General features: G+C 37.0%; 2 protein-coding genes across 3 annotated transcripts; one reads left to right on the forward strand and one right to left on the reverse strand.

The window, feature by feature from the left end:
* Positions 1 to 38,508: 38,508 nt before the first annotated feature.
* LOC110666652 (ras-related protein Rab11D) lies at positions 38,509 to 40,651 on the forward strand. Of its 2 annotated transcripts, none has more exons than XM_021827227.2 (2): positions 38,509 to 38,972; positions 40,048 to 40,651. In XM_021827227.2, exons 1-2 carry the CDS (start codon positions 38,740 to 38,742, stop codon positions 40,493 to 40,495), a joined length of 681 nt encoding a protein of 226 aa, XP_021682919.2. In that variant the 5' UTR covers positions 38,509 to 38,739; the 3' UTR covers positions 40,496 to 40,651. The 2 variants fall into 2 exon arrangements, with proteins under 2 accessions (XP_021682919.2, XP_021682920.2); XM_021827228.2 differs by having other exon boundaries at positions 38,538 to 38,972; positions 40,078 to 40,651.
* Positions 40,652 to 42,144: 1,493 nt separating this feature from the next.
* LOC110666662 (uncharacterized) lies at positions 42,145 to 56,563 on the reverse strand. The gene is given in 17 exon segments (XM_058128622.1): positions 42,145 to 42,554; positions 42,626 to 42,857; positions 43,327 to 43,877; positions 44,272 to 44,377; positions 46,364 to 46,755; positions 50,353 to 50,458; positions 50,556 to 50,641; positions 51,130 to 51,185; positions 51,289 to 51,367; positions 51,370 to 51,547; positions 51,933 to 52,018; positions 52,095 to 52,143; positions 52,281 to 52,347; positions 53,701 to 53,816; positions 53,905 to 53,971; positions 56,019 to 56,107; positions 56,240 to 56,563. Coding segments are annotated over 17 exon segments (2,706 nt in total). The 5' UTR covers positions 56,426 to 56,563; the 3' UTR covers positions 42,145 to 42,294.
* Between the last annotated feature and the right edge of the window lie 15,526 nt (positions 56,564 to 72,089).

Here is a 72,089-nt window from a genome sequence, read left to right on the forward strand (position 1 = left end):
ACATCAAACTTCCAATAGCCGAAGCATATGGAATCCTGGCCATTTTATCTCTTTCTTCAGGTGTCTTAAGAGACATCTTTTTAGAAAGGTGGATACCATGTCTCACTGGTAACAATCCTCTCTTGGAATCAAGCATGTTAAACCTCTTTAACACCTTTTCCAAGTGTAGACTTTGGGATAAACCAATTATTCTTTTCGCTCTATCTCTATAGATGCGAATCCCAATAATATAGGTTGCCTCCCCTAAGTCTTTTATGGAGAATGTATTTGACAACCATACCTTTACAGTTTTCAACATACCTGTGTCATTACCCATCAACAAAATGTCATCCACATATAAGACAAGAAAAGTGATAGCACTATCACTAACCTTCTTGTATACATATGGCTCATCCTCATTTTTTATAAAACTAAATGACTTAATAGCTTCATCAAAACGGATGTTCCAACTCCTCGAAGCTTGTTTCAACTCATAAATGGATCGCTTTAGCTTGCATACCTTGAAGCCATCTTGGGATTTAAAACTCCTAGGTTGTTCCATGAAAATGTTTTCTTCAATGTATCCATTGAGAAAAGCTGTTTTGACATCCATCTACCAAATCTCATAATCATAATATGCAGCTATTGCTAATAGAATCCTAATTGATTTAAGCAAGGCAATAGGCGAGAAAGTCTCCTCATAGTCGATTCCTTGCCTTTGGCGAAACCCTTTCGCCACTAGCCTTGCTTTATAGGTCTCTACCTTTCTATCAGAACTAATTTTCTTCTTGAAAACCCATTTATTCCCTATTGGTATAATACCTTTAGGTGGGTCAACAAGATCCCAAACTTGATTCTTATACATAAAATCAATCTCGGATTTCATAGCATCAATCCATTTTGAAGAGTCTATATCTGATATAGCTTCTTCATAGGTAAGTGGATCATCTCCATGATCTACTTATTCATGAGTAGACAACTCTTGTTCTTCTTCATGAAGGAAACCATATCTCACTGGTGGGTGAGATACCCTGGTTGTTCTACAAGGAACAGCTGTAGATGTTTCATCAATAGGTGTAGGTTGACTAGATGGATCTATATCCATCTGATCTGTTGGTTGGTCAGAATTCTCCAATTCCAACTCTATTTGCCTTCCTTTGCCTCCTTTTTGAACAAACTGTTGTTCAAGAAATGTAGTATCTCTACTTATCACAACCTTTTGTGATGTAGGCAAATAAAAATAATATCCAAAACTATCTTTTGGATATCCAATAAATCGACCCTTTTCTGATATGGTTTCCAATTTATCAGTGTTCAGCTTTTTGATATAAGCTGGACAAACCCCAATCTTAACATGCTTAAGACTTTGTTTTCTTCCATGCCATATCTTATAAGGTGTGGAAGATATTGATTTTGTTGGAATCCTATTCAGAATATACAAAGCTGATTCTAATGCAAATCTCCAAAAGGAGATTGGCATATCAGTATGGCTCATCATACTACGTACCATATCCAATAGGGTACGATTTCTCTTTTCAGATACACCATTCAGTTGTGGTGTTCCTGGAGGAGTCAGCTGGGAACCAATGCCATGCTCTCTCAAGTATTCATCAAATTCAGTACTCAAGTATTCACCTCCACGATCTGATCGAAGAGATTTAATACTTTTTCCTGTTTGATTTTCTACTTCAGATTTAAATTCTTTGAACTTTTTAAAGGATTCATGTTTGTATTTCATCAAATACAAATACCCAAATCTTGATTTATCATCAGTAATGGTAATAAAGTAATGAAAACCACCTCTAGCCATTTCTTTAAATGGACCGCATACATCATTATGTATTAGCTCCAAAATATTTTCAGCTCTTAGCCCTTGTCTTACAAAGGGTGATCTAGTCATTTTTCCCTGAAGGTAGGATTCATAGGTTAGAGTAGGTTCAGAACCCAATGAGGATAGAATCCCTATTTTCTCTAGTTTTGTAATCCTATCTTCTGCAACATGACCTAACCTTAAGTGCCAAATATATTTTGAACTTGAGTTGATTTTCACCATGGCATTGCATTCATTTAGATCACTTGCATTCATTTTGTGTTTGTCATTATTATTCAAATAATAAAGACCATCATTCATATAACCCGAACCAATATATTTATTTTCAAAATAAATATTGCAAACATCATCTGTGAACTGAAATTCATAGCCATTTCTAGTCAAACTAGATATAGAAATGATGTTCTTAAAAGCATCAAGTACTTATAAAATATTATCTAAACACAAAACATGTCCAGACATATAAAAAGATTTAGATCCTATTGCTAAAGTTTCAACAGTTGAGCCATCGTCAATCCGAAGTCTAATATCTCGAGAACGCAAGCTGCTACTATTTGCTAGTTCCTGCATATCATAAGAAATGTGAGAACTGGCACCAGTATCTAAAACCCAAGCTGTAGATAAACTATAAGTATCATCAGAATCTAAATAACAAGATATGGACATACCTTCCGAAGGTGTATCCTTCTTGTCCTTCAGATAAGTAAGATTTTCTGGGCAGTTTCTTTTGCAGTGCCCATCCTTTTGGTAGTGGAAACACTTATGGAAATTTGTCACAAAATTCCCAAATGACTCAGGAAGGGACTGAAGGATCAAATTCGTTTACAGTTGGAAATCCATGTTAAAGTCAAGATGTTCCAACTGCTCAATCAACCAAATCATCTTATGGACATGATCCCCAACACTCTGTCCCTTAGACATCCTCATGCGGAACAACTGTCTAGATATCTCATACCTAGCATTCCTACTATGCTCACCATATAACTCTTGTAGGTGAAGGAGGATCTCACTCGCACTCTGCATGTTCTCATGCTGCTTTTGTAACTCATTACTCATAGAAGCAAGCATGTAACACTTAGCTCTCATATCATGCTCCTTCCCCTCGTCAAAAGTTTCATGTTCCTCTTGAGTGGGCTCTGGACGTAAGGGACCAGAAACATTTGAATCTAAAACATTTCCTATATGTTCAAGGTTCAGGACAAGTTTCAAATTTCTTAGCCAATAAGATAAATTAGGTCCTCTCAACCTATTGTGATCAAGTATGCTTGCAAGGATATTAGATGGTGGTGATTGTTCTGTGCTCATTATTATCAAAAAATTAACTGCAAAAAATAATCAGATTAATTAGTAAATGTATTATGTATTTAACCGAAATGATTATGGTCTTTTAATCAAATTGGTCATCCTACTAACTTAGCGAATACTACACTTCTAAAGTAGAAAACGGAAATCCTAGTTGGATGGATTTCTAGTGGGTGATTGAATTCTTATAATTCTATTGATCATCCTCAGGTACATCCATTATTGGAATTACAATAAACTATAATTGAGCAACTCCTTGCCCATCACATCTCATGTGAGGTTCAATCCTTTACCTAGCCCCTAATGCTCAAAATCTCAGGTACATCCATTATTGACTTATCTTGCATTAGTTAAGTTGATCCCATTGAGTCAGTAATTATGCAAATAATTTTAATATCCTCAAGCACATCCGATATTGGCCACCAAACTATTTACATATTTACAACATCTCATTCTTAACAATTATTCTTAAGAAAATCTCTTAAATTAATTACATCTTATGCAAGTATTTAAAATTTCTTAAAATAATTGCCTCAATGGAGAGCCCATGTTATAATTACTTTAATTATACCATTTCCAACTTAATCATTTGTTTGGAATATTTTGTGGTCGTCCTAATTACTATTAAGGTCTCACTTTGCACATTATCCAATTAGCATGCATATATCATATACTTGCATACATTCCCATATATGTCACACCTTACCCCTCTATAAGGCATAACATGATCCCGTAGAATACCTAATGAACTACCGAACTTCACTATTGATAACTCATTAAGTACCCTATAAGGGATTTTAAAATAATTTTCTTACTTTTATAAGTGGTGAGCATTTTCTAATAGGTATTAAGATCATTTATTCAAAGTTGAAAACTAGTTAAAATTTTTGGCCCATTTTATTTTTCCGTAAATTTTATAAAAATTTCGGCAAGGTGCTGTCTGTATTTTGAGAAAACAGTTCTTCAAATATCTGAAAAAAAGCACTTCCAATAATTTTTCTCAACAACTTCTTCAAATTCACAATCAATTCCAACCAATTTCTCAAGTTTCAAAATTTAACAATCCTCATTTTTCAATTTCCAAAAATTCAGTAATCATCAAGATACTGTCAATCAATTTCATTCATTCATATTTCATTAAAGAGAAATAATTTATATATACATCATACTAAAAATTTATATTAGGAAAATCTAAACTAAAATTTATTACAAACTTTATACAAGCTGCTCAAGCCCAATTTTACATGTCCATACATTTACGTGCATTACATACATCAAAATAAATATTTATAGTCAGGGTATAAATTATACCCGATAACTTCAAGTAGGTAGGTCCTCAATCCTCAGTAGCTCAGTCTGCTGCTTCTCTAGTCTCTAAATCTGTGATAGCAATAACAGTCAATGCTGAGTACTAGGACTCAGTGGTGCACAACATACTAAAATAATCTTTATGCAGAATTTAAATCACATTATTAAAAAATTGGACTGAACATGAGAATTAAATACAAAATATGAATTATGAGATTTTAATCTAAACAAATTCATTTCGAAGTATCAAAACACATTTCATAAAATCCACAGTTATATCATGCCATTCGAAACAAATATAATCTCAATAGCCAGAGGCTAAGGAGAAGTCACATCATAAGGCTAGCTAGCTCAAATATATGGGAACCCATTCTTTTTCTTCTTCTACTAGCACACACCTCAACACTTCAGCTAGAGATGAAATCAAAATTTGAAACTAATTACCCCCCATTAGTCATGCTAGTGAGGTGTTCAAATATATGGTCATGACACTGTGGTTTCAAAACTTATCTTAACAATTTACTAAACATTTATGCCATCCAAAATATACACAAATAACTTTCAATAATTTAAATCAAAAGCATAATAAATATTTCATCATAATAGTATCACAATTCAATATTTCAAATTATTCAAAACAATATGCAGAAGATAATTTACAAAAATTATACGTTATGCATAAATCTTAAGCGAGTCGCCTCTTGGCCTTGACTCGACACCTCGGGTTCCTTCTCGGTATTCTTTTCCACTGAAACACACAGTTTCACAGTGTTTCAGTATCATAACTTAGCATAAATCTAAAAATAAATTTAAATTCACTTTTACCTAGCTCTAAAGTGCTAAACTTGACGTTCTTTAAATTTTGTGTTTCGGGATTACTATTCACTACACTATTCAAGTCAATTTGTTGACTTTCTAAGGCTTAATAGGTATGAGAATTTCAACTTCACCCACATACCACATTTTGGTCACTAAATTTGTTGGTTTTGATTGTTTACTCAAATTCTAAGTCTTTTAGGCAAACTTGCAAATTTTCAATTTTGGTGTCTTAAGTTGCACTGTTCCTTGGGTCATTTTTCTGTTAGAATTTGGCAAAACTTCCTTCATAGAAAATATTTCCTATTGTCTTAACTTTATTATCCTTTTTAGATCACTCTAATTGGAGTTTTTTAGCTCAAGTTATAGCCATTTGAATCATGACTACCGGATTGGACTTAACCCAGATTTCTAGGCAAATTCTGGTTCTGGTAGTTTTAGGTTACTAACTTTGGGTGGCCAAATGACTTGGTTAATGGCATAATTTGGGTTTGTGTTCTTCATGAAAGTTTTAGGTCTATATCTCAACTATCCACTGATAAAATTTTAGATCATTTAGACCTGTCTAGCTCAAGTTATTGCCAAATGAACAAACATGGTCATTTTTGTACAGGTCAGACTGAGAAAATCCGAATTTGATCAATTTGTTTACTAGGTTTTGGTCACTTTTTGGGCATGATTCCAAAATTAAAATTGTGTCATTTTGTGTCTATTTTCATTCCCAATTGGTCTCATACCAATTAGACTTGTAAATTTTCAGTTTTAGTCCCTCAAAGGGACCTTGGTCCTGCTGCCTACAGCATGACCATATTCAATCCGAATTTAATCTCAATTTCAACACTTCCAACACACTTCATTTGGTCACAAAAGACCATTTCTCACCTCAAATTAGGTCAAACACATCATTTCACCATTTTTCCAAATTTTGTCTCCTAAACCCTAGGTCCAAAATCCTAACTTCCATGTTTAGCTCATTTGTTGAATTCTAAATGCATATTTAGAATTTATACACTCATTCACACTTAACTAATTCATAATTTGTATCAAAATTATTCATCCTCAAACCTAAACCCTAGCTGCCCACATTTTAATTTGGTCCACCATGCTTGATTTTATTCACTTATTTGTTAATTACAAGTGTAACTTAGCTACTTAAACATAAATTCAAAGAGAGAATAAAAGAAGAATACCAACCTTAAGTGAGCAGAATTTTTCTCTCCAAATCTTCAAACTTTGCTTGATTTATTTACTCCCAACCTTCTTATCAAAGCTCAAACACAAGTTTTAGTTAAGGGATGTAGAGATTTCATGGCAAAATTTAGGGTTTAAGGGAGCTTTAGGTGGGCTTCAATGGAGGTTTCATGAAGGAAATGAAAGGGATGGGAGAGAGAAAGTGGACGGCATTGAAAATAAAGAAGAAGACCAAATTTTTTATTTTCTCTTTTTGTCTTTTTAATTGTTAGAAATTATCCCAAAATTTCAATTTTTAAAAATAAAAATTTATTGCATCATGCTTATGTCACCACATGATGTCATTACCTTTTCAACTTTTCTTTTTTTTTTTCTTTTTCATTTATTTTTCTATTAGTTCTTTAATTTAATTTCTGACTTTGAAATTTTCTTTTCTCCGATTTTATTTGACAGTTAGGTCAGGAGTCAACTCTCGGGGTCAATTGACCAAATTGCCCCTCGCCAGTTCAACCCGGTTTGCAAATAATTCAATATTTCTTCTGGCTCCCTGAACTAATTATTTGACTGACTTAACAATTCTTTTTCATGATTTTCTTTTTTCCACTGTGTTCATAATAGTCTTAAGGACCGCGGCGTCACATTGTATGGTTCGAAATTTGAGTTTAAATCGACTTCGCAGTTGTTCCAGAGAAGGTCACCCATCGCTGTGACTCTCGGCTCATTTAACTTCTTATGTTCTGTTTTTCTTATTTATACTTAACTAATTGACAATTACTAATTATTTGTGTTTATAGCTTATTTAGTTGTCTTAAGTATGGTTCTAATCCCCTTAATTGTCCGTGTCGCAATGGGATTTTGCGGTCGCCTGGACGATCACTCACCGAAGTGGGAAAGAGTGAGGAGTCGCCACCTTAGTTTTGAGGGAAACTAAAGAAAACCATTTGGGGAAATAAATTAAAAATGAAACCACTTCAAGACAGAGATTCTTGGTTCGGGGTCCGTAAACGGGTGGGGAAGGTGTTAGGCACCTCACCTCGTCCCTTAACAAGGGTAAGTAGATTTAACTTTACACTTTCAAATTTGATAGTTAGGAAGGCTCGAATGAATATGTTACCCTTCTGATATAGGGGAATATTTGCTTTCTCACCATTTGGATTACCTAGATACATAAGTAAATGAGACAACCTTAGTGAGTTGAAGTTGAGTAATGTCTTTTGTTTGCGAGATTATTCTGCATATTTATTAAAATTTGATTTGGAGATTGGATAAGAACTCTCCTCCGATCTCTTTTGAATATTTATTGGAGTTTTGAATTGGAGACCGGATAAGAACTCTCCTCCGATCCCTTTAAATATGTATTAAAAATTTTGGATCGGAGATCGGATAAGAACTCTCCTCCGATCTCCTTTAATGGTTCATTAAAATTTTGGATTGGAAACCGGATAAGAACCCTCCTCCGATCTCCTTTAAGAGTATTGAGATTTTTGGATTGGAGACCGGATAAGAACTCTCCTTCGATCTTCTTTTATTGGGATTTCGGGTTGGAGAGCAGATAAGAATTCTCCTCTGATCTCCTTTAACTATTGATTTAAAACTCTTAGGCAAGGATAGGATAAGGACTCTTCCGACCTCTTCCATTTTGACGGGACTCGGACAAAGACTTTTTCGACCTTTAAAAATTTAACCACAGCTACGGGTCCTAAGAACCTAAAACTAAGAATTCTGGCATTCAAAAATGCTGGGGATAAGGTTTCTGTATACCCTGTGGCTGAACGGGGAACACTAGACTTGATTCACTGACCTTTTCATGTAGTCATTTTACCAATATCTATTAACATCCGATCTATTCTGTTTTGTTTACTTTGGTTCTATTTCGCTTTATGACATCTTGCCGAATTGCTGTTTACGTCAGCCTAATAGTTTGGCTATCTTCCTGACGTGTTATTCATGTTTTTTTCTTTTAAAAGAGACCTCTAAGTTGCAGTTACCTACGTTTACCCAACCATTTACATACTACTAGGAGTTAGAAAACTTGCTTTCAGAAATGATAAAGATTAATAAAAATGAACTGATCACTAAAGAGATGATTTGGGAGTGTCATTCTTTAGGGATCGTTTGTACAAAAGTAATCTTGAAGAAAGTCACAGATGTAAGAAGAACAAAGGAAATGCGGAAAGTAAATATAGGCACTTAATAAAACTAAGCTCTTACCGTATGACCCAATTTTATTGAAATAACTATGGGGTGTCGAATGGTGATAAGGCAACGGATTGATTGGCCTGAGGGTGGTGTTCTTCGTGAACTGGAGGGTACTTAGCTAAAATGCGATCAGATCAAGATAGAAAGAACCGAGTGATATGAAGTTGAGCTTGGACAGTGAAAACAGAGATGATAAAAGGCAGAAAGTGAGAGTATGACCAGATAATGAACAAACTGGAAATGTAGAGTTCCAGATTCGAATCTCTTCAAAAACACTTGAAAACTAGTTTCAAAAGTCTTTTAATCGACACTTCTAAGTAGCGAGTAACAAACTAAATGAACTTTGAGTTCCTCTGCTATAATATGACCTCTTGTCTATTTTTCCGTCCGTCCCTTGAACAGTTTTTATGCAGGTATTTATAGGAATCGGGTGCTCTTCGTGAAGGGTCAGGATTTATTTTGAGGGAGATGGAGGGTCAAGATTTCGAAGGACATGATCGGAGGTTCAGGAATTAAAGAGAATCAAAATGAATGGTTGAGATCACTCTTCATAATATTTGTCCTTTTCTTCTTTCCATCCGACGGTCCAAATTTCCTTGTCCGAACAATCGAGGGCTAAGAGCGAAAACGCCGGTATTGTCGTCTTCTCTCTTGATCTAAGGGTTCCGGTTTGTCCTTACAAGTGGGATCAACGGTGGAGATTGGAATGTACAGGATGTCATGACATACTCGCACGGCCAACATTGCGGGCGATTCTTAGGCGTGCGGTGGAGATCTCGTTTGCAACGCCTTAACTACCTCGGCTCTGATTCTGACGACGGTTATTGGGATTTGTCTTATTCTTTTTGCCTATCGATCCCTCCTCTTTCGATCTCTTTCACATGTTCTTTCCGACCTTTCATGCTGGTCTCCCACCTTCCGATCTACTATTCCGATCTTTTCCCTTCTTGGTCAGTCCAGTCAAAGCATTAATTGTCCCTCGATTCCCGAAGCGTCCGCTTCGTTTTCTGCATATCAATAAAAGATCGATTACCCCCTATATAAACCCCTGACAACAGAGACATATCCTACATCTGATTCTCCTCTCTTCAGTCTTACTTGTTTTAACTGCTTTGTGATAATTCCGCTAAGGCGTGGCTTTTGATCCCTTTCCGATGGACCTTTTACTCACCGATCAAAATTTACGATCCGGTGATCGAATAACCTTGTCGATGAAGGTGAGAGAACTGGATCAATTGACCGAACTGGATTGAGGAGCTTGATCGCGTCTTGGTCTCGAGTCGCTCATCCGAGTTTATTCGCTTCTTATCACATTAGGTGTTCCGACAGCGTCTTTCCTCCACATTGGGTGTTCCGACAGCGGGTCGGTTTCGAGTGGTAACATCGGTGACGATGTCTCTCATCTTCATTTGAGTCATAGTCACCCCATCTGAGCTGTACATCTATCCGATGTCAATAGCCGGTCTCCTGATCAAACACCTCTTTTGATTTAGCCACGAGACTAGGCTTTGACATAGGTCCTTTAGATAGGATGTTCCACCGGTCTCTAGAGATCGCCCAAATGATGTAATCCTTCAATGTAATCAGATCTCTAGAGATCGCCCAAATGATGTAATTAGACCTTTATCATAATCCGATCTCTAGAGATCGCCCAAATGATGTATTTTATTTTCAATGCAATCCGATCTCTAGAGATCACAGAAATGATGTGATCCAATTTTAGTGTAATCCGATCCCTAGAGATCGCCCAAATGATGTAATCCGATCTTTTGAAAATAAAGACTTTATTTTGTCGATTATCATCTTATTATTTTTGCATTGATTGTTTTCCGATCTCTAATGTGATTATCCGATCTGGTTCTTTACCTGAATGACACTTAACTAATCCTTTATTCAAAATATTTAACTTATTATGCCGATCTTCAATTAACCGATCTCAGAACATTCGGATATTTGAGAGAAGTGTCAGAACAGCTGTCGAGTCCCACCAATCGATGCGTTGCCTAGAACCTCGCGAGCATTAAATGCTCGGACTAGTATAAATAGGGGTGGGAGGGTTAGCCAGTTGTTCTCTCATTCCATTTTCAATCCCCTGCTCACAAATTCGAAGTTCTCTCGTTTTCTCAAGTTCTTCCGACGCCGATCAGACTCCGGTAAGGGCTTTGATCCTCTTTTTAGTTTAAATTCTTTGTTTCTTTTGAAAATGAGCGGTCAAGGTCGAGAGCGCGAGCCCTCCTTCCATTCGGTCTCGTGGTCATCGTCGATGAAGAAGAGCGATCGAATAGCGTTCAACAAGAACCTCCCAGGGCCTCCGCTCCAACTCGGGGGCGGGTCATACCATCAAGGCTCGCACCTTCTTCAGGGAGAGAGACTCTCCTTATAGACGAGCTACCGTCGGTTCTTCGAGAATCCGATCTGCAATCGTTTAGCCAAGAATATAACATTCGGCCTGATTCGTACGAGCTAATCAAGTGCCACGGCGATCTTCGCGTCGATCACTCCTTTGAAGAGAATGACATGGTTATGGTGTACGAGGAACAGTTAAAGGCCGGTCTAAGGTTCCCTCTAGACGATTTCTATAAGGAGGTCCTAAAACTTCACCGCGCATGCATTGTTCAAATTCACCCCAACTCGTGGCGGATCTTGGTAGCCTTCCGAGGTCTATGCCGAGCTAAGGGAATCAGACCTACGGCTAAGGTGTTCGCCAGCCGCATGCACTAACTCGCCAAAGGATGACGAACATCGGTTCTTTCAGCAAAGCCTCATTGCGGGCTCTTTTACGATCGCCTCATCCCTTAAGAATTGGAAGAACCGTTTCTTCATTCTGAGGAGCAAAGATCCGAGCTGCTTTGAGGACTTCCCCCGTAGCTGGTGGTACCAGGGGCCCTTGCTTCCGAAGCACATTACCCTGAGTCAGGAGGAAAGTTTAATAGTGATGGATCTGAAGAGTCAGGCCGCCACTCAAAAGTATTCTTGTTTGGACCATTGGACTATTCAATTGCTCACCGGCCAAGACCGCGAACTTCCGCTCTCTGACCTCGGCATTGGTATTTTCTATATCTCAGTTCTCACGACCTTAGCGATCTCACTAACCTTTTCTTTGTGCAGGTATGGCGGGTGGTGAGGGTTCTAGGAAGCGGAAGAAGGAAAGAGAGATCTCCCGGAAAGTAAAGGAGATGAAGCGTTCGGAAATGCTTCGAACACCCGGTCATGAGCCTGGGGAGATACAAAGAGACCCGCCTCAACCTTCGGGTCCGCCGACCTCAGAAGCTGTCCGATCTCCTCCTAGAACGGAAGAGCAGCCTCCACCTCTCCCAATTGTTCCAAGCACAGAAATGGGGCCAACTCAAGCTTCTGGGAGGACCTCTTCTCGTGGCGCTCAAATACTGATCGACTCCTTGAAGAATAACCGGACTGTTAGAGTGAAACCCGATATTGCCAAAGTCCTGGGGTCTACCATCTTCTTTCAAGAGGATCGGGACAGGCTATCCCGGAATGGTCTCGATTATATCTTGTCTCGATCCTTGTGCCTGAACGTGGAGTGTCCGTGAACTGCACCATGTTTCGGGAAAAGATTCAGCGTGCAGGTAAGGAGATCGGGAAGAAGAATGAGGAAGTGGCTTCCCTCCGATCCCAACTCTCATCCGCTCGGGATTATATATCTCAAGTCGAGGGACGGGCAAAGTTCCATGAAGACAGGCTGGCCGAACAGAATCATATTTTGGCTGAGAGGGACCGTGCTCTTGGGGAAGTCCAGGCGCTTCACGCCAACGAAGCCGCTCAGGTCGCTCAACTTATAGAGGAACTCAAGGCGAAGGATGAGGAGCTTAAGGAGAAAGACAAGGAGCTGAAGGAGAGAGACGAAGAGATGGTGGCGGGAATAGCCGGAGCCTATGTGAATGCTCACAAGGACCTCTTGGCTGAACTCCAGAAGCGCTACCCTGAAGAGGACTTCTCCTGGATGGCCGACCTGGCTCCTGAGGGCGACGATGAGGACAGTGAGGAGGAAGCCGAGGGTGAGAGAGAGAGTGAGCAAAATGTAAATCAGGCTGGGGGTGATCCCCCAGCCGAATAGCTTGTACAAAAAAAAAGAAATGAAATGGAATGTCTCTTTTGTTCAATGAATGGATGTGATCGGAAAATCTTTGAATTGCCTAAGTATCTAAATGCAATTATTAATCTAAGTATAAGAGATCGGAAAGCACAATAAGCATGAGATCGGTGGGGAAGAAATGCTGAACGGGACTTGATTAAAATTGAAAATTTAACTTGAAAACTTAAGATCGGAACCCTCGTTAAACCGAACCAAAACCTTAGCTCTTAATCGTCCGAAAAGGAGATCGGCAATAAAACTGGTAAGAAAAGATCTAATGCTAGTTCACTTCACTTATCAACAGAGATCAGGGATATACCCGACGGGTCCGGAAATTCGACAGCGGGTTTGAGAGATCGGTAAATGATTTGAGAGATCGGCAGGGCTTTAACGAATGTTAGGACTTAGCATTGATTCAATTCCTTTTAAGGAGAGTTCGGAAATATGGTCATCTGGTAAAGAAAAATAAAGAGAAATCAGAAATGTCATTGGCTGGCCCAGGGAGACCTAGTGCTGGGGATCGGTTTCAAAGTCTTGTTGATTTTGGGGATCGGCCAAAATATGGTGTCGACAGCTGCCCCTCTTTACATAATTTCTATTAAAGGAAAGAAATTTCCGTGTAGGAATTATGTAAAGATTCAGACTCATATTTTGGACGATTAAGTGTTTGAAATTAGGGAACTAATGACCTAGAAATTGTTAACAGAAATTTAAATTGCATGAAATTAAAATCAACTTAGATCAAGGAACCAGAGGTTGATGACAGAAATTTAAATTGCATGAAATTAAAATCAACTTAGATCAAGGAACCAGAGGTTGATGACAGAAATTTAAATTGCATGAAATTAAAATCAACTTAGATCAAGGAACCAGAGGTTGATAACAGAAATTTAAATTGCATGAAATTAAAATCAACTTAGATCAAGGAACCAGAGGTTGATAACAGAAATTTAAATTGCATGAAATTAAAATCAACTTAGATCAAGGAACCAGAGGTTGATGACAGAAATTTAAATTGCTGGAAATTAAAATCAACTTAGATCAAGGAACCAGAGGTTGATAACAGAAATTTAAATTGCATGAAATTAAAATCAACTTAGATTAAGGAACCAGAGGTTGATGACAGAAATTTAAATTGCAGGAAATTAAAATCAACTTAGATCAAGGAACCAGAGGTTGATAGCAGGAAATTTAAATTGCATGAAATTAAAATCAACTTAGATCAATGAACCAGAGGTTGATAACAGAAATTTAAATTGCATGAAATTAAAATCAACTTAGATCAAGGAACCAGAGGTTGATAACAGAAATTTAAATTGCATGAAATTAAAATCAACTTAGATCAAGGAACCAGAGGTTGATGACAGAAATTTAAATTGCAGGAAATTAAAATCAACTTAGATCAAGGAACCAGAGGTTGATAGCAGGAAATTTAAATTGCATGAAATTAAAATCAACTTAGATCAAGGAACCAGAGGTTGATAACAGAAATTTAAATTGCAGGAAATTAAAATCAACTTAGATCAAGGAACCAGAGGTTGATAACAGAAATTTAAATTGCATGAAATTAAAATCAACTTAGATCAAGGAACCAGAGGTTGATGACAGAAATTTAAATTGCATGAAATTAAAATCAACTTACAAGGCAAGTCTAACCCTGACACATGAAGTTCTTCCCCGATGAAGTGTACTTAACAAGATACCGAAGGCCGATGATTAACGGAAAAGAAGTTGCAAGACTTGACCTATGACCCCATTTCTTCAAATGCCCCTCCTCTGTTCCCGACTTTCTTCTTATTTTACGGAAAGCATCCTTGCGGGTTTTTACTTTCTTTTTGTCCATTCGACCAGAGGCGCCCTTTCGGGTTTTCACTCCTAGTTGTTTGTTTTTTTTTTTTTTTTGTTTTTTTTTTGAAGGCCATTCCCTGCAAATCTCATAATAAAGTACGTGAGGTTATCAATTTTCGAATTCAAATCTTATGGCAAAAATTTAACTAATTAATAGCACATTAAACAAAGAGAAAGGATAGTATTAAAAGTGAGTGAACAGGAAAACAAAAGTAGAAGGAATAAAGTATGACTTTATTATGGCCTTAAGAAAAACAGGGATAGACTTTCAAAGGAAAAGGAAGGGTACAAGGATAGATCTCACATATTCCTTATAGTTGGTTTTGAAGTCTTTTAACTGCCATTATTTCAAGTTCTCTGAAGTCCCATGCCGTGACGGTTTCCTCTCCATCCTTGGTTCCATACCCCCTTCCTTATTTCTCCATTTTGGCTCTTGGGATGCCCTTTCGGGTTTTCACCCCAAGTTTTTTTTTTTTTTTTTTTTTTTTTGGACGCCCTTTCGGGTTTTCATCCTTCACTCGTTTATGCATAATACCTCTTGACAGTGTCGGCATTCACAGGTCTCTGAAACTCTTCGCCGTCCATTTGGGTCAAGATCAAGGCTCCTCCGGAAAATGCCTTTTTAACCACATAGGGTCCCTCGTATGTTGGTGACCATTTGCCCCGTGGATCGTTTTGGTTCGACAACACTTTCTTCAGAACTAAGTCCCCGGGTTGGAATTCGCGTGGGCGAACGCTTTTATCAAATGCCCTAGCCATCCTCCTCTGATATAATTGCCCATGACATGCCGCTGCTAACCTTTTCTCATCAAGCAAGTTTAACTGTTCCAACCTCGACTGAATCCATTCTGACTCATTAATTCCTGACTCCTTCAGGATTCTTAGGGAAGGGATTTCAACTTCAATGGGCAATACTGCCTCCATGCCGTAGACCAGCGAGTATGGAGTTGCCCCGGTTGAGGTTCTCACGGAAGTTCGGTATGCGTGAAGAGCGTAGGGAAGCATATCATGCCAATCCTTATAGGTGGCCGTCATTTTCCGGATTATCCTCTTTAGATTTTTGTTCACGGCTTCTACTGCTCCATTCATCTGGGGACGGTACGGGGAGGAATTGAGATGCCGGATTTTGTATTGATCACATAATTTCTGAATCTTCGGACCATTCAAGTTCTTGGCATTATCAGTGACAATTTCATTCGGGAGACCATGCCGGAAGATGATATTGCTTCTGAAGAATTTGAGAAACGTGTTCTGTGTGATGTGAGCGTATGACGTTGCTTTGACCCACTTGGAGAAATAGTCGATGGCCACAAGGATGAATCTGTGCCCATTGGATGCCTTGGGATTGATGGGACCAATCACATCGATGCCCCACATTGCGAAAGGCCATGGTGAGACGAGGTTGAACAACTTGTGAGGTGGCACATTTATCGGATCTGCATAGATCTGACACTTATGGCATTTCCGGAAGTACTCGATGCAATCCTTTTCCATTGTGGTCCAAAAATACCCACGTCGCATGATTTGCTTAGCCATCATATGCCCATTGGCGTGGGTTGCGCAATTCACATCATGAGTATCAAAGAGGATTATCTATGATTCTTTTACATCTACACATCTCAATAAATCACCGTTCGAGCTCCACTTGTATAGGGTTTCTCCACTGGGGACGTACCCCAAACCTAATCTCCGAAACATCTTCTTTTCATTTTTGCTTGCCCCCAAAGGGAATTCTCTGGTTCTACAGTAGACCAGGATGTCATGATACCAGGGCTTTCCATCGGGCTCTTCTTCAATCATGAAGCAATAAGCTGGCTCATCCCTTGCTTTGACCCTCAATGCTTGAGTTGTCTGCCCTTCTTCCATTTGAGCCATAACGGCCAGAGTAGCTAAAGCATCAGCAAATTGATTCTTGTCTCTGCTAAGATGAGTGAAAGAGATTTCTTCGAATTCCTTAATCAGCTCCAGTAAGTACTTCTGATACGGGATCAACTTGGGATCCTTAGTTTGCCATTCTCCCTTGACTTGATAGATTATCAGAGCCGAGTCTCCGTACACCTCCAACTTTCTGATTTCCATTTCGATAGCAGCTTGTAGACCCATCACACAAGCTTCATACTCTGCGACATTGTTGGTACAGTCAAACCTCAACTTGACAGCTATTGGGAAGTGCTTCCCATCAGGGGATATCAATACTGCTCCAATTCCATTACCTGACAAATTGACAGCTCCGTCGAAATACATTTCCCATACATCGGCTGGCCCCCCTTCTTCGCAGTCTACTTCATTAATGTGCTCATCAGGGAACTCAAAATCCAGAGCTTCATAATCCTGGATAGGATTTTCTGCTAGGAGGTCAGCAATTACGCTACCTTTCACCGCTTTCCGGGTCATATAGACTATGTCATATTGGGAGAGTATAACCTGCCACTTGGCTATCCTACCTGGCACGAATGGGCTTTCAAATACATACTTGATAGGATCCATCCTGGAGATAAGCCATGTCTTGTGATTCAACATGTAGTGTTTGAGGCGATTTGCTGTCCAGGCTAACGCGCAGCAAGTCTTTTCTAAGAAAGAGTACCTTGACTCACAATCATTGAACTTCTTGCTCAGGTAATAAATGGCCCTCTCTTTTCGGCCGGTATCATCATGCTGTCCCAAAACACATCCCATAGAATTCTGTTGGACTGCCATGTACAAGATCGAGGCCCGCCGCCACAAAGTGACCAATCGTGGGTTTGACAAATACTGCTTGATTGTCTCGAAAGCCTTTTGACAATCCGAATCCCATTGGGTAGGGTTGTTCTTCCGGAGTAGTCTGAAAATAGGCTCGGCTTTGGCAGTGAGATTAGAAATAAATCTTGAAATGTAGTTCAACTTTCATAGAAAATCGCACCTCCTTTACGCTTTTGGGGACGGCATTTCTTGAATAGCTCGAACTTTGTCTGGATCCACTTCTATCCCTTTCTCGCTTACTATGAATCCCAACAGTTTTCCCGATCTAGCTCCGAATATGCACTTAGCAGGGTTCAACTTCAACTGGTATTTCCTGAGCCTTTCGAACACCCTCCTTATCACCTGAACGTGGCTCTCTTCTCCCCGGGATTTGATGATCATATCATCCACATATACCTCCACTTCTTTATGCATCATATCGTGGAATAATGTGACCATTGCGCGTTGGTAAGTAGCCTCGGCATTCTTCAACCCGAAAGGCATGACCCGATAGCAAAATACCCCCCATTGGGTGATGAAAGCAGTTTTATCCTTGTCTTCCTCGTCCATTGGGATCTGATTGTACCCTGAAGCCCCATCAATGCACGAACACCTACCCAATCCCGCAGCATTATCAACTAGCACATCAATGTGGGGGAGAGGGAAATCGTCTTTCAAGCTAGCTTTATTAAGATCCCGGTAGTCAACGCACACCCTGACTCTTCCGTCCTTCTTCATTACCGGGACGACGTTAGCCACCCATTGGGGATATTTGACCACTTCCAAGAACCCGGCGTCATACTGTTTCTTGACTTCATCCCGAACCTTAAGCAGTGTGTCGATTCATTCTTCTTAGTTTCTGCTTCACCTAATCGTTCTCGGATTAAGGGAATCTTGTGCGTCACTATCTGAGGGTCCAAACCCGCCATATCATCGTAGCTCCAAGAGAACACATCGAGGAATTCCTTAAGCAGACTGATCATATCTCCCAATTCTTCACTCTCCACTACCTTAAGTTCCCTTTTTTCTTCTTCCGTGCCTAGGTTTATGGTGCGCGTTTCATCTCCACAAGGCACGAGGGAGGGCTCGTTCTTTTCACTGTCTTTTTGTATAAGGTCTTCCTCAGAATCACTCGAAGTAATGGCAGTTATGGGGATTTCAAAATTAACCAGAGGAATTTCTGAATCTATTGGATTATTAGGTGTTAATTGATGAATAGTCCTGAATGAATAAAGAATAGAACGTGTTATAAGGACGGAATTAAAAGGAAAGAAAGAGAGATTTAAAATGCGCTATCAATTTATTAATATTAATGCCATAAGAAAAGGTCCATTTACAGTATTACTATTGTCATCATGGACAAAATGATCAAGTGCAGATAACCGAAGGTACTTTACTCGAGATTGAGTACAGGGATATCCTCCGTTGTCCAGTTATCCAGCTCTTCCCCCTCAGTCATTGGCGAAACTAGGGCCTCATACAAGGAATCCAGTTGGATGACATCTATGGATGGATCATCGGGTGATTCTTCTGTACTTGTCGGATGTTGAATGACCGGTTTAGTGAAGATCTCCATAATTCTCGGGACTATTTTCATCTTTCCCATCTCCTGGTCGAACCTCTGATCCCGAAGTATTTTCCTCATCCAGAACCGCCCATCCACGAGGGCATCCTCCTCATATCCCAAACCACAACGGCCTATCTTCTGAATAGCCGGTATAGGTTCCACGATTCCTTGCAGTGCGGTGCCCAAGCCTTTCCCCTCTTGATACCCGTTCCTTGACATCACCTTGGCCACCATAGCCATAGCCCCCTCATTTCCGTTGTCTTGCAATTCAAGGGCCTGGAAAGAACTCTCCAATGACTCTCTACGCTTCCACATAAGGAAGTGATTGCGGCTTGGTAACCAATATGGCTTCTTCACCCCTTACAGTGATGATTTTGCCGTCCTTAATGTATTTGATCTTCTGGTGCAAAGTTGAAGGAACAGCATTCGCAGAATGGATCCATGGCCTTCCCAACAGCATAGTGTAAGCCGGCTCAATGTTCATCACCTGGAACGTGATGTTGAAGGTACATGCACCGACTTGGATTGGCAAGTCAATGTCTCCCAGTACTTCTCTCCTTGTACCGTTAAAGGCTCTTACCACCATCGCGCTCTGACGTATATGCGATTGGTCGACCGGTAGCCTGGCTAAGGTTGCGCTAGGCAGTACATTAAGGGCCGATCCGTTATCGATGAGAACTTTGGCCACTATACAACCCTTGCACTTCACAGTTACATGCAGAGCTTTATTGTGCCCTAAGCCTGCAGGATCTACCTCCTCTTCAGAAAAGGCTACAAAGTTGGAAGCCTGGATTTGTTCTACTATCTTCTCAAACTGTCCCGGTGTGATGTCGGGGTTCACAAAGGCTTGATCCAGGATTCTCTGCAAGGCTTGTCGGTGGACTTCAGAGCTCAAGATCAGTGATAACAGTGAAATTCGGGCAGGTGTCTTGCTCAATTGCTCCACTACATCATACTCACTTTGTTTCATTATTTGGAGCAGTAGTTCTTCCTCTTCTTTATGTTCAGTAGGTTCTACTTCCCCTGCTTTCTCAACCTCCTCTTCTGTATTTTTTGATGACTCTCCCATTTTTACTTTCCCTTTCCTCTTTTCTCTTTCTTCGTTCCCGTAACACCTCCCACTTCGAGTTATAAACTCAACTTCTTGCTCAGGTGGAGAGGACTTTGTTGCGATAACGGGCCGAGAACTGGTTTGGGGAGTAAGGTTGCTGGTAGGTCCAGCATAAGTCATTCTGAAATGCTCGTGAGGAGCGAAACATGGTTTTGGTGGTGCCAGAGGTGAGGCGAGACTGGGAGTGGATGTACTGCTTGACGCATCTTGAGTGAAAACTTGGAAGTTATAGTTCCAAGGGACAGCGTGAGTATTGGTGATGGGGAGCTGGGGTGGAGTTTGGATAACCGTTACTGGCGGTGAGGCTACCGGGGGTGAGAAGGTGATTCTGGGCTTGGAGGTAGAAGCAGTTTGGCTGAACCTAGTGGTGTTCACTCCCTCTTCCGTCTTTGACCTCTTCTGATATCTCAGAACCTTGAGAGAAAATAAGTTCCGGACCTCTTGCTCAACCCCTTACAATCTCGCAACTCATGGTCACCGCCTCCATGGTAAGGACACCTGCATTTCTTCGAATCCCGCTACCTGAGGGTAAAGGTAGCCTTCCCTCGTTGCTACAGCAAAAATCTTCTCAAAGTATGGAACCAGCTTATCCATTTCTGGTGTTGATCCCTCTCCCTTAGACTCTATCATATTTACACCACTGCCCGCATTATGGTTAGGTAGTGGGTTTGAGGTGACATTGGGGAGGGAACCATTTCCCTCGATCTTCAACCACCCATTTCGGATTAAAGCGTGCACTCTCCCTCTGAGTGCCCCGCAGTTGTCGGTTGAATGCCCTTGTGCTCCTCCATGATACTCACAACGGGCAGTGGCATCATACCACCTGGGATATGGCGGCTAGATTGGGTCTAAGGGGACTGGTACGATTTGGTTTATACCGACAAGGTATCGGTATATTTCACTGAGAGGGAGGGGAAGAGGTGGATCAGGGTTCCTTGGAGGTCTCGGGTTGTTTTGTGGTGGTCTTGGTTGAACGGGAGGAGGAGGTGGTCTTGGTTGAAAATTTGTAGGTGGGGGATATTGTGGGCGTGGTTGCGGATAATTAGGGAAAGGAGGTGGAATGTTGGCGATGGTTTGGCCATGAGAAGAAGGATATGGCCGGTAATTATTTTGGGGAAATCGAGTAATTATTCGACGGTGATAGAGTGTACATCACCCTCCTTCTTCTTGCCAAAGTCGCGCCTTCTTCACGGATTCTCACCAACTCGTAGTCTTCCTATTCTCGATTAGCTTCAATTCTCTCGCCAGCTTGGATGATATCTGAGAAGCTGTTGGAGGTATTTCCAATCATCAGGTTGAAGTAGGGAGCCTTCAATGTTTCGATGAATAGGGAGCAGAGTTCATTGTCGGTCACCGGAGGATATACTTCTGCAGCCTTCTCCCTCCATCGTTGGGCATACTGCTTGAAACCTTCCCGGTCTTTCCACTGTGCTCCGAGGTCCCTCCTTGTGGGTGCCGCATCACAATTGAATTTGTACCGCTTTAGAAAGGTATCGGCTAAATCCTTCCAGAGTGCAACTTGCTCTGCCCAATTGTATGCACCATCTCGTAGCCGCTCCGAGAGGCTCTCGTGAAAGAAGTGAATGAGAAGTCTATCGCCTTCGTTAAAGGCGCATTTTGGCAATGTAGGTTGCCAGTGGATGCAGGATCCGAAGTTTCCGTGTACTTGTCAAATCCGAACCTTGAATTTGGGTGGTACCACCACATCCGCACCAATCTCGGTGATTTACACATCGATCGAACCATACATGTTCAGCCTCTATTGCCCTCAGTCTTTCTTCTAGAGCCGATAGTTTCTCGTTTTCTCTCGCCCTATGTTCTCCTTCCACCGTACGATACGCTCCTCCAACTGGGAGCTGAGGGGTGGAGTAAACTGGAGGGATCGGGATTGAAGGGTGAGCCTCGGCATTTGAGATAGCCGGGTAATAGGAAAAAGGTAGGTCATTATTTATGGTCACCGGATTGATGTGTGGATCGCTGTCCGGGATTGATGGCTGGAAAGTGAAGGAGGATGAAGCTAAGTGAGAATCAACCGTTGTAGGAGGTGGGGGAGGTAATGGTAGGTTAGGGTCTGAAGTGGGCCTATTTTGGGACATCTCCCTCATCATCTTCATAAGTTCTGAAACCTGGTCTTTTAGTTCAGACACTTGCCCCTGTAGGTTCTGTACTTGTTCCTGGTCTTCCATTAGTCTTCTTGTTCGAGATCTTGTTAAGTACACTCGCTGGGGTTGAACCGTGTGCTTGGTCAGACTTGCGTTGTTAGAAGCAATATTGATTTCCTGTAAGGGTAAAAAAATTTAAATGAATTTTAAATTTTGCAAAGAAACTAAAAGTTCTGGTCTGGACGAAGGATACAGTGGCATTTGAGAGCTAGGTTAGGAATCTGCAAAAAGGATAATCGCATCAACTTTATCATGGCATTGTTCGATAGTCTGACTGCGAATGACGGGATTGAATGCGCATTTATGATACCTGTCCATATAGCGCATTTCAATTTTTCACATAACCCTAGCGAGGAAGTTCCTACGGGAGTCATACTATTCATTCACAAATTTTGCTAAACAATGGTCCAAAAATCACTTCATTAACTGAGTAATTTGTACATCGTATCTTTTACATTGGCCTAGGCTCTGGAAGGTTCTTTATAATAAGATGACATTTTCTGAGATACTCATATAACCTTTCTTCTTGCTTGGCGGGGTCGAATGCTTTCAGAGCGTACTCGGATTCTGTAATAATTCTTGTTTTCCCGTGCTATCGTTCTTTCCAAATTGGTCCACATTCTCTTTCAACTCTTGATAGAGTGCAGTTTGTTTTTACCTTTCCTTTCTTTCCTTAGCACACTCTTTCAAGATATCGTCGATGAGTTGTGCCTGTCCTTTCAATTCGAGCTTCTTCTTCTTACTTTCTTGCTTATATTCTTCGACGAGTACCTCTTGGTATTTCATCTTTTCCTGAAACTTACTATTCTGTACTTTCGCTTCTTTTACCTCAGCTTGGAGAGAGTCTCTTTCCCTTTCCCACTATACCTCTTGCTCCTCGAACCCCATCCTTTCGGCCCTTACCTCTTCCTTAAGTCTTCTTACTCTTCTTTTAAGTTTCTGCTGTTGGTCCTTCAGCTATTTTATTTGTTCCTGCAGTTGTGAGTTCTCAGTATTAGCCTCTCGTAGTGAGTCATCCAGATGGCCATTCGTTTCTTCTAATAGGACATCTCGGAGCGGGTTGCTGTCTTCGAATTTCACAGTTGAATGTTCTCGGTCCCTGTCAGCCCTCCATTTAAGATAATCGCCCGAGGTGCTTGGGCCTTTAGGCGATCTCTCCATCAGAGTGACGTTTTCCCAAGATTTGCGAGCCTTTTTCAACCCTTCTTCTCCTTTGAGCTCGTGGTAGAAGCGACCTTGGTGGTATTCTTCAATGTTGATCACAGACTGTGTTGAGCCGAACTGCCTCATTACCAATGCCGGAGTGTAACTTGTGTATTCGGTTACTCCGATCAGGGACACCGACTGAATACCCATCGCATCGATCAAACGGGTTGGCTTGACGCCCACAGCCTTCCTCCAACAAGAATCATGGCTATTGAAACTCAAAATCCGCTCCCACCATCGCTTTTCATTCTTCGCTGATCACTAACCGGATCATCTTCTCAATGGGAGGCTGGTCAAGGTACCAAGTCAATCCTTTTGTCTCCACGGGACATATGTGACTGATAGTCCAGAGGTATAACAACTGAGAGCAACACTTAATGGACCCTTTCCCCTGTTGTCTGCAGTAAGTTAGGGTTAACAAGGTTTCGCAAGAATTGCTGGTATCGGATTGATCCTGCCGCTTTCTATTGTCCAAAATACCTCCACTGTCCGCAAGTGATGATCCCCAATGGCCTCGGGAATGTAATCGACCGTAGATTCCCAAAGCGAGAGCTCAAGCCGGTCCCCACTGCTTTCTCTTGGAGGCATTGATCTAAACATTTCGGAGATATGTCCAATACCAACCATGTGTTTTTCCCTTGGCGGTTTCTTTGGACTTTACTTTCCGGGGAGAACCCAACATATGTGCCAACCGCTTCTGTGTCCGCCTATGCTCAAGGTGTAAGTAGATCCTGCTCGCAATGAGTATGGGATCCCCAAAGAATGCTTGATATTCTTCCATAGTGGGGACCGTATCAATGTCATTGAAAGATAATACCCCGTACTTAGGATACCAAAACCTCAACATGCCTATGAATGCCAGGATATGGACATAGACTTGCATTAAGGTTGCACTCCTCCCGCATTTCTCTTCAAATCGCACTTGATCGGGAAGCGACCTCCATCCATTAGACAGACCCTTGAGGTTGTTCATTCTGACCTCTATTTTATCCAGATCTAGTGAAGGTATTGAGCTAGCGTGTGCCTCGGAAACGTCATTTTGCGAGGGTATCGACCTATGAGCTGATTTGGACCAAAGTTTAGCTCGAGCCTCTTCTCGCCGATCGACTCGAGGATGCCATGATAAAAATGATGCCTATCCTTTACTGCACTCTTGGTTTGGTAATGCCTGCGGGAAAATTCGTTAGTAAGACAAATTGGGGTAATTTTGAATCATACTGTTGACAGGGTGACACGTACACATTTATCAAAGTAGGAAAATGTGTAGGTGTTCTAGTAGGATTCAAGATTACCCTAAAAAAAAATGAACAAAAGGAAATTAAAGCAGAATAGGGTAAGAGTAAGTATGCCCCTTTTGTCCTATAGTAGGGAGACTCCTAATACCGGGTGAGTGCTACCAATATGGATTGTTATATCTTATAAGGTAGTTCACTACGCTTTCAACTATTGTGATAGTTTAGCTCAGATCTAACTTTCTAAAAGCCACAGTTCCCAAATTGTCCCATCAGAACAAGAGAGCCCCATTCTACCCCCATGATATTATCGGAAAATTCCACTGTATCACGGTGAATAGAACAAGTTTCAATTTGTGCAGAAGCGTTCAAGGATACTAACGGGTAAAACCCACTGCCGCTACATGACCCCCCTCCTACTTTCCTAAAAGGGTAAGAAAGCCCGGGTTAGGACCATAGTGTGTGAGGACATTGTGTGAGTGTTCAGTGTGTGAAGGGACACCTTTACCTCTTCCCAATTTAGGGGGATTTTGTTTTTCCATTTTTCCCTTTTTTTCCCTTTTTTGAAAGGAAGAGCACTGTAAGGAATAGGACAGGTAAAACAAACAAAATAGTTAGCAGCAATAATAATTAACGCATACAACATCGCCGAATGAGCCTATCTAACTATAATTTGATCGGACAAAATTAAATCTACTTTTGGACCACTAGACCGGGGTACAATAATCCCAATGAGTCGCTAAGTCGTGAATGGGTTTTTGCGGTCGCCTGGACGATCACTCACCGAAGTGGGAAAGAGTGAGGAGTCGCCACCTTAGTTTTGAGGGAAACTAAAGAAAACCATTTGGGGAAATAAATTAAAAATGAAACCACTTCAAGACAGAGATTCTTGGTTAGGGGTCCGTAACGGTGGGGAAGGTGTTAGGCACCTCACCTCGTCCCTTAACAAGGGTAAGTAGATTTAACTTTACACTTTCAAATTTGATAGTTAGGAAGGCTCGAATGAATATGTTACCCTTCCGATATAGGGAATATTTTCTTTCTCACCATTTGGATTACCGGATACATAAGCAAATGAGACAACCTTAGTGAGTTGAAGTTGAGTAATGTCTTTTGTTTATAGATTATTCTGCATATTTATTAAAATTTGATTTAGAGATCGGATAAGAACTCTCCTCCGATCTCTTTTGAATATTTATTGGTGTTTTGCATTGTATCCCTGATAAGAACTCTCCTCCTATCCCTTTAAATATGTATTAAAAATTTTGGATCGGAGATCGGATAAGAACTCTCCTCCGATCTCCTTTAATGGTTCATTAAAATTTTGGATTGGAAACCGGATAAGAACCCTCCTCCGATCTCCTTTAAGAGTATTGAGATTTTTGGATTGGAGACCGGATAAGAACTCTCCTCCGATCTTCTTTTATTGGGATTTCGGGTTGGAGACCAGATAAGAATTCTCCTCTGATCTCCTTTAACTGTTGATTTAAAACTCTTAGGCAAGGATAGGATAAGGACTCTTCCGACCTCTTCCATTTTGACGGGACTCGGACAAAGACTTTTCCGACCTTTAAAAATTTAACTACACAACACGGGTCCTAAGAACCTAAAACTAAGAATTCTGGCATTCAAAAATGCTGGGGATAAGGTTTCTGTATACCCTGTGGCTGAACGGGGAACACTAGACTTGATTCACTGACCTTTTCATATAGTCATTTTACCAATATCTATTAACATCCGATCTATTCTGTTTTGTTTACTTTGGTTCTATTTCGCTTTATGACATCTTGCCGAATTGCTGTTTACGTCAGCCTAATAGTTTGGCTATCTTCCTGACGTGTTATTCATGTTTTTTTCTTTTAAAAGAGACCTCTAAGTTGCAGTTACCTACGTTTACCCAACCATTTACATACTACTAGGAGTTAGAAAACTTGCTTTCAGAAATGATAAAGATTAATAAAAATGAACTGATCACTAAAGAGATGATTTGGGAGTGTCATTCTTTAGGGATCGTTTGTACAAAAGTAATCTTGAAGAAAGTCACAGATGTAAGAAGAACAAAGGAAATGCGGAAAGTAAATATAGGCACTTAATAAAACTGAGCTCTTACCTGTAAGGAGCCAATTTTATTGAAATAACTATGGGGTGTCGAATGGTGATAAGGCAACGGATTGATTGGCCTGAGGGTGGTGTTCTTCGTGAACTGGAGGGTACTTAGCTAAAATGCGATCAGATCAAGATAGAAAGAACCGAGTGATATGAAGTTGAGCTTGGACAGTGAAAACAGAGATGATAAAAGGCAGAAAGTGAGAGTATGACCAGATAATGAACAAACTGGAAATGTAGAGTTCCAGTATTCAGAATCTCTTCAAGAAAACACTTCAGAAAACTAGTTTCAAAAGTCTTTTTAATCGACACTTCTAAGTAGCAGAGTAACAAACTAAATGAACTTTCAGAGTTCCTCTGCTATAATAACAGCCTCTTGTCTATTTTTCCGTCCGTCCCTTGAACAGTTTTTATGCAGGTATTTATAGGAATCGGGTGCTCTTCGTGAAGGGTCAGGATTTATTTTGAGGGAGATGGAGGGTCAAGATTTCGAAGGACATGATCGAAGGTTCAGGAATTAAAGAGAATCAAAATGAATGGTTGAGATCACTCTTCATAATATTTGTCCTTTTCTTCTTTCCATCTGACGGTCCAAATTTCCTTGTCCGGAACAATCTGAGGGCTAAGAGCGAAAGACGCCGTATTGTCGTCTTCTCTCTTGATCTAAGGGTTCCGGTTTGTCCTCAAGTGGGATCAACGGTGGAGATTGGAATGTACAGATCACATGACATACCTCGCACTGTCAGCATTGCGGGCGATTCTTAGGCGTGCGGTGGAGATCTCGTTTGCAACGCCTTAACTACCTCGGCTCTGATTCTGACGACGGTTATTGGGATTTGTCTTATTCTTTTTGCCTACCGATCCCTCCTCTTTCTGATCTCTTTCACATGTTCTTTCCGACCTTTCATGCTGGTCTCCCACCTTCCGATCTACTATTCCGATCTTTTCCCTTCTTCAGGTCCGGTCTGGTCAAAGCATTAATTGTCCCTCGATTCCCGAAGCGTCCGCTTCGTTTTCTGCTTAGCAATAAATGCTCGTTTTCCCCCTATATATACCCCTGACAACAGAGACATTTCCTTCATCTGATTCTCCTCTCTTCCTTCTTACTTGTTTTAACTGTTCCGGCAGTAATTCCGGCTAAGACTGTGGCTTTTGATCCCTTTCCGATGGACCTTTTTACTCACCGACTGAAAATTTACGATCCCGGTGATCGAATAACCTTGTCTGATGACGGTGAGAGAACTGGATCAATTGACCGATCTGGATTGCGGAGCTTGATCGTGCCGGTCTCGAGTCGCTCATCTGAGTTTATTCGGCTTCTTACCACATTGGGTGTTCCGACAGCGTCTTTCCTCCACATTGGGTGTTCCGACAGCGGGTCGGTTTCGAGTGGTAACATCGGTGACGATGTCTCTCATCTTCATTTGAGTCATAGTCACCCCATCTGAGCTGTACATCTATCCGATGTCAATAGTCGGTCTCCTGATCAAACACCTCTTTTGATTCAGCCACGAGACTAGGCTTTGACATAGGTCCTTTAGATAGGATGTTCCACCGGTCTCTAGAGATCGCCCAAATGATGTAATCCTTCAATGTAATCAGATCTCTAGAGATCGCCCAAATGATGTAATTAGACCTTTATCATAATCCGATCTCTAGAGATCGCCCAAATGATGTATTTTATTTTCAATGCAATCCGATCTCTAGAGATCACAGAAATGATGTGATCCAATTTTAGTGTAATCCGATCCCTAGAGATCGCCCAAATGATGTAATCTGATCTTTTGAAAATAAAGACTTTATTTTGTCGGTTATCATCTTATTATTTTTGCATTGATTGTTTTTCGATCTCTAATGTGATTATCCGATCTGGTTCTTTACCTGAATGACACTTAACTGATCCTTTATTCAAAATATTTAACTTATTATGCCGATCTTCAATTAACCGATCTCAGAACATTCGAATATTTGAGAGAAGTGTCAGAACAACTGTCGAGTCCCACCAATCGATGCACTGCCTAGAACCTCGCGAGCATTAAATGCTCGGACTAGTATAAATAGGGGTGGGAGGGTTAGCCAGTTGTTCTCTCATTCCATTTTCAATCCCCTGCTCACAACTTCGAAGTTCTCTCGTTTTCTCAAGTTCTTCCGACGCCGATCAGACTCCGGTAAGGGCTTTGATCCTCTTTTTAGTTTAAATTCTTTGTTTCTTTTGAAAATGAGCAGTGCCGAAGGTCGAGGTCGAGAGCGAGCCCTCCTTCCATTCGGTTCGTGGTCATCGTCTCGATGAAGAAGAGGCAAGCCGGGCCAAGCGTTCAACAAGAACCTCCTGTGGCCTCCGCTCCAACTCTGGGGCGGTCATACCATCAAGGCTCGCACCTTCTTCAGGAGAGAGACTCTCCTATAGACGAGCTACCGGTTCTTCGAGAATCCGATCTGCAATCGCTTAGCCAAGAATATAACATTCGCCCGATTAAATGCACGAGCTAATCAAGTGCCACGGCGATCTTCGTGTCGATCACTCCTTTGAAGAGAATGACATGGTTATGGTGTACGAGGAACAAGAAAGGCCGGCCCGAGGTTCCTCTAGACGATTTCTATAAGGAGGTCCTAAAACTTCACCGAGCATGCATTGTTCAAATTCACCCCAACTCGTGGCGGATCTTGGTAGCCTTCCGAGGTCTATGCCGAGCTAAGGGAATCAGACCTACGGCTAAGGTGTTCGCCGAGCCGCATGCACTAACTCGCCAAAGGATGACGAACATCGGTTCTTTCAGCGAAGCCTCATTGCGGGCTCTTTTCCGATCCGCCTCATCCCTTAAGAATTGGAAGAACTGCTTCTTCATTCTCGAGGAGCAAAGATCCGAGCCGCTTTGAGGACTTCCCGTAGCTGGTGGTACCAGGGCCCTTGCTCAAGCACATTACCCTCGAGTCGAGGAAAGTTTAATAGTGATGGATCTCAAGAGTCGCCGCCACTCAAAAGTATTCTTGTTTGGAAGCGGTGAATGCCGAGCTGCACCAGTTGACTATTCAATTGCTCACCGCCAAGACCGCGAACTTCCGCTCGACCTCGGCATTGGTATTTTCTACATCTCGCTTCACGACCTTAGCGATCTCACTAACCTTTTCTTTGTGCAGGTATGGCGGGTGGTGAGGGTTCTAGGAAGCGGAAGAAGGAAAGAGAGATCTCCCGGAAAGTAAAGGAGATGAAGCGTTCGGAAATGCTTCGAACACCCGGTCATGAGCCTGGGGAGATACAAAGAGACCCGCCTCAACCTTCGGGTCCGCCGACCTCAGAAGCTGTCCGATCTCCTCCTAGAACGGAAGAGCAGCCTCCACCTCTCCCAATTGTTCCAAGCACAGAAATGGGGCCAACTCAAGCTTCTGGGAGGACCTCTTCTCGTGGCGCTCAAATACTGATCGACTCCTTGAAGAATAACCGGACTGTTAGAGAGAACCCCGATTTTGCCAAAGTCCTGGGGTCTACCATCTTCTTTCAGGAGGATCGGGACAGGCTATCCCGGAATGGTCTCGATGATATCTTGACTCGATCCATGAGCCTGAACGTGGAGTGTCTGGTGAACCAGACCATGGTTCGGGAAAAGATTCAGCGTCTGGGTAAGGAGATCGGGAAGAAGAATGAGGAAGTGGCTTCCCTCCGATCCCAACTCTCATTCGCTCGGGATTATATATCTCAAGTCGAGAGACGGGCAAAGTTCCATGAAGACAGGCTGGCCGAACAGAATCATATTTTGGCTGAGAGGGACCGTGCTCTTGGGGAAGTCCAGGCGCTTCACGCCAACGAAGCCGCTCAGGTCTCTCAACTTATAGAGGAACTCAAGGCGAAGGATGAGGAGCTTAAGGAGAAAGACGAGGAGCTGAAGGAGAGAGACGAAGAGATGGTGGCGGGAATAGCCGGAGCCTATGTGAATGCTCACAAGGACCTCTTGGCTGAACTCCAGAAGCGCTACCCTGAAGAGGACTTCTCCTGGATGGCCGACCTGGCTCCTGAGGGCGACGATGAGGACAGTGAGGAGGAAGCCGAGGGTGAGAGAGAGAGTGAGCAAAATGTAAATCAGGCTGGGGGTGATCCCCCAGCCGAATAGCTTGTACAAAAAAAATGAAATGAAATGGAATGTCTCTTTTGTTCAATGAATGGATGTGATCGGAAAATCTCTGAATTGCCTAAGTATCTAAATGCAATTATTAATCTAAGTATAAGAGATCGGAAAGCACAATAAGCATGAGATCGGTGGGGAAGAAATGCTGAACGGGACTTGATTAAAATTGAAAATTTAACTTGAAAACTTAAGATCGGAACCCTCGTTAAACCGAACCAAAACCTTAGCTCTTAATCTTCCGAAAAGGAGATCGGCAATAAAACTGGTAAGAAAAGATCTAATGCTAGTTCACTTCATTTATCAACAGAGATCAGGGATATACCCGACGGGTCCGGAAATTCGACAGCGGGTTTGAGAGATCGGTAAATGATTTGAGAGATCGGCAGGGCTTTAACGAATGTTAGGACTTAGCATTGATTCAATTCCTTTTAAGGAGAGTTCGGAAATATGGTCATTTGGTAAAGAAAAATAAAGAGAAATCGGAAATGTCATTGGCTGGCCCAGGGAGACCTAGTGCTGGGGATCGGTTTCAAAGTCTTGTTGATTTTGGGGATCGGCCAAAATATGGTGTCGACAGTCCGGACCGACACCGGTCACCGAAATAGTGAATTATACCAGGCTATGCAAACAGGGGTGTTACAATATATCTCATGCATTCATGGATAATAAATATGGTATGATCATGGACTTTCTAAGGGATTCAATTCTAAGCCACCAAGAATTGAATAAGGGCATTCCTAGGTGCATTTAATTCATTCATATTACAAAAGTTGCTGAAAGAATACATAATCAATACTTGATCTTAAATTCCTCCCACTGGTCCCACCAATGCTCTTTGACCTCCTTGATCTTCTTGCAATCCAATTACATAGTAATCTTTGGCATACCAAGGTGAATTTATAAGAACTAAATAAATGAAATTACAATCCAAAAAATATTACAACCTTTATAATACATGCCCAAAATAAATTAAAATAAATTAATTAATTTACAACCCAAAGAAATATAAAAGAAATAAATCTAATCACATTGGTCTTTTATAGTCCATGATCATCCATCATGCATATCACTATTTAACAATTAAATAAAACATACATACTTAAATTAAATTGAATATCTCATATTCAACTTAAAAATCCATATTTGAATATGATTCAAATAAATTTAAAAATTCAGATTTGAATCACATTCAAACAAATTTAAAAATTTAGATTTGAATCATATTCAAACAAATTTAAAAATTTAGATTTGAATCATATTCAAATAAATTTAAAAATTCAGATTTGAATCATATTCAAACAAATTTAAAAATTTAGATTTGAATTACATTCAAACAAATTTAATTGTGTGATTATATTTCTAATTAAACAATTTAATTAGACATAAAATAGACATTAGATCATACAACAATTGCACATTCACCATCCATTTACCTTTGCGCACCATTGTGGTGCATCAACCATGCGCACCATGGTGTTCATCAAACATGCCGCCACGTTGCTTTGCAACCAGCAATGAATTTTTGATCTCATGATCAAATCACACAATTAAATCATATAATCAACAATCTAAATGGCAAATATAGTGGCTCTGATACCAATTGAAGGAGCGAAAACATGAAAAACATAAGTTTAGATCATTAAATTCAAAAATTTTTCATCTAGGGTTATATGCATCATGCAAGATTCATTTTTATCTATTTGATTTCAATGATAAACAGCCTATTAAAACTCTTTTAATATATTTTTAGATCTACATTTGCCACTTAAGATTTTAGAATTAACAGATTAATTTATTAGAACCCTAGATTAGATCAAGAATAAGTGCATTAACCTTTTTAATGCATTGTAGTGTATTTGGCACCTTTGGGATGTACTTAGGACACCAGATGTTGTCCCTCTAGCTTGTCCACACTAAGATTACCAATGGCAGCCCCTTGAACAGCTTCTAAAGCTTTTCCAATCAATTAGAAAATCAGGTTTTGCCTTTTAAGAGATTACAGATGTAAACTGGACACTAGAAATAATTTGTAGTATTTTTAATTCAAGAGATTATTGGTAAATCTCTTTGAATTGATGAGACATGAAGAAGAAGAGAAGAAGAACACTCCAAGGGTGGTGGCACTAAGAGAATACAACAGCTTATATTTTTGTTCTTTCATCCTTACACTTATATAGCTAGGTCACCACTTAAAACCCTTGCTACATGTCACCTTCTGATTGGATTTAGGTTTAATTGACCCAATCATATTGTGCCAAGTGTCAAACCTATATTTAATCTTGACTTTGATCATCTTACATGATTAAAGACATATGGTAAGCTTATGTGTAGTGCCATGTGTCACCATCTCATGGTGCCACATGTCACCCTATGAAATGACCAAAATACCTCTGTGTCTTAATTTTGAGTTCTTAACCCAAAATAATTATGTATCTTCTCCTAATCAATTTATATCAAATATAAATTAATTAATTAATCTCTATTAATTGATTTCTCATAATTTAATTCATATTTAAACACTTTAAATATAAATTTAATTTATATTATACATCCAATAACCTAGATTTGATTTCAAGCCATGCTAGGAACTTTGCAATCTAATTGCAAACCAAATCTATTTAATTAATCAATTAAAATTAAACTCTTTAATTAATTAATTAAATCATATTTAATTTAGTGATTACTTGTGTATGTGTGTGACTTACTAGGCTCATCACTAATTGGTAATGAGACATGATATCGACTCTTAATATCATCAGAACTTTTTCTTACTATAAATGATTTCTCTAAATCATTTTATGTACCTCATAGACCATGGTTAACAACTAGCATAGCATACCATGGTCAACACCTAGCATAGCATGCCATGGTCACCCAATTAATAATAAGGTTTACCTTAAATGAACCTATAATCATATGTTACCATGCACTAGAATCTCTCTGTTACAAAATCTCAATTCGAGCTGAAGTTATGGTTTATGTCAAACCCCATTTGCTATGAATATTATGTTCTCTTTTAATTCCAGTTCTTGATTAAAAAGATTTTCTCATCAGAAACTCTTTTTTGATTAAATCTATCTGTCATGGCCAGAAACTTGAAACATCAAGAATAATTAAATGAACATAGGATTTTATCCCTATTTACTTAGGGTAACAGATTCCATCTTGATCAACACCTACCTCCATATATAACTAGTAGGAGCCAACACATGCCCATATACCCATACGCAGTACAAGTATGAAAGCAGTATCAAACTCAAACCACCTATATACAAGATAACTGTACTATCTCAGGTCTAAAGATTATATGCACTGATATGATTTATGACAATACATTGACAAAAGTAAACTACATGTGCTTGTCATAAATGTCACTGGTTCGGCTTACTTATCATGTATAAGTGGCTATCATGTTTGTTATATGGCATGAGACTCACCATTCCATCTTATTTACATCTCATATAAATAACTTGGGAACAAACATGATTACAATCTATCTAGATAATTCATGTCCTTATTGTGAAGAATCCTCGATTGTGAACCAATTTATGATACTTTGTGCTAGAAATACTGTCACTCATATTATTAACAACTTAAGAATAGAATTTCTAACAAAATATCAATGGACCTTTTCTATTACACATAAATATATTATGTAAACGGAAAAGTGAAAATGCCTTTTATTAATAAAAATATATACAAGATACATACCAAATGATATACTCTAGGGCATAATACTAATAGTATAGGAGTGAGCATTCGGTTCAAACCAAACTGAACCAAATTGAATTATGAAGATCAAATTACATATTTTAGAAACCGAACCGAAATGAATGAAAAATCGAATCAAACCGAACCGCTCTATTTCGGTTCGGTTCGGTTCAAACCTATCAATTTTGATTTTCGATTATTTTTTAATTTTGACTTGATTTTCAAGTTATTTAGTCTAATTTTGACTTTGATTTAAACCTAATAACTATTAATCAATAAAATTAAATAATTTATATATATATATAAATAATTAAATATAATTCATAAATTTCCCATAAAAATAAATTAATTCAAAAATCGAAGCGGTTCGATTTGATTCGATTTGAATATATAAATTACTATTCGATTTAACTGATTTTTTTCCTCCTCAAAACCAAGCCGAACCGAATCGAAAGAATCGAAATTTTTATAATATAAAATCGAACCAAACCGATTAAATTTTAAAACCTAACCAATTGAATCAAATTAATTTTATTCAGTTCGATTTTTCGATTTGAACTGAAATCTGCTCACCCCTATATATATATATATATATATATATATATATATATATATATATATATACACACACACACACGTGTGTGTGTGTTTTAGGAGATTACACATGTATGTGTGTGTTTTAGGAGAACATATATATACACACACACACATGTGTGTGTGTGTTTTAGGAGATTACACATGTATGTGTGTGTTTTAGGAGATTTCTTTTTCTTTTGAAAATTAATTTTCAGGAAACATATAACAATTATCATTCAAAGATAGTTCAAGCTTGGTGTAGCTGCACTTGTAAAAGTGGATTCCTAAAAAGGGCAACTCTCGTTTAATTTTCTTGACAAGCAAAGGAGGGTGACTCAAGTCTATAATGATTTATAGCAACACATAAAGTAAAATACTAGTCTCTTTTTATTATTTTTTTTTTGCCTTTATTTAAATTGAGGGAAAAAAAGTAATTTCTCTAAATTTTTTTATTTGAACATCAAATAGAAAAAAAAAATTAAAAAAGAAGAAGAAATGAGTAAAAATTCCATTTCTCAACTCCTTATAATTAACTCAAAATATTTTCCTCTAATTAAATAAAAGATAAAATACATAAATATTCTTTTACAATATTATAATAAATATATAAAAAAAAGAATGAAATATTTATTTTTCTTTTTTTAAAAAATAAATTATATTTCTCTCTAAACAAAGTAAAGTAAATTAATTTTTGTTTCTTTAACCATTCTCCTTCCATATTAACTTTTCTTACATTGACAGGCTTCGCTAGATTCTAGCTACAAAGAAAAATAAATCTTAATAAAAAATCGGTGGGGGAATACCAAAAACTACTAGAAGGAGAAAAATCCAACAAAACAATGAAGAAAATTAAAGAAAAAGAAATTTCTTTTTATTCTTGATTAACCCGCACAAGTTACTATTCTCAAAACCCAAATGTACAAAATTATATAAAAAAAATCTCTCATAAGAATTTTTTATTTGAAAAAAAATTATTTATATTTAATTTATTATAAATTTAAAATATAAATATATAAATTTTAATTATTTTATATATAAATTTTATCATAAATTTATAATGTATTTAGACAATAATTTCTTTATTGATAGAATCTAATAGCTCCATCTTAATTAGTGAAATAAACCCAAATGATTGCTTTGGAACGTTGTGATAATTACCTAGCTACTGGCTAGGTGGTAGTGGCCTATTGGGTGATCCGCCGTGTTTGATATTGTTATTAAAAAAATTAATTTTTTAATTATTTTAATTAAAAAATATTAAAAAAAATTAAAAATTAAATTTAATTAATTTTAATTATAAATATATTAAAAAAATAAAAAAAATTTTTATAAATTATTTTTTAAAAAAATATCTAAAATGATGTTATTATTTAGAAAAGTAATTTTCAGTCTTCAAAACAGAGCTGAAAAGTTTGGCAGGCATGTAATTACAATTTAAAAGGAATGAGGTAAGCAATGATACGTTCGGTCCTCTGCACTTTCAATTATTACATTTTGAACCTTCGTGTTCACTCAGTCTATCATAATCTATTTGTTGAATTGTAATCAAAATTCAATAGATCAATAAAAATAAAAAACTATATTATTTTTATTCTTTAAATACAATGACAAAGTGATATAAATCTTAATTACTAAAATTATGAGTTGATTTTATATTAATTTAATATTATATTTATTAAATATCTCGAATTAATTACTGTAATCTTCAATCTGAAAATTAATTGTAAACACTCGATTAAATAGTTTTTATTTTTAATAATCATTTAACTGAAAATATAATAAAATTACTATTGCATAGAGTAAAAAAAAAAAAAAAAAGGTAAAAGCAATGGATAAAAATAGAGAAAAATGAATTAAATTACCTTTAATTAGCTTTCAAGTTCTACTTTAAAATTATTTTTAATTTAAAGATTGGGTAAATTATAAGATAGTTCCTAAGATATATATAAAACTACTTATTAATCCCTCTATTTTTATTTTGAAACAAGTCATCCCCTTATATTTTATTTTGTCAAAAATTAATCCTTCCATGCATCCAAATTTAATTCACCATTAATTAAAAGATAATTTATAATTTAATTCCTGAGGTATCATACAAGTCACAGCTTAATGCCTTCATTTTTAAGGAGAAACAAATTAGTCAAATATAGGTATATTGTTAAAGAATAATCTTGCTGTTAAAATTTATTGTTAGTCAATCATAAATTGTTATAAATATTAAAATTATAAATACTAAATATTACAAAAAATGTAATGAGATGGACTAAACTATTACGATCTTCAATCCAATAATGGTAATTTTTAATATAATGGCTATTTTGCTAATAGTAAATACTTCAAGTACTAACTTGTTTCTCCTTAATGATAGATAGACCAGATTGTGATTTTTGTCATCCCTCAAGGATTAACATGTAAATTATTCTTATCATAGATTAAAATACCAAAATATCCTTAAATCTATTTTCAATTCGAAACAATTAAATCTCTCAAATATTTTGTTTTATTAATAAAATAATTTCATATCTAAATTTTATATTTAAATATTTTACGTGTAAAATATAATAAATATAATTCTTATTAGCATGTATCGCATTCTTAATATTTAAGAATAATTGTGTAAAAATATTTATATCGTATTATAAATATTTTTCATGCATGTATTTATAATTTATAAACTTATTAAATGTATACGAATGCAATAAAGCATATTTAAAATTACAAGGGTTACTAAAATTATTTTTATAATTTATAGCAAAACCTTATGGATAAATATTATATTGACTAAATTATTAAATCACAAAACATGATTATTTTTTTATTTGTATAATTGTGTAAGAAAATAGTGTAATTACATTAATTTTTCGATATTGCGAATCACATTAATTTTGATTATTACTTTAAAAAAAAGACTGTATAGTGATAAATTGAAGTTTTAGAAGAAAATACAAAATAAAAAAGAGACCAACATTTTTATAAAATTTTTTGATAATTATTAATTTATAATTTATTTTTAAATATAATTAATAGTGAAATAAAATAAAAAAAACATTTTATAATCATTTTGACGGAAATATTAAGACGGTTTGAATTCTAACATTCAATTCAAGCCCTGATTAGCTCCTTTAATCCTCCAAGTTTAAAACTGCTTGTCGTTTCATTTTTATATTCAATCATTGCACATATCAAATCTCGATTTGACACCGTCACTTGTCGACTCTCCAACAACAACAACAACAACAATCGGACAGCTCACCCGGGACATCCGCGCAACTTCTCTCTCGTTATCGCCGCCCCTAAGCCCCAATTGTTACGTGCCACATCACCCAATAAATTCCCGTAAAAAAGGAATTCACTGACGTGGCAACTGCAGGGACCGCCATGATTGTTGCGTGTCGCAGAGGATTGTTGCTCATCTCTCACATGATTGAACCTGTTGATTGATTAAATTCTGGCTTGGCTTCTTTTTCACACAACCTCTCCCACAGAGAAGACTGTTAAGGACTGGGCGAGATCTACCTTCTTCTTCTTCTTCTTCTTCTTCTTCTTCTTCTTTGATTCATTGATTCATCGATCTCTCTCGCTGTTCTTCTTGTTACTCAGAGAGATATAGAGAGAGAAATTGAGCTTTCTGGTTCTTTAGAGGGAGAGGTTTGAGAGTGGTAATGGCGAGTGGAGGAGGGTACGGAGATCCGAGCCAGAAGATAGACTACGTGTTCAAGGTTGTGCTGATTGGGGATTCCGCTGTGGGGAAATCGCAAATACTTGCTCGATTTGCAAGGAATGAGTTCAATTTAGACTCTAAGGCTACTATCGGAGTTGAGTTTCAGACTAGGACCTTGGTTATTCAGCACAAGAGCGTCAAGGCCCAGATCTGGGATACTGCGGGCCAAGAACGGTACTTCTTTACTCTTTTATATGCATAAAAAAACTGTTCCTGAATTAACTTGTGGGATTTTGTTATATTTGGAAAATTTACTGTCTTTGATTTGGAGATTTGATTGATATATGTGCCGAAATCAATTTTACCAATTATAATGTGGTTCTAGAATGTAACCAATCTGTTCTTTTCGATTTGTGATTTCTAGTTTTTTAATGGAAATTATAAATATTTTTGTGATTATTTAATGGCATAGTTTTGCATTTTAGTGAATTGTATGTGTTTTATGCTGGATCCATGTCAGGACTCAGGACCATATCAACACTTGTTAGGACCTGACCTTTGTGTGCAACAAGTGATTCCTCTTGATACTTTTGATCTCTGCCCCGAGTCTCTCACCCAACCAACTCGCCCGACACTAAGTTTATCTTCCTTTTCCTTTACTAGTGTGATTGAAAAAGGTTTCCTTTTGTATTTATGTCATGTTGAAAAAGCAAATACTTGCCCTGCTTAAAGTCACTTTGGTTCTTGGAGGGGTCTCAGCATTATGCAAGTTCTCATATGTTCATCCTATTGTCGCAAATCCATTATATGTATGAGGCTTCTCCTTCTAGGGTCTAGGCTAGTTTAAAATGTTTTGTGCGTATCATATTAATTTCATTTACTTGAGTGCTTATGATAACACAGTTTTTAAATGGTGGGCACTTGGGAGTTCCTAAGAATATGAGCGTTCTATTGTTTGAATTTGGGTTGGCAATATGAACAATTCTTTACCACTTAAAAGTATATTCTTTCTAAACAGGTGATTTCTTTTATTAGTGGGAAATATCTATGAGGCTATGAGCCATCCCATTGTTTTTTATTATTATGAAATATCTTGTGTACATCACAATCTACACAGCTGGACATCATCAGGAGAATTGACTGATTCTTTTTCTAACCATCCTATGGGAATCGTGGATAATTAAATAATATGCCAATTAAAAATTATAAAAAAAGAAATGAAATGTCTAAATCTTCCTCTTTTTTTTGGTGTATATCATGATAATCAAGATTTTTCCTTCTTATTTTGTGCTCGTGGTTTAATGAGCAGATATAGAGCAGTAACAAGTGCGTATTATAGGGGTGCTGTTGGAGCAATGCTGGTGTATGACATAACCAAACGTCAAACCTTTGATCACATACCCCGTTGGCTGGAAGAGCTGCGTAGCCATGCTGACAAAAACATTGTTATAATTCTGATTGGGAACAAATCCGATCTTGAGAACCAAAGGGTGGTCCCCACTGAAGATGCTAAGGAATTTGCCGAAAAGGAAGGACTATTCTTTTTAGAGACCTCTGCATTGGAATCAACTAATGTCGAGACTGCCTTCTTGACAGTGTTGACCGAGATATTTAACATTGTAAACAAAAAGACTCTAACTGGTGCAGAAAATCAAACAAATGGCAACCCTGCATCCTTGTCAGGCAAGAAAATCATCATTCCAGGCCCTGGACAAGAAATTCCAGCAAAAAGCAAGATGTGTTGTAGCTCATTATAATTTGATCAGACACGGATTTGAAAAATGTGGTTTTTCTGTTCTATGCTCCTAATAGCAATTTTTGGAAGGTGTGATGCGTTATGCTGTAAATTTTCCATTGCTGTAGTTTAGTTTGAATGAGCAGCTGATTAATTGCATGTTCAAAATTGAGCTGAATTCTGTGTTATCTTTTGATTGGTTTCTAAGTAGCATTCTGTTTCTGAACGGCCTTAACATAGGTTGGGAGTTTCGGTTGGATTAGAAAGGAAAGCATAATCTTTAATCCATGGAACTGGATAAACACATGTACACCGGGCAGCAAAGGATCTGAAGAACCAATAATGCATCATAAAAGGAACAAAAAGAACTTCCAGAATAAAAATATGAGGAAAAAGAAGGAATATATATATATATATATATATATATATATATATATATATATATATATATATATATATTGTCTAGACTCGATTTACTATGGATACAAAATATATAATAAAACTTGTCTATATGAATTTCACATATTTGTGCCTTGAGTTATAATAAAGATTAATAACCTATCGCGGCTTAAATTATATTTGAGTGCATCAATAAACTTGCACTCATATGAAAATAAATTTAATAAGCATTAAATCAAAATGTATATAAAGAATAAGCGATTCTAAATGCAAATATTAAATCTAATAACTATTAAGCTCATTCTCATGAGCTACCATGAGCATTGGTATCTGCACCCATTATAATTTTTACGTTAATATTTTCATCAAATGTAACTTTATATCTCTCAAACTTTTGATTTAATCAATGAGCGTTTCAAAAAATATATAACATTCTTCATTCGGATGTTTCTTCAAATTTTTTTACTGAGAATTTTTATTCTAAATTGGATGTTAAGTTTTTTTTTTTAAATAAAAATTATTATTAATTAAAAAAAATCGATTAAAATAATGCTGATATTAATCTAATTAAATATTACTTATTTATTATTAAATAAAATAAAATATCATTGTACCCTCTCTCTCTCTCTCTCTCCCTTTTGCCCTTTTCCCTTGCTTCTTCCAAATACACAACGACACTCGAGAATAAGGAACCTAATCCCTCCCCGTGCGTTAACCGAACTCGCTTTCTCCTGCTTTTATGCCATAAGCTGCTGCATTGCTCTATGTGCTAAAAATCCTATCCACAATTATCCCATCTCCAACCTCATGATATAGTTAAGCTAAAAGAAAACCCTAATGCGTAAATTGATCTAATGATACAAAATAAAGAAAATCAACACAGCAAGAACTCGACTAAAATCTTCGAAGGGAATTAAAATAATTTTCGTAGCTCATCTCTAAATAGGCATTGGCAACGATTCCAATAAAATGGACTAGAAAATCAAGCATGCAACCATCGGTTCACCCCTGAAGAGTCATTCACAATGGCTCAACTAAAAATAGCTTAGTAGGCAAGTATCAATAAGCATGGATTGAACTAATATACATGCGAACAATACTAAGAAAGTGAAGAGGGCAGTTTGAATTTGGAGCAGAACCTCTAAACTAAGTTTCTAATCTCAGAAATTGGGAACACACTATTTTCAGCTTTGGTGGTGATGGCAGTGATGAAGGTGGCGGTGGCAGTAGACTTGAAGGATATGGGTTATTAGCAAAATCACACTCCAATCATTTTGTCAAGCGAAAGAACCAATAGATTGATCAAGTTTAGTGACGACATTGAGAGAGAAGAAGTTAGAGAAAGCTAAGTTTTTCTGGACTCTCTCTCATGTGACAATAAAAATCTCTCACTTTACGAACTTAGATTTACAGCAAGTAACTTTAGCCGTTGGTAGCTTCTTTAGTTGTCTCAGATTCCTCAACTTTTTCAATTCCATTCATATCCTGCACTTCATTAGCCTCAACATTGTGTTTTTGCACTGAAGAATCCTTTTCAATCTCCATGCGTGCTGAAAGCCTTTCTAGCAGTTCTTGGCAGTCGATGGCTGTCACCATCACACTCAAACTGGCCCTACCCTTCCAGCAGCCAATGGCTATTGTTGAAGCATCCACCTGGATAGGCTCTGCCAAAGTTTTGGTATCTGCAGACAGAAATAATAACCTAAACTTACAAGTTAATGTACTGATTATGACACACAGGAATGTTACATACCTCTTAAAACTACCACACTGCAACCCAACATAAGCTTGGATGCCTTCTCCCCAAACTCAGCATCAACAAAGTCCTTGAATTTGACAGCTTTATACTGCAAAAGATGCTTGAAGTCTACTGTAGAGGCATATAGGATCTGTTTGGTGATGTGAGAAAGAATTACTGGCAGTCCTTCAGATGATATCCGAAATGCACATGGAGCAGTCGTACCTACTCTTGATGTTTGTTGCTCCTTTAGAAGGAAGAAGGATGAACAAAATTGGTTATTCATCAATGGAAAATTCTTAAGTTAATCAAGCTAACCATCCTCTATTCTTGGGATGTTTAGACAAAATAAGCTTTGGTAGGTGATGCATTGACTAGAATAAGCTCAGCATGGTTATTTTACTAACATATTACAGTAAGGGTATAGAAGCATTACACATTTCTGAGGATTTAACCCAAAATCGTTCAGAGTGGAAAAAGCGAATCCATATAGCCGACCCCAAATTTTTGGGATAAAGGCTTAGTTGAGTTGAGTTGAGTTGAGTTGAGTATTACAGTAAGGGTATGATATTCAGAGTTCGCCGACTTATGAAGGATAGCACCAATAAGCCAAAGAGGAAGAACAGAATAAGTGGAAAAATGCTACAACAATGGCTCCGGAAAGTAATGTGCAAAATATAATAGAAAAACCAGAAATAGCACAAAGATTCACTTACAAACATCTTAAGGCCAACTGAAGATATCTTAAGTTGCTGACCAACAAGGAGATTCAGCTCTAGAATATCCTTGACTGACTTTGAAATATAGTAAATTCTCTTCACATGATTAGTGTCACTGTTTCTCGAGATTAGGTGACCACTGAATGGAAATGATTCATCAATACCATAAAATTCCTTTATGCTATTGATAGTGGCTTCATCTTTGAATAAAATAACTGGGTCAACTCCTTTCCATTTGCCTTGAATTTGTAACTTTCTCTTCCCTACAGCCTTTGCAGATGGAATCCCATCATCAACCAATATTTGGTTTTTCTCTGAATCATTTTCATCACCGATATTACAAGGATCAGTATCTAAAGCAGCCTTGTCTGTTTCATTCTCAACTAAATCAGCCTCTGCAGCTGCTTCAGAAAATTTTTCCGATGCGGCATCTTCTGAGTTTAGCTCCACTCCATTATTACATTCAGTTACCTGTTCTGATAACTTTTCTTGTTCTTCATATTTTTTGGTTAACATATTCCCTCGCTCACTGGGTTTCTCCTGAATGACTGGGGGGAAAAAGAAATTCGATGATATGTAATAAATGTCTAACGTGGGAAGCAAAAAGAGAGAGAGAGAGAGAGAAAAAAAAAACGAAGTACATAAAATGGGAAAAAAAAGGAAAGAAATAGGTGAAATAGAAGTTCTTCACTACAGACAAATCATGATCTATATCAGCTAACAATTAAGCATTTTGCAAATGGCAGGTGCAATATAAGCTGTTTGAGCAGGATGCGACTATCCCCACAAAAGATGGGAAAAAGAGTCTAAGAGTGGAGTGAGATGTAGAAGCAATGCAGCCATTAACAATATCCATAATACCCCATAAGCCTATCATTAGGTATCTCCACGTTACCTGCTTATATTCCTAACAATAATATGGTGCCTCAATTACAAAATTACCTGGCAAAGAAGAGAGTTTGTGGAGGATGGCAATGAAGAAGGCCCCGCTGTTCTGATCATGAGGCACTATCCTCATGCAACGTTCTAAAGGGAGATCGGAAACATTTATTTATACTTGGTTGTTTTGCTATCCCCACCTACACTATAAAAGCTATCCCCATTCCCTACCCCACTTGCTCTTTTAAGCCCTTCCCATCTGCTCCACTGCCTCTCCCCCTCATCCTTATTCCCTCTCTACCTCACTCACCACTCACTTTGACCTCGCCATCACCTCTCAGCCTCTAACACTTTCCATTCTTAACAAAGGCAATCTACCTCTGAATAATCCAATGGAAATGTGGCATATTTTGTAGTGGGTTTTGTGTCGTACTGGATTATGTTTGGGTTCCAGTGAGGAAGAGCTTGGTGCTTGATTTTGAGAGGTAGGTGTCCATGGCACAGGCGACAACCACCATTGAACCACTCCTCTCTCGGCACACCCATCATGCTTTAGCCACCATTAAACCAATCGCATGCCTTGCTGGTCTTCTCGACAATGATCAGAAGAGTATAATGGCTGTCTTCTCGGTAGTGGTCAAAAAAGTACTAGCATCAATTCTAGCAGTGGTCAAACGAGGAGAGTCGAGAAGATTGAGGTTGGTTTGTGTTAAATTTGGGACTTTGTGTAGGATTCTTCAATTCCTAGGTTTAGTGGGTTGTAAGGTTTGTTTTTGGGACTTTCTTTGGTTGAAAATTTGTTAAAATATGATGTTAATTTGTTGAAATATTGATTGAATATTGCTGTGAGATTGAAAAATTGATGTAGGAATGTTACGTAGCAGACCTTTAATGCCCTTTGAAACAGAGAAATAGGGAGAGAAAAATATAAATAAACTGGGTTGAGAAAAGAAACAGAAAGGGGAGAAGATTTAGAGAGAATATAGAGAAGAAGAGAGGTAATTCTTGTATTTGATTCTTGAATGAAGAATACAAGTACTTTTTTTATATTTTATACTCAGTCTACTCTTGGTAACTGACATAGACATACTCAACTGATTACAAAAGATTCCATAACTGTTCTATAACTACTTCCTGCCTCCCTATTAACTAATCTCCTAAGTCATAACATTCCCTACTCCTTGAAATCATTCTTGTCCTTAAGAATGAAGAAAGGAACAACAATCAATAGACCACCTCCTACTATTAGGTCCTGATTCCTGAATGAATTTTGATGTTCAAAACTAATATATTGAAACTGGCCCTTTTTTTCCCTTCATATTTGCCTTTCTTTCTCTGACTTCTCCATCTTTCAAATTTATCTTCTTTAAGAATTACAGATGCAACACCCTTCAAGATTAATTTCTTCTTTAGCCTTTTTAATTTCTCCCATTTATCCTCTATGGAAATTAGGAAAACACAAAAACATAACTTATAATCATTGTTCTCTTGAATTGGTAAGATCAATTCATCCCCATTGCTCTAAGAAACTGCATTGTCCAGCAAGATTTTCCTGTGACAAAAGCAATTTTTCATGAATTAAATAGGCAATTTAATAGCATCCCACTCCATTTCTCAAACTCCAACAATAAGAACCTCATCCTGGTTGGTTAACATATGCTGAAGGCCATGAAAAAATTTTGGACTTTCTTCACAACATGATGAAATTTAGGAGGAGGAGAAATAGAGGGAAGAGAATTGAAATGAATCTCAAAGGGTTACATTTTCATTTACTTGTGTTTTAGCAAAATACATAAGAGTTCATATTTATAATGGAAGATACAAGATATATGGCAGCCCATAAATCACTCCTTAATACAAGCATTAATTAAACTAATCAATCACATGATTTTCTCCAAAGCATAACCCATAAATTAAGGTAAAACCTCATCAATTACAACACAACATAATGCTCAAGAGATTCTGAATTTCTTTCTTCAAAATTATGTTCATCAGCATCTTTAATCCCAGAATCAATGTCTATTGCTTCTTGAATTTGAGAAAACATTCCACAATCATTCTTAAGAAATTCCTCCGTTTTCCCCTTTATTTTTAGCTAAATTTGGAATTTTTGTTCCAATTCTTGGGATAGATCCTTAAAATCAGTGATTCATACTTCTTTCTCCATAGCAGTACCAAAGTTTTGTGAATCCTTTTGTTGAGGAATTAAGAACTTTGTTGGAGTTGGAAGAATCCTCTTGTCATTTACCCCATTATGTTCCTGTGATCCAGAGGAAATTTCCTTTCCAAGATTCCCTCCCAACCCTAATATAAGAGACTTCAACTCCCCTATGACATTTTCCATAGAGTTCTTGATCTCCATAATCTCTTTTCTAACTCCTTCCACGTCATGCCTGACTTCATTTTGCAGGTTCTTGAAGTGAGCCTTAAGCGTCTCCATCTCCTCATCTTGCGAGATTCCAGCTGTAAAAATCTCAGTTGTTCTATTTTCCATAGAGTTCTTGGTCTCCATAATCTCTTTTCTAATTCCTTCCACATCATGCTTGACTTCATTTTGCAGGTTCTTGAAGTCAGCCTTTAGCGTCTCCATTAGAGGTGTACATGGGTCGTTTCGGTCCGGTTTAAGGATATATGCAAAACCAAACTGATCACTTTGGTTTTATATTTCTTGAAACCAAAGCCAAGAATTGGGACTTGAAGACCATGGCTTTCGGGTCTGATCAGTGTAACATGATTTCTGTTAGAAAATGGAATCCGAAAATGGAATTGTATTCAAAGAGAAAAACTCAATTTTCATCAGTTGCATTGAACACCATTTAAAGAGAAAATAAAACACTCAAGTGAAAAACTTATTGAGAACAAAAGTCCAAAATAAGCACATAAGATTACAAATCAAGCATACAAAAAACTGCAATTTTCTCTTAAAGAGCAAAATCTATATCAGCTGTAACTGAGGAGAATTGAGGGTTTGGCAAGGAGAAAGTACCAAATACCAAAGTAGAACAATCAAATCATCAATTTCTCATGGATGACATTTGTGAAAAATCTCAGCAAGAATTAATAAAATCCACATGCATGCCGATCTGTAGATTCTACGAGTTCTAACCATACCGATCTTCAGATGCCAAAAATCCCAACTTTGATAGAGAAAGAAATACCATATAACCAAATGCAAAATAGAGAATCTGTATTTGCCAAATAACCTACAGTTGAGAAGGATGAAATTATGAAGAGGGTTGGATTCAATGAGAAGGATGAAAGGCTGCAGTTGAGAGACAATAAAAAAGAATTGAGAAAAAGGAGGTGGCTTCTTGTGTTGTCCCTTTTAGTAAGCATATATATATTGTGATACTCGGTTTGGGTTGGGTTGGTTTAATTTTATTAGCGAACCTGAAAACCAAACTGAATATTCGGTTTACTTTTATTTGCAGCCCAAAACCAATTTGCAATTGTTTAAAACCATTATTTTTTGTTGTATTTTATTCGGTTTATTCGGGTTGATCAGTTTTTCAGTTTTCATGCACACCCCTAGTTTCCATCTCCTTGTGTTGCGAGATTCCAGCTGTAAAGATCTCAACTGTTCTTCCACTTTCCCCAATCTAATTGCCTCCTGACACACCATAGCGGTTCTTGCCAAGATTGTGACCAAGAGATCCCAATTGCAGGTATAACCCACCTACAATCAAGAAAGATTCTGAAATTTGCACATTGGAAACCCTAAGAATGGGTTTTTTTTTTTTTTTTTTTTCTTTAAGCAAACAATAGGATAGGAAAGAAACTTAAGGAAAAACCAAGAAAGGAATATAGAAAGAAGCATTTCAAGAAATAAATAAGGAGAATAATAGAAAGAAGAGCAGAAGAAGAATTATGAATTCCAAGAAGAAAGGAAGAAGGAGAAGAAAAATTAGGGTTTTGCGAAGAAGGAAGACAAACTAAAGCTTTGATACAAAGAAGAAAAGAAACAGAAGAGAAAGAAGGGAAAAGAAAGAAAATGAGAGGTAAAGAAGGAAGAAATCCCAGGAAAAGAAAGAAGAATTAGAGGGCAAAAGAAAGAAAGGAAAAACAGAAAGAAACTTCAATTTGGACATGGATGCAACTAAGAAAAACTATTTTGCAGCTCCAACCAACTCAGATTCAAGCTCTGATACCAACTATTACGCAGTAGACCTGTAATGCCCTTTGAAACAAAGAAAAAAGGAGATACATAAATATAAATAAATTGGGTTGAGAGAAGAAACAGAAAGGGAAGAAGGTTTAGAGAGAATATAGAGAAAAAGAGAATTCTTGTATTTGATTCTTGAATGAGGAATTCAGGTACTTTTCCTGCATTTTATACTCAGTCTACTCTTGATAACCGTCACAAACACACTCAACTGATTACAATAGATTCCATAACTGTTCTATAACTACTTCCTGCCTCACTATTAACTATTCTACTCCTTAGTCATAATAGGGAATATGATGTTCAATTTGTTCAAACTTTGTTCAGCTTGTTCAATTATTGTGAGAAGATGATGAAGTAGAACGACATCATTTTGCTTATTGGCTTGGGCATTTTGTTCATAACCGATGAACCAAACTGAACCAATTCGATTCTTCTATCATTTTGGTTCAATTTGGTTTCCATTTTATAAAATTTCAATATTTTAGTTTTTATGGATTGGTTCGGTTCGGGATCGAATCAATCCGTTGTTCACCCCTATCCAAGATGCCATAAGTTTTGAAATTTTTATCCGCAACATAATAATGCTAATAATTACTATGAGAATAAAAGAAAGTATTTAAATTGTCAGATTGCTTTAATATGCATCTAGAAACATTATGCCCATGGTACTCAGATCTTTTGAGCTTTCTAGGAGAGGAAGCCTAATTTATTTTCATGAAAACAATCTAGATGATCAGCAACAGATCAATCCACCAAAAAGTTTCAAAATATGAACGCCTCTGTCACCCTGACCATTGTTAATTTCAATCTTAATTTCATCTCCTAGGTCCTAACTAATTTGATCAAACATATTTTTTTTTTCCAATTTTCACTTTATGCTCCCCTTCACAAAGATTCTTCATGTAGAACTAGGAAATTAGAGATAAGAGAAAACAAATCCTTACAAAAAGGAGAAACTAATTCTCGATAATTTTTATTAATTTTCAATAGTAATTACAGTCAAAAAGCTACTGAATAATAGAAATTAGCCTTATTTATAGAGCTTACAACTCTAATCAAATTAGGAATACAAACCCTAATTCAAATCTAATTAGGAATTTTAAACTAATTAAACATCCTAAATAAAATAATTCTTAAATATAATAATAATAGTAATAGACTTCCTAAATAAATGAAACACTAATTTCCCTAATTTTACATGGAATATAATTCCTAAATTATATTAGGATCTTCCTCTTCCCATACTGCATTAATTGTCCACCATGGAAGGAAGAAGAAAAAAACCAATGAAACCGTAATTAAATGAACCATAACTTTCTTGTTTAAGCTTTTGACTATTGCTTTTTCATTATTAATATTATCTTAAGGGATGATTTGAAAAATTGATTAGAAGATAAATAAAAACGCAACTGTCCAAATTGAGAAACATCTAAACATTTAAACAACAAACCAAAACGAGGAAAATGCTTGTTAGATGTGCGACATAGTTAATACCACTGCAAAACGATAAATGTTAAACTTGTGTTGTCCAATGAAGAAAAATAATAAAATCCTATAAACTGCATGTCAAAGGCATCAGAGCAAGTTTCCCTATACAGCATAGGCTCAATTATTCTCTACAGAAAAGCAGATAGTCTTTAACAGACAACATCCAAAACATGCTTAAGTTCAGAGTATTTGTGAAACTGAAAAATACTATAGTATATATCATAGAGGATTGCTTTGGTGTAACAATAAAGTTACTCCATTTGTGACCTGGACGTCATGGGTTCAAGCCACAGAATTGGCTGCTCTGTAAAGCAGGGGTGAGGCTGCGCATGTCAACCCTCCCCAAAACCCACAAATGTGGGATATTTCGTGCACTGAGTCACCCTTTTTTATATAGTATATATCACACTAAATAACACTATCCTTAGAAAACTATGCTAAACATGACGTTTATACAATTATGATGTATCCTTCAACAAAAAAAGCTCAGCATGAATAACAAACCTTCCATTTTCTTAGAACTGGCCGACGAACAAGTTGAGAAAGCTCACTAGAGACATCAACTAGCTCAACAGACCCTCCACACTTCCTTAAAATCTAAGCAAATTAACATTGGTGCCAAAAAGAATAACATTTAGAATTAAAAAAAATAACATCTAGATATGATAATAATTCTCAAAGATTAATAAATTACCTCAGCAACAACAGCCTCATTTTCAACTGGATTCATTGAGCAAGTTGAGTAAACCATTCTTCCCCCAACTTTAAGCAAGGATAAGCCTACAGCAATCAATATAAATTACTTCTTAGTCTGTTATATTATATGGTTCCATTTGAAACAAATCCAGTCACATCAATTTAAAAATCCAGAATACTCCAGCAACAAAAAAAAAAAAAAAAAAGATTTACTGTTCATACTGCAAACCCTATATCCTGTCTTCTTAATTCCAAACTTTAAATCCCAAACATTCTAGTCCTTAGCCCACCATAACAACACAAGTAGACTGATATAATTATATACTTTACAACAGGATATGTCTTTGGCAATTTACTTGTAAAATTTCATTATCAACTAATCAACTTATATTACATCACTTACATTATGGACTTGTGCTTATCATTAATCCTAGAACAGCAACAAATTAAGCTAAAATTTGAAATATGCAACTGCCTCATGCAACTAATAGATTGCCGACCAGAAAAGCCAAAAAGGATAGATATTTAAAATTGTACAGCAATTGTAATTGAGGATTTTCTAATCAAGCTACCTCGCATTGCTATCTGAATTTGTAGGTTATGAAGCCCATTGCCCATCCCTGAATTCCTGCATAAAGAGAAAAACAAATGTATTCCACTCAGAAGGCAATTTAAAATATAAATGGATATTCACAAGAAAGTTTTTTAAAGAAAAATCTATATATTCTAACCATTTCCTCCACAGATCAGGAGCCTTGCGAAGGGTACCATCTCCACTGCAGGGAACATCACATAAGACACGATCAAAATAAGTTTACTAACGGGGGCCTCTAATTCAATCTCAGAAACTTTAATGAAATTTTTGTTTGCACGGCAGCCAGGGAAATGTTGGGCTTCATTATTTGTCACAATTAAGTTAGCAGTGCACATTCATTTTGTTTGGTGGATCAGAAGATTACATCTTTGGACATCAAGGTCATTTGCTATGACCTAAACAAGAAAACAAAAGGCAATAATGAATTAATTTCACATAAAAACAGCAAAATGAGAAATCTTCATACCATAACACTACAGAGAATTTATTCAAACAAACTTCTAGGAGGTTCCAAGTATCATTGCGTTCACAGTAAAGATAAGAAGAAACAAAATAAAATAATAGAAAAATATATTAATAAATGCATAAATGGAAGATTTAATGTGACTTTTTTTGACAAGGAAAATGTTGCTTATCAGTAACTACCAACAGATGAAATGGGGAAAGCACTTATGGTGAAACAAAACAAAAAAGAGCAAACAAAGCAGATGAAAAGCAAAGTTAACTAGAAAGCACCATACATTAATAGAGGGGAACAGGAAATATCAAAGGAAAACAAACCATTCCATCAGGCAGTGATCCTGGTTTTGTTGATTGATATATAATCTCCAGCAACTGGAATGTTTTTGAACCTGGCACAGCACACACTGAAAAAGGAAATGCTTATATTAGGAAAGGGACCGAGGGAATATAAAAAGGAATTATGCACCATAAGCTGCTTACTATCAAGTACAAAATGATGTGGACGTACATCCAAGAATAGAGGAGGTACCTGCATCAAACAAAAACATATAGTGAAAGTGAATTCACAACTGGTTAGAACAGTAAACACATGAAAAATCAATAAGTGTATGCTCTGACAGAAAACACAACACAATATCTTTAATAAACACCATTGTAGTTGCCCACCATGCTGACAGCTTCCTGTCTTGTGATGTTTCCAATTTCGTTTTCCAGCTTTAAGAACTCATGAAACCTGATACATTTGATGAGAATTGTCAATTTGCTTATAAATAAAAATAAAATAAAATTTAGAAAAATGAACCAAATAACCAAGAGTTTAATGAATTGGGGGCAACAGGCACATATTGTACACATACTCTAGCATTAATACAAACCTGGAATTTGACTTTGTATCTACAAGTGAGAGTAGCTATGTGTTCTCTAGGTGGTAGGAAGTCATTACAGTATATGGATGTAAAATTGGATAAAACAATTTCCATATAAAACAGCTATCAGAAAGCATTCGAAGCATGCAGCGCCAAAAGGGAGGAAGTTTACAGTGATGACAAACATGGAGAAGAGAAGCAAGAAACAGAATATATGCTAATTTTCATGTCCTATTGTCAAATATAAGGAACTTATAGAATAAGAACTATATATACTAATGTCATCCAGTCAAAATCTACAAACTTCTAATAAGCTATCTTATAATTTGATATATTATTTTTTTCTGCTGAAATAACCTGATTCTAAATGGCACCCTGGACGCATGATGCATCATCCAAGACATCAAAGCTATCCAGCACCAATTACATCTAATATTGCTGCTTCAAATCCTGTCATCCAAAATATCCATCCAAACCATATTAACACCCACTTCAATACATCTAGCACATATTTCAGTCAAATAAATACTCTCGCAAAGAAATGCTTGTGATTTGTATATCACATTTTGTCAAGGATAATATAAGTTAATGCCACAAGTTTTCAACACCTTATTTATTGACAATACAAGTATAAAAAGATAGAAGAGCAAAAATAAAATTTCCAGCTATACATGACCCTCAAATTGTAGAAAAATAATTCAAGACTGGAGCACATATGATAAATCTTTACTAACCTTCTAGCTACCATTTATGGCCTAACAAGCATCCAATCCAATCCAATCTAACAGACTTCTGAAATCTAAATTTTAAACTTAATGCATTGTTCTATGTATTTGTTTGAAAGAACTAGAGACCAGACAACTGGTGCTATTGGCACTAAGTGGCACACTGATTGCATCTAAGGTGCTGTAGCCAATAAGAAAAAAGGGCAGAAACATTTTTCACATGTATGTCCTCTTTGAGCCCTTCACTTCATTAGGAAGCAATTTTATATTGTTACTTTATATAAATAATCACTTGTCACCATTAATAGAAGATAATCCATCTTACTCTCCATGTGGCATGCATTAATATCAAACAGTTGTCAGAAAAATCAGACGACAGCACACAAGCAAGCAGGTATCACCATTATCAGACAGCACACAGTCAAACACAAACCAAGATGCCTTCAAGATAAATGCAATAAAACAGTAATTTGCAATTGGGCATTCATGATTTACCTCTCAAGGGCTTGGTTCTTCCTTAGCTGCATTCGAGAAAAATTTGAATGCCAAGCAAGATTATCCAGATACCAAGGCAATGGTCTGATGGCCTCCACTTCACCACCATCAGTGACCTGGAAAAAAATGACAAAAAGAGAGAAAGCTAATAACAAACAATTGGCAACATAATTATCTATTGCAAAATATATTATGTAAACTTACCTCAGCTTTAAGTGATTTGACAAAGCCATCCTCTAACTGAGATCTAATAACTGTACAAAATTGGCTACTGCAAGGAAGAACAGAATGAACACCTGTGAGTTCTGATACAGCAGCTTATCACAAACTAGAATCCATGAATAAATCATAATATTGCCAGGTTTTCTCGTGCTGTTCGATTTAAAAGCTAATCTTTTTTTTTTGGTGTATCCTTCATCAATTTTTTTAAGTTGAGATGATAATGGGGGCAGCACATTAGAACATGTACATAAATCCTAAAGTTCATTGTTCATATGCCTATTCCTTACTTGCATGTACAGCTTCCAGCTTCTTAATTCTATTCAAAATAAATAAACAAGACCATCTAGTCAGATTCTATGGGGTCAAACCTATGGGACTTAAGGAATGATGGAAGGAAATAAAAAAAAAGGCATTGTACACCCTACACGAGGTTTATCAATAAGTGGATGTCTGATAATAAGCAAGGAACATTCATCAGTGCATATCCTGATATCCAGTGCCTATAGACAATCCTAATTCTCACTTCTCTTAAACATGTACCATCAATTCCGATCATTCTACTGTAAAATCTACAACATCTACATTAAGATAAACATCTTAACTCTTCACTCTTCATATCAAGTACTACAGTCCCTTTTGACTCCTCGAAATGTACATTTTCAATGATTCTCTAGTAGGGAACCTATTCCTTGTGACAATAACCCTGAGTTTGACCTGCTCATGTCCAACATTCTAATTTGCTGTCATGAGTCAAGGACAACTCTCTTGACCATTACACAGGAACCTTATGCATGTGGGCACTTTATAGTTTATGCTAGTTGACAATTACACTGCCAACTTCTAAATCTATCCAAGAGGTCAATAAATTTATGTCCCTAGCAAAGATGACTGAATATTTCTCTTGATGTTGAGATTTAGTTCTAAAATATCTCGAGTAAAACTTGCATTAGTCATTACAAGTAATATCCATCTTTCTTGTTTGCAACTAACTGGGATTTAAAATTTGCACAAGATTAAGGAATAAGTTATAAATTTTTAAGGGCTGTGTCAGGCATAAATGAATCTTCCAATTTAAAAGACAACATCAGAAGACGCGTATGGACCTGCAACTACTGAACTAGCTAGGCCATAGTCCAAGCAAGCAAGGAACTCTAAAGCACATACTCTCAGGTTCCCAAAACCAAAGAATTCACTGAGCCCCCTCAATTGACTCCAATTTAGTTTTGAATCTCTACATAGTTCCTTCCACTAAGGTTCTGTTTGGATGGGGTGAGGGAAGGGTAATTAATGGAAGGATAAGGGAGGGTAAGGAAGGGGAAGGGTGAAGAGGGTTATAATAAAAAAAATCTCATGTTTGGAAAGAGGTGAATTAATGGAAAGGTAAAGAAAGATGATGTATATTCTTCATGTTTAGAAAGAGGTGAAAGAAGGATAAATAATTATTATAAGTACAAAAATATCATTTTTTATTAGATAATTTATTAAATGATAAACTCATTATGATAAATCTTAAATTTGTAAATAATAATAGTTTACTATAAATAAATCATAAATTTAATAAATCAAAACAATAATGCACAAATCTAACCAAGATTGAATAGAAAATGGATTATTTAGAAAAAAAAATGATAATTAAAACATAATAATTAAAGCAAACTATTGAAAGAATAAATAAAAAAATAATAATTGAAGTATAATAATTGCAGTAAACTATTTAAAAATAAATAATTAAAAGCATATAAACTATGTATGACCACTTATTTATTTATTTATAGTGATAAGCTAAATTTATTTTTAATAAATATAATTGAATATTTAATAAAAAATTAAGATACAATAGAAAAATAAAAAATAAAATAATTTTCAGCTCTAAGCTCCTCTCTCCTCTCCCCTCTCCCCAACTTATAAAGGCCAAGGCAGAATAACACTTACTCTTACTTATCCTTGTCCTTTGCTGTCCTTTGCTAACTAACCTCCTTCTAATAGTTACATACCCCCTCCTTGTGCTTGTTTACCCCTCCCCCACCCCCACCCCCACCCCCCCCACCAAGAGCATAACAGTTAACAATTCAAAAGAAGAGGGAATCACAACATGCCTAGAATTGATTCTGAAAGCAGCAGGCAATGAAGTTCGAAGAACTTGTACAAAGGTGTCCCATTCTTCCCGTGCCACTATCCCTTGTTCCTGTTACAAAAACGACATAAAACCTACTAAATCATTTCTTAGCCAAAGAAACAAAAAGAGAGAATATATATATATATATATATATATATATATATATATATATATATATATATATATTAAGAGAATAAATACCTTGTAGTATTCATCGAAGGCCTGATTTTGAGTGGCGAAGGGCTGCCAAGTAGGATTATTAGTGGTAGTGTTGTTGGGATCAGACGAAGAGTCGAATTTGGGGCGTTTCCAAACGTTCTCTCGGCCATCCCGGAAGTGCTTTCTTTGAGTTCGAGACCTTTTTCCTCTTCCTCTGCCGCCGCCCATTGTTGCTCTTTTCTCCTTTGGTTACTCTGTGTAGCTCCTCGTCGCTGCTCCGTTAGGCGAACTAAAAGCTGTGATGCAATCCAGGTTCGTGCAACACCTGTTGGCTTAGCGGCCCTAGTCCCCAGAGCCGCAAATGAACCGTGCGGAGCCAAATTTTGAAATATTTGGTTTATCATTTTTTTTTTTCACTTGAGCTTAACTCTTTAATGGGTTTGTATGCTATTGCTGTTGTGTTCTGTTGTTGCTGATTTGAAACCGTTGTTTATAGAATTATTGCTAGTTTACATATTTAGTAATAAAATAAAAAATTATTATTAATTAAAGAAATTATTTATCATGTGTTTGATTAAAATTATTGTTTAAATTACTGTTGAGGGCGAAACCATAAAAAATGACTAATTACAAATATAATATTTTAATTTTATTAAAAATTAACTACTTATTTTGTTTCTATTATTTTTTTATAATTATATTCAATTTATACAATAAAATATATTTTATTTTAAAAAAATTTATTATTAGTTAAATTTTAATAAACATTAATAAAATTTTTCACCAATATTTTACAAAATAATTATTAAAACTAATATTTCATTTACTTAATTAAAAAGTATAAATATTTATTATAAATGATCTCCACATGTTATTAAATTACTTGCAATTTGATCACAAATAATATTCATATACGATGATTCATTTTCTCTATGAGTATCAATTGGAATACCTTCAATATTAGGCAAGGTATTGAAAGGCATATATTCAAGATTCCTATCCAATATTTAAAAAATTCTATCAACTCTTGCTCTCTTTCTGATAGAATTGTGCAAAGCTATTGAAGTAACAACAATTTTTATTTGTACTTTAAAAGGATGGGCAGGCATATTATCCAAAATGTGTCATATATTTTTCCAAACTCCAAATGTCCTTTCAATTACACTTCGAAATGAAGAATGGGCACAATTAAAAATTTCTTCTCGTCCTGATGGTGGTTAACCACATTTAAATTCCGGTAAATGATATCTGGCATCTTTATAAGGTTTAAGATAACCCTTCATATTTGGATATCCAGCGTCAACCAAATAATATTTTCCTAGAATTTATCAATAATATTTTACGGTTAAAATAATGTGTATAGTAAAAAAATATTTCCTTAAAAATTGAGCATTTTTATGAAATTACTTGCGGCGGTTTTGAAAATTTAACAATCGGATCATTAATAGCTGCTAAGAAAATTCTTACATCGTGCGTTGTTTCCTCCCATCCTGCCCACACAAATGTACATTGCATATCAAAATTACAAGTAGTCATAATGTTTTGTGTCGGAATTTCCTTTCTCCCAATGTATGGAATTTGATCTTCTGGAGCTATACTTGCCCGCACATGTGTACCATCAATTGCACCAATACAGTCCTATAAAGAGTATATAAACTAATCGGATATAAATTATTTTAAGTTAAGATATTTAAAACAAAAAATGATTGAGATAAAAACACATTACCTTAAAATGAGGCATATATCTTCTATCATTTAAAATCTCTGGTGGTGTGTCACTGAACTCAAGATCTATAGGCTTTATTATATCCACTGGCATCAGACGGACAACATTGAATACTTGCCTAAAAACTTGACTAATTGCTTCACCAGAGTATTGAAATCTTTCTCGTGTATGCCTATTTGAAGCATTAAGGGCAAAAGTGTATAGAAATATTGCAACTTTTTCAATCACAGACATCATTTTTTATGATTTCAACCCATATTTACTTTCCAAGTCGAAATATAATTGGATCATTATATCTTTGTCCATCCTTAACACAGTGATCTTGATGGCCTTATAATACTTTCAACAACCATTTCAAACCTGTTTGGTAAGAAACCCTACAAGGCTCTTTATATATATATATATATATATATATATATATATATATATATATATATATATATATATATATATATTTATAAAAGTATTCAGTGATAGCACTAACGGTTGCAATTACTAGTTGCCAAGTTTCATCATCATCATCATCATCATCATCATCATCATCATCATCATCATCATCATCATCATCATCAAGAGCATTCAATGCTTCCTCCTCTTCATCATTATTATTAGTTTGCACATCAATATCCAAATCTAGAAAGAACAATATAAAGATATTATTATTAATTTGCAAGCTAAATTAATATAATTAAAACAACATATATATTAAAAAATTCAGCACATCCCACATAATACAAAGTACACAACATAATGTTCATTATACATAATACAAAGTAGTTCTACGTAGTGAACAATAAAAATTTTACATTTTAGCCTTAACTTGATGTTTCAACCAAGTTAATTTGGTTTTAGGTTTTTTAATGGAAACAAACATCTCTCTTTTTGACTTCATTTCTAAAAATTCAGTGGAAAACAACCAGAGCTCATTTCCTTTTTCAATTTTCTGCAAGGCATTTAGTTGCTCGTATACTTTAGGTATGGTACATCTACGCAAATCATTCCTCTTGGAAGTAATAGTACCTCTACTCTCAACCATTGCAACCAGTCTATCAATTTGTTGTGATAATTTAGCTGAACCACTAGATTGTGTCTTCATTTTTCTTGTCTTGTTATCCTTTTTACCTTGCTTGCTTGACATGTCTACCCTTTTACCTTTTTGAACTTGAATTCGTTTTGTTGCTGGGCTATCACTGCCCATCCTTTGGGTGCCTTGAATTTCATTGTTAACTATTTGATCCAAGTCCTTAAGAAAATTCGATTCCTCTTCAAAGTCACCAGTTCCTTCCAATCGAATAACATCCTTGCTATGTGCTTTCTCAACATTATCACTGACACCATTATCATCATCATCATCATCTAATAATACACCAATGGATGGAGCCCAAGCATGCTCTCCAGTGGCTTCAGTATCCATAAATAAGATGTCATATTTTTTAAGCAATCTTGTTGGTATCCCTTGATTTTGAAACTTTTCAAACAATAGTTTAGCCTACATTAAAAAAAAAATCGAATGCATAAACAAAGATAATTGAATGTATGAAAAGATGGACCAATATGAGACCCAGATATCTATAAATACAAACTAACCTTAATTTTTTTCTCCCACTAATCATCTGATGCAACAATAGTATTTTTCTTAACATCCCATCCTAGGCCAATCTCTTTGCCTATCAATTCACCAAAAAAGTCTCCATTCTTTTTTCATCCAATTTCACTTATTTTTTAATTGAAGCTTATCATAATCCAATCCAGTTTCATTACGAAAAGCAGTAAGTACAAATTTCCATCCTTCCTTAGATAAATGAGACCTAGGTCGAAATCCTTTTTGAACAGTTCTTACACAAATATCAACAAAATTTTTCAATGTATCTGGTTGCCATTTTGCCTTAGCAGATTTATTTTCATTTGATTGACTTGACGGATTTTGTTTCTGCTTTCCCACTTCTTTTATAAAAAAAAAATCAAATTAATACTACAAATTATCATGCTAAAGCATATCAAAATAATTAAATATATGCTGATAAATTAATATTACATATGCAAAAAATAGTATTTTTCGATAATTTTTGAATAAAAAAAAAATCTTTTTCCAGTTGACTCGATTGTGTAGCTTGTGATGAAGACATGGAATTGCAAAAGCATAATCCATAATTTTTACTTAACAAACTAGGAGAACTTAATCTTAAAATTAAAAAATATCAAAATTTCATAAAATAGATATTTAATTATTAAATTGTTAATTAAATAATTAAAATTAAGGTTATAGGATTATAAGCAATGTTTGATCTGCATACAATGGAGATATTATAGATAATGTCCAATAGCAAGCTAGAATAATGATTGGTCACATGTTTCATTGAGAGCATTTTAACCCAATCATTAATAATTTCCTTAATTTTGATGTCTTCTAGTTTACCTTTTGTGATGTCTTCTAGTTTACCTTTTGTGACTTACATGAGTGGATCCCAATACTCCAATTCAAAGCTTTTAAGAGTACAAATGAAAATGAGAAATTAATAATAAGAAATTTTAATGCAGAGGGAGATAAACAAATGCCAAACATTGTTTTGATATTCCTAAAAGTTTTAGCTAAATTCCTAAGATTAGTTTTATATTTTTTTTATTTTATTTTATTTATAATTATAGATTGGTAATTTTTTTACTCGTATAATGTATGAATATTTATTAATTTTTAAAAACATGTAGTGTATAATTTATAATAAAATTTTAAAATAAATAACATTTTTTAAAATAGTAAAAATAGAAGTTTTAATAAACTTAAAATAAAAATATGGTTGAAGATAACATTGAACCAACTTAACTATTGGTGTGTGTGTGACAGACCTTGTCCACCAACAATAAATTTGATTTTTTTTAATTAAAATTTTATTTTATAATTTTGAAAATTATAATATTTGAAAATATTATAATTATGTAATTTTTTTTATATTTATTGTTATATCTTGAAAGAGATTTGCCTGCAAAAGAGAGAGCATGGAGACTTGAATTATCCAGTATTCTAATTATTAGAAAGCTAAGAATCTCAACTACTTCTCCCTTAATTAATAATTAAAAAAAAAAGTCTTCATGGGAGCAGTTATGACTTTTGAGTGCAGGAAGCTAAGGAGATATGATTCACAGAACTGGTATAATTCCAACTCTTTTTCAATTGGCATTTGATCATGGGAGGATTTGGGGGACCAATACTTGTGGAAGGAGACAAGCTTCAACTATAGACCTGACCTTGATAAATTTCAACTTTACTTGTCAGCTGGTGTGAAAATGAAGTTGGTAAGTTTTTTCATTTATTAAATACAGATCTATTAAAATCTCAAGAGACCATATTATTGGCAACCAATAAAACTCTTGTAATATGATTCAGCTTGAATGCATTAATGCATTTATTGTTTGTCATTTTCAATTGACTAAAAGCATGCATAGACAGCTATAAGTAAAAGTAGACAAATACATGACAACATTGAAGTATACAGCAGCCCAAAATGGGTTATGCAGTCATTATAAAAAATGTAATTATTCAGCCTCTTAAAGTCTCAGAACATGATTAAATTGTTATACATGTGGTGTTTATCATTTTCTACTAGTGGTAAACTAGAAGAGACAATTCTAGAAAAGAAGGCAAACAAAAGATACAAAAACAGTAGAGAGCAGACAACTATTCAAGGTGGGGAAAGTGGTCATTTGGAATTGATATTTGAAGATGGGAAAATTTATTGTATCAGTAAATTAGTTATCATCCTTTCGTCCATATCAGGCGCAACGAAGCAAATGCTAAGTCACACAATGTATCCATCAGAATGTGATCATTTTGGCCTATGAAAGGAAATTCATTTAAGCATTTTAGTACCAAAGAAGCAAATCCTGGGAAGTAAATAGTAAATAGTGACTCAAAACACTTCCAAATCTATTTTAGAATGGCATCAAGTTCATCAATCTCAGTATTATTCCCCTTATTAGTAATTTTAACCTTTCTTTCGTGTTCTGATGCTAGTGGAATAGCAATCTACTGGGGCTAGAATGGAAATGAGGGGACCTTAGCCGAAACTTGTGCCACAAGAATCTATGAATTAGTGAATATAGCTTTCCTGCTACAAATATAAAAATAAATAAAATAAAATCCATTTGAACTTTAAATCTATATCAAACTTTAACTATCTGCAATTTTAAAGAGAAAATCAAAGCCTCAACCAGATTAATGAAACACTATATAATTCCTATCAGCTCTACTTAGAAGGCATTAAAAAGTGTAGTTAAATCAAATCTATAATATGCATACAAGCACATGCAATCAACAGAGGTAAGCAATAATTAGGTCTGAAGGATTTTTCAAACTACTTACTTGAAGCGACAGGCACCAAAACAATTTTAAAAGAGCTGGAGCTTAGTGTCAGGGTTAAAACCAACAGCTGATGCAAGAGCAGTGAAGTGGCTAGATTCTGTTTAACTGTATCAATAGCCCACAGAAGCTCCTTCCTACATGGCAAAATAAAAATAAAATCAGAAATCTCCTTCAGCAGAGATGAAATATAACAAAAATCTGTTGAAGCTTGTTGATTGACTGTATCATAGTGTAAATGTTGGAGTGTGATTGCAGAAACAACATATTGGAGTGTGAAACTAACCTTTGAATCCAAAATTACCGCTTTTAACTATGAAAAATATAAAGTGAAGAGATTGAATGAGAGAGTGAAGGTGAGAAAGATGAGACAACGAGGCAAAGAGAGGTGAAAGAGGCGAGAGGTCTGTTAAGGTTCGTTCAGAATAATAGCAGCCTTATATAGTGGCATAATAGTAAAAAAGATGACTTATGAGGGATATTTTGGTCTTCAAAATATTAAAAAACTGTTGTCCGGTTTTGTCCAAAACTGATTTTCTCTTGAATTTTTAAGACTAAAAAGTGATTTTTAGTAATTAACCAAACACACATGAAAACTGATTTTTACTTCAAACCAGCTTTTTAACCCCCAAACAGCAACTCCAAACAAGGCCTATGTCAATAACTTCAAACTCAATCTCGGTTTATTTAAAAAATTAGTGGAATTGAGTCGAGTTTTTATCAAACTAAGTCTTCGATAATTCACAAATAACTTGGACTTATTTACAACTTTAATAAATTTTAAGTTTAGAATTTGTTACTTTAATAAATTTTAAGTTTAGAATTTGTTTACACAGAAAATAATAATTTTATTTATTGATTATTTTTAGGCCTTAGAATAAATTAAATTGATTTTTTGTAAAATTAATTAAATTAATTTTATTTTATTAATTTAATTAATTTGTAACCTAAGATAATTTATATTTAAATTAATGGCGATTATTGAATGGTTATCTGAAAGAGGAGAGTTGGTGGCAATTTCAAATAGTTCCAAGCAGTTTCAAAGAGTGAACAAGTGACTATAAGTAACTGTAGAACGTGACAAAGCATATTTCAGAATCTTCCAGGAGTCTTTCAGATACTTGCAAGTAGAGTTATAAAAGCCAGACATGCTGCAATGTGAAAACCCCTAACAACATCAAACAATAACAACTCAATCAAACTCTAACAGTCTTTTATATATTTATTTATTTTTTCAAAACTCTTGCATTTAATTTCAAGCCTTGTACTTTCTTTTCAATTAATCGAAATCTAAACATCCTTTCGATTTTTACTTTACTTGCCCTTTTAATTTTAGAGTGAGATTGACAAAACTGCATTAAGCATAGTCAGTTCCCACAGTGTTTGATCCAAAAGTCAGAGCACAATCTCAGGTGATATAGTTAGTATCTGGTATGCCTACGAGGTACCATAAGCTGTGAGATAGCCAAATTGCTTTCCAAAAGGAAACAATTTTTGGCACATCCAGTGAGACAGAAGATCTCACATTTCACTATCATACATGTTCTTGATGAGGTGTCACAAAATGCCTTATATTGATGAAGAAAAACTTGCATCAACCATCGCTGCTATCTTGGAGAAAGGCATAAGAAGGCGGATGGATATAGACTTTGACCAAATTAATTTAAGTATGGAGAAAATAATTTTTTTCCTCTATATTTGTTATTTGAGAAACTCGGTTTACCAGTTCGAGTACTTCTTGATGGCTAAACTTCTAAGCTAAAGGAATTTGATTTGGCATCCAAGAGTGCCAGGAAACTCAGGGGCAGACTTTGCCACAGACTCCCCAGGGTAGTTATAATGACAAAAAGTGCTAGCTACCTCATAGGAGAAAGGAGTAGGGGGCTAACCACTCTAGAACATCAGTGTAAATTAGTCATCCTAGAGGTAGGATCGATGCTCCTACCTAGATTCTCACCTGGTAATTTATGGTACATAGGTAATTGCAAGTTCTCAAGTCTCATCGGTACCTCAGCAATTGCAGATACCCTAGGTGACATTCGACTCGAGGGGCAACAGTCACAAAGAAACTAATATATCTACAATGCAGGTACCTCAGCCAACCACACTAATGTTCAACGCACCAGCACTTATGGTCTAAGTTCTTAAGACTTTGGACAAGCCAGTAATCCTATAGGTTCCTACAGCTTCTAATGACCAATTCCTTAAGCTAGAGGAGCCAAACTTGACTTCTAGGAGTATTTGAGAACTCGGGGGGCACCAGCTCAAAATTCCCTTGAGGTAGTATAAGAGAAATCAATGTTCCCACAGTCTAAATTCTTTTTATAACAATTACAATTGCTCTGATTTTTAAGGTAACGATTCAAATGACGTGATTATGCAAGTCTAAAGCCATCACACCTTGTAGGAAATGGATGGGATAACACTAAGTACAAAATAGCCAAGGCCAACCCATAGCCTCAAATAGCCAATCTCGTGGCTTTTCCTAGAATCTTTGCAAAAATGAAATAGAAAAAGCCTACACAACGGCTAATATTTTGAAGCATTCACATGTATGTCGCAAGGGGTTTTGTGGTCGCCTGAACGAACCCTCACCGAAGTGGGAAAAAGTGAGGAGTCGCCACCTTAGTTTTGAGGGAAACTAAAGAAAACCATTTGTGAAAATAAATTGAAATGAAACCACTTCAAGACAGAGATTCTAGGTTCGGGGTCCGTAAACGGGTGGGGAAGGTGTTAGGCACCCCACCTCGTCCCTTAATAAGGGTAAGTAGATTTAATTTTTGTATTAGTTAGGAAGGCTTGAATGGACATGTTAATCCTTTTGACTAAAGGAACATTTGATTTTTCACTAAATTTGGATCACCCAGATACATAAGTAAATGAGACAACCTTAGTGAGTTACTGTTGTATGTTAATTTTATTTGAAAGGAATATTTTATTAAAATTTTAATTTAAGAATCGGATAAGAACTCTTCTCCGAACTCTTTAATATTTATTAAAATTCTGAGTTGAGATCGGATAAGAACTCTCCTCCGATCTCTATTTATTAAAATTTTGAGTTGAGACCGGATAAGAACTCTCCTCCGATCTCTATTTAAAATTTTGAGTTGAGACCGGATAAGAACTCTCCTCCGATCTCTATTTAATGTTTATTAAAATTTTGAGTTGAGACCGGATAAGAACTCTCTTCCGATCTCTATTAAGTATTTATTTAAAATTTTGATTTGAGACCGGATAAGAACTCTCCTCCGATCTCTGTTAAGTATTTATTTAAAATTTTGATTTGAGACCGGATAAGAACTCTCTTTCGATCTCTTTTAAATTAACAGGAACCTGAATGGGATCTTTCCGATTTCCCGAATTTTAATTTCAGCTACACGTCATAAGGTCCTAAAGCTAAGGATTCTGGCGTTCTAAGGTGCTGGGGATAAGACTTCTTTTAACTAATTGATATTTTATGACTAAATAAGAGAAGCGGGGCTAAATTTTGCTAACCTCCCCTAAGGTCACTTTACCAGTACCTATTAGTGTCCGATCCATTCTGTTTCGTTTACTTTGGTTTTATTCCACTTTATGGCATCTTGCCGAATTGCCGTTTACGTCAGCCAAATATTGTGGCTATTTTCCTGACGTGTTATTCAGGCTCTCTCTCTTAAAAGAGACCCTTAAGTTGCAGCTACCTACGTTTTACCCAACCACCTACACGCTACTAGGAACTAGAAAACTTGCATTCAGAAATGACGAAGATTAATAAAATGATGGACTGATTACTAAAGAGATAACTCGAGAGTAACATTCTTTGGGGTTCTTTTACACAAAATGAACTTGGAGAAAATCGCATATGTAAGAAGAACAAAGAAAGTGCGAAAAGTAAACGTAAACACTTAATAAAACAGCAGTATGAGCTCTTACCTGTAAGGAGCCAAATTTATTGAAATAACTACGGGGTGACAAATAGTGATAAGACAGCGCACTGATTAGCCTGAGGGCTGGTGTTCGTCGTGAACTTAAAGGGTGCTTAGCTAAAATGCAATCAGATTAAGATAAAAACCGAGTGGAATGAAGTTTAGCTTGGACAATGGGAGTGAAAACAGAGATGATAAGGGCTGAAAGTGAGAGTGTGACTAGATAATGAACAAACTGAAAATCTAGAGTTCCAGTATTCAGAATCCTTTTCAAGAAAACACTTTAGAAAACTAGTTTCAAAAGTTTTTCTAATCAACACTTCTAAGTAGCAGAGTAACAAACTGAATGAAGTTTCAGAGTTCTTCCGCTATAATAACTACCTCTCTTTTTTTGCCCGTCCCTTGAACAGTTTTTCATGCAGGTATTTATAGGAATCGGGTGCTCCCCATGAAAGGTCAGGATTTATTTTGAGGGAGATGGAGGGTTAAGATTTTGAAGGACATGATCGGATGCTTGAGAATTAAAGAGAACCAGAATGAACGGCTGAGATTATTCTTCAGAATATTTGTCCTTTTCTTCTTTCAATCTGACGGTCTCAAATCCTCTTGTCCGGAGCGATCTGAGGGCTAAGAGCGAAAGGCGCTGGTCTTGTCGTCTCCTCTCTTGATCCAAGGGCTCCGGGTTCATCCTTACAAGTGAAATCAATGGTGGAGATTGGGATGTACAGGATCACATGACATACCCGCACTCACAAGATTATGGCGATTCTTAGGCGTGCGGTGGAGATCTCGTCTGCCACGCTTTAACTACCTCGGCTCTGATTCTGACGATGGTTATTTGGGATTTGTCTTATTCTCTTTGTCTTCCGATCCCTCCCCCTTCTCGATCTTCTTGACACGCTCCTATTCCGATCTCTCATGCTGATCTCCCATCCTCCGATCTCTATTATTCCGATCCCTTAATTAGCCTTGGTCTGGTCAAAGCATTAATTTCCCGTCGATTCCCGAAGCGTCCGCTTTGTTTTCTGCTCAGTAATAAATGCCCGTTTTCCCCTATATATACCCCAGACGAAAGAGACTTCCCTTCATCCGATTTCCTCTCTTCCTTCTTACTTCCCAGTTCTAGCTGCTCCGGCGGGAGTTTCGGCTACAACTGTGGCTTTGATCCTTTTCCGATGGACTTCTTTACTCCTCGACTGAAAATTTACAACCCTGGTGATCGCATAACCTTGTCTGATGATGGTGAGGGAACTGGATCAATTGATCGATCTGGATTGCGGACCTTGACTGTGCCGATCTCGAGTCGCTCAACTGAGTTTATTCGGCTTCTCATCACATTGGGTGTTCCGACAGCGGCTTTCCTCCACATTGGGTGTTCCGACAGCGTCTCAGTTCACTGTCGGTTACACCCTTTGGATCAGTCATAATGTAGGCTTTGACATAAGCCTCTTTTAGATAGGATGTTCTGCTGGTCTTTAGAGATCGGCCTTTTGATGTAATCAGATCTCTAATGTATTTCGATCTTGAGATCGCCCAAATTATGTAATCTGACTTTTGGAATTGTATTCTGATCTCTTGAGATCACCCAAATGGTGTAATCTGACTTTTGGAAATGTATTCCGATCTCTTAAAAATAAAAATCTTATTTCGCCAACTATCATCTTATTGATTATTTTCCGATCTCTGATATATTTGTCTGATCTGGTTCCTAACGAAACGACTCTTAACTAATCCTTTATTCAAAATATTCAACTTAATATGCCGATCTCCAGTTAACCGATCTCTTTATGTAATTCAGAATGTTCGAGAAACGTGTCAGAACAGCTGGCGAGTCCCGTTAACCGATGCACTGCCTGGAACCCCGTGAGCATTAAATGCTCGGACGAGTATAAATAGGGGTGGGGGGTTAGCCATTTGCTCCTGTATGTCATTTCAGTCTCTTGCTCACAACTTCAAAGTTCTCTCGTTTTCTCAAGTTCTTCCGACACCGATCAGACTCCGGTAAGGGCTTTGATCTTCTTTTTAGTTTAAATTCTTTATTTCCTTTGAAAATGAGCGGCGCCAAAGGTCAGAGAGCGACGAGACCTCCTTCCATTCAATTCTCGTGGTCGTCTGATGAAGAAGAGGTAGTCGGGCCAAGCGTTCAACAAGAACCTCCCAGGGTCTCCGTTCCAGCTCGGGGGCGGATCGGACCATCAAGGCACGCACCTTCTTCAGGGAGGGAGAATCTCCCTATGGACGAGCTGCCATCGATCTTGCAAGAATCCGATCTGCAATCGTTTAGCCAGGAGTACAATATTCGTCCTGATTCGTACGAACTTATCCGGTGTCACGGCGATCACCGAGCCGATCACTTCTTTGAAGAGAATGACATGGTTATGGTATACGAGGAACAGTTAAAGGCGGTCTTGGTTCCTCCGGATGACTTCTTCAAGGAGGTCCTAAAACTTCACCGGGTGTGCATTGCTCAAGTTCACCCTAACTCGTGGCGGATCTTAATAGCCTTCCGAGGCCTATGCCGAGCTAAGGGAATCAGACCTACGGCTAAGGTGTTCGCCGAATCAAGACAGCTAACTCGCCAAAGGACGACGAGCACCGGTTCTTTCAGCAAAGCCTCATTGCGGGCTCTTCACCGATCCGCCTCCTCTCTTAAAAATTGGAAGAACCGCTTTATTCTCGAGGAGCAAAAATCCGACCTGCTTTGAGGACTTCCCCCGTAGCTGGTGGCACCAGGGGCCCTTGCTTCCGAAGCGCATTACCCTGAACCAGGAGGAAAGCTTAATAGTGATGGATCTGAAGAATCAGGCTGCCACTCAAAAGTATTCCTGTTTAGATGCGGTGACTGCCGAGCTGCACCATTGGACCATACAGCTGCTCACCGGCCAAGATCGCGAACTTCCGCTCTCTGACCTCGACCGTATTTTCTACATCTCAGATCTCAGGACCTTAGCGATCTCACTGACCTCTTCTTTGTGCAGGTATGGCGGGTGATGAGGGTTCCAGGAAGCGGAAGAAAGAAAGAGAGATCTCCCAGAAAATAAAGGAGATGAAGCATTCGGAAATGCTTCGAACACCCGGTCATGAACCTAGGGAGGTACAAGGGGACCCGCCCCGACCTTCGGGGCCGCCGATCACTGAAGCTGTCCGATCTCCTCCTCAACAGGAAGAGCCACCTCCACCTCCTCCAGTTGCTCCAAGCATAGAAAGGGATCCTTCTCAATCTTCTGTGAGAGCCTCTTCTCGTGGCCCTCAAACGTTGATCGAGTCCCTGAAGAATAACCGGACTGTTCGGGAGAACCCCGGTTTTGCCAAAGTCTTGGGGTCTTCCATCTGCCTTCGGGAGGATCGGGACAGGCTATCCTCGGACAGCCTTGACGATATCTTGACTCGATCCATGAGCCTGAACGTGGAGTGTCCGTGAACCGCACCATAGTTCGGAAAAGGCTCATCGCCTGGGCAAGGAGGTCGAGAAGAAGAATCAGGAAGTGACTTCCCTCCGATCCCAACTCGCATCCGCTCAGGATTACATATCTCAAGTTGAGGGGCGGGCGAAGTTCTATGAAGACAGGCTGGCCGAACAGAATCATGTTCTGGCTGAAAGGGATCGTGCTCTCAGGGAAGTCCAGGCGCTCCGGGCCAACGAAGCTTCTCAGGTCGCTCAACTTATCGAGGAGCTTAAGGCGAAAGACGAAGAAATGGTGATAGGGATAGCTGGTGCCTATGTGAATGCTCACAAGGACCTCTTGGCCGAACTCGAGCGTTACCTGAAGAGGACTTCTCTTGGATGGCCGACTGCTCCCGGGCGAGGGTGAGGATAGTGAAGAAGAGGGAGAGGATGAGCGAAATGTAGATCAGAATAACTTGTACAAATTTTGCAATGAAATGAAATAGAATGCCTTTTTGTTCGATGAATGGTTGTGATCGAAAAATTTCTAAACCCTTGTTTGTCTGAGTATATTGAAATAACTGGAAGCGATTATTATCCTAAGTGTGAGAGATCGGAAAACACAATATGCATGAGATTGGTAAGGAACCAACGTTAAACAGAACTTAATTGAAAATTTGGCTTGAACATCTAAGATTGGGATCTTCATTAAACCGAATTAGAAGCTTAGCTCGATTATTCCTAAACTTTTAAAAGGGAGGTCGACCATGAATACTGGCAGCAAGGATCTAGTGTTAGTTCAATTTCGTCTAACAAGAGAGGTCGGGAATGTGGTTAACTGGCCAGGATATTCGACAATTGGCTTGAGAGATCGGTGAATGATTTGAGAGACCGATAAGGCTTTGACTGATATGAGGACTTAGCATTGACTCAACTTTCTGTGAAGAGAGATTGGAACCGTGGTTAGATGACGAGGAGAGACTTAGTGCTAGGGATCGGTTTCGAAGTTTGTTGATTCTGGGGATCGGCCAAAATATGGTGTCGACAGCTGCCCCTCTTTACCTAATTTCTATTAAGGGAAAAAAAATTCCGTGTAGGAATTATGTAAAGATTTAGACCCGTATTTTGGACGATTAGGTGTCCGAAACTAAAGCATACCTAAGTCAGTGACCTAGGGATCGATGTCGGTTAAATTAAAATCAACTTAGATCAAGGAACCAGAGGTTGATAGCGGGAAATTTAAATTGCGGGAAATTAAAATCAACTTAGATCAAGGAACCAGAGGTTGATAGCAGGAAATTTAAATGCGGGAAATTAAAATCAACTTAGATCAAGGAACCAGAGGTTGATAGCAAGAAATGTAAATTGCAGGAAATTAAAATCAACTTAGATCAAGGAACGAGAGTTTGATAGCGTGAAATTTAAGGTATTAAATTAAAATCAACTTAGATCAAGGAACCAGAGGTTGATAACAGGAAATTTAAATTGCGGGAAATTAAAATCAACTTAGATCAAGGAACCAGAGGTTGATAGCGGGAAATTTAAATGCGGGAAAATCAACTTAGATCAAGGAACCAGAGGTTGATAACAGGAAATTTAAATGCAGGAAATTAAAATCAACTTAGATCAAGGAACCAGAGGTTGATAACAGGAAATTTAAATTGCGGGAAATTAAAATCAACTTAGATCAAGGAATCAGAGGTTGATAGCAGGAAATTTAAATGCGGGAAATTAAAATCAACTTAGATCAAGGAACCAGAGGTTGATAGCAGGAAATTTAAATTGCGGGAAATTAAAATCAACTTAGATCAAGGAACCAGAGGTTGATAGCAGGAAATTTAAATGCGGGAAATTAAAATCAACTTAGATCAAGGAACCAGAGGTTGATAGCAAGAAATTTAAATTGCGGGAAATTAAAATCAACTTAGATCAAGAAACCAGAGGTTGATAGCAGGAAATTTAAATTGCGAGAAATTAAAATCAACTTAGATCAAGGAACCAGAGGTTGATAGCAGGAAATTTAAATGCGGGAAATTAAAATCAACTTAGATCAAGGAACCAGAGGTTGATAGTAGGAAATTTAAATTGTGGGAAATTAAAATCAACTTAGATCAAGGAACCAGAGGTTGATAGCAGGAAATTAAAATCAACTTAGATCAAGGAACCAGAGGTTGATAGCAAGAAATGTAAATTGCAGGAAATTAAAATCAACTTAGATCAAGGAACCAGAGGTTGATAGCAAGAAATGTAAATTGCAGGAAATTAAAATCAACTTAGATCAAGGAACCAGAGGTTGATAGCAGGAAATTTAAATTGCGGGAAATTAAAATCAACTTAGATCAAGGAACCAGAGGTTGATAGCAGGAAATTTAAATGCGGAAAATTAAAATCAACTTAGATCAAGGAACCAGAGGTTGATAGCAGAAAATTTAAATTGCAGGAAATTAAAATCAACTTAGATCAAGAAACCAGAGGTTGATAGCAGGAAATTTAAATGCGGGAAATTAAAACCAACTTAGATC

Source organism: Hevea brasiliensis, chromosome 10 (assembly GCF_030052815.1).
Source record: "Hevea brasiliensis isolate MT/VB/25A 57/8 chromosome 10, ASM3005281v1, whole genome shotgun sequence".
NCBI classification, from domain to species: Eukaryota; Viridiplantae; Streptophyta; class Magnoliopsida; order Malpighiales; family Euphorbiaceae; genus Hevea; species Hevea brasiliensis.

Coding starts and splice junctions, on each gene's coding strand:
- LOC110666652 (XM_021827227.2), top strand. CDS start 38,740: ATGGCGAGTGGAGGAGGGTACGGAGATCCGAGCCAGAAGATAGACTAC. Junction 38,973..40,047: donor GATACTGCGGGCCAAGAACG/GTACTTCTTTAC, acceptor TTTAATGAGCAG/ATATAGAGCAGTAACAAGTG.